Source organism: Grus americana, chromosome 4 (assembly GCF_028858705.1).
Source record: "Grus americana isolate bGruAme1 chromosome 4, bGruAme1.mat, whole genome shotgun sequence".
NCBI lineage: Eukaryota > Metazoa > Chordata > Aves > Gruiformes > Gruidae > Grus > Grus americana.
In genome coordinates this window covers 10,876,052-10,948,140 of record NC_072855.1, presented here as the reverse complement: position 1 = coordinate 10,948,140, position 72,089 = coordinate 10,876,052, and the positions used below count along the sequence as shown (strand labels likewise).

The 72,089-nt window shown below is 41.4% G+C and overlaps 2 protein-coding genes and 1 pseudogene across 2 annotated transcripts; all 3 read left to right on the top strand.

Annotated features, from left to right (window-relative positions):
* Positions 1–49,871: 49,871 nt before the first annotated feature.
* On the top strand, positions 49,872–50,857 carry LOC129206021 (C-C motif chemokine 3-like). The gene is made up of 3 exons (XM_054824598.1): positions 49,872–50,063; positions 50,301–50,409; positions 50,594–50,857. The coding sequence occupies exons 1-3, from the start codon at positions 49,955–49,957 to the stop codon at positions 50,685–50,687; spliced, it is 312 nt and encodes a 103-aa protein (XP_054680573.1). The 5' UTR covers positions 49,872–49,954; the 3' UTR covers positions 50,688–50,857.
* Positions 50,858–51,491: 634 nt separating this feature from the next.
* Positions 51,492–52,719, top strand: LOC129205738 (PHD finger protein 7-like; annotated as a pseudogene).
* Positions 52,720–54,368: 1,649 nt separating this feature from the next.
* LRPAP1 (LDL receptor related protein associated protein 1) lies at positions 54,369–66,346 on the top strand. Its single transcript, XM_054824909.1, has 8 exons — positions 54,369–54,578; positions 58,925–59,069; positions 59,466–59,590; positions 60,990–61,110; positions 62,040–62,198; positions 62,717–62,799; positions 65,098–65,274; positions 65,582–66,346. Exons 1-8 carry the CDS (start codon positions 54,399–54,401, stop codon positions 65,645–65,647), a joined length of 1,056 nt encoding a protein of 351 aa, XP_054680884.1. The 5' UTR covers positions 54,369–54,398; the 3' UTR covers positions 65,648–66,346.
* Positions 66,347–72,089: the final 5,743 nt, after the last annotated feature.

Here is a 72,089-nt window from a genome sequence, read left to right as displayed (position 1 = left end):
CAAGAAAGGCAGCTTACCCAAACTGGGGGCAGGAAGGCGGCATCTGATTCTGACTCTGCATGAACAGGAGTGAAGGTACTACGAGGTTACAGGGGGGGTGTGCATGAAGGAGAAGCAGCTGGGCTAAGGATTCTGGGCTCTGTAATGATATTAATTGAATATAAGAGTTGAAAATAAGTAGATATCAAGTTTTATTCCTTTGTAAAAGCTTCTGTCTCTAGTTAGTTTTGGATGAACTGTCAGACTCTTCACTGGCATAAAAAACTTCAGTGGGCTGATAATGAGCTTTTATTAAAGATATTCATTTTGGTTAAGAAAATAACTTCTGCAGTCTAGTGTCAGCCAGAGAGCTTCTTTCAATGGTTTCCCCATTTCACTGGAAGTTTGGGATTGCATTTCTTCCCAATACCATGAACTGTGAGAAACATGAACACGTAAGCCACACTAGCATATGAAAAATACGACAGCGTTTTCTTAACATTACCTATATAGATTTCTTCTGCTGAACCTAAGCAGGATGAAGTCCAAATCCTCTGGAAAAGCTGTGAAATGAAAATCAGTGGAATGAATACTGATTCATGCTTGTTATTCCTTTTGTCCTTCCTTTTGTATTCTCCTTCGTCTTTCTTGGCTTTTTCTCAGCTTCTTTAAGTCCAGCGTACAGGTTAACTGCTTTGTGTGTCTTGTCTCTACTACTCGTTATGCTGAGCACTGGGAAGCCATATACCAAAAGATTGGTTTTGCCCCAATGGCTACCCAGATGCAAACCAGAACACAAGAGACTGGGAAAAAAAAACCCCTTTATCAGGAGTGCTGGGTAATTCAGAGAGGAACAATCTGCACACTGGACAACTACATGGTTCTCCAGCCTACGCAGGCAGGAAATATAAATAATCAGGGTGCTTATTGAGTTAATAAATACATCTTATTTTGTGAGTGGCAGCCCTTATAAAAAGGTCATTGTTAGGCTTTAATAGTTCATACAGGCTGAAGTGCTCAAACTTAATGAGGCATTTGTTCTTAGGGAACTTTTTTTTAAAAAACAACAAATCATGTGGATTAATTAATAGCAAATTACCTCATTTTTGCAAGGATGTTCTGTGCTTTCACTCTGAATCCTGCCCCTGTAGTCTACACATAGGTGATGGAACGACTTAATAACTATGGCACGTCAAACAACAGATCTGCTGTAACAGCAACAGAGACCCATGTACCTCTGTGGGAGCTGTATGGTTTGTAGCTATGGTGCAAGAACTTTCAAGTACTAAAGTTTAAAGCCAATTCTCTGACATGGAAAGTACAGGACAGACAAAGAGCTTAATAAAATGTTTACACTGGATGCAGGACTTGGCTTCACCTTGACAAATAAGTTGTCTGAATTGCTATATTCTGTGGAGAGATAGGAGCCAGGAGCATCCAGACAGAATGAGATGTTTGCTGTTAGCAGCTCACCTTTGCAAGGGGGGCACTCAGCACCAGAGGCATAGCCAGCTGGTCAGAGGAAATGCTCCTGAAATAGAGTGGAGGGAGAGAGAGGAACAGCCACGGAGAGAAGGATTAATAGAATAGAATAGAATAGAATAGAATAGAATATTTCAGATGGAAGGGACAAACAATGATCATGTAGTCCAAAGAAGGTACCCTGTAAAAGAAAATCTGCAGATACCCCTTCATAATTTGATATCCACTCCACGTGCTGCTCTAGAAGCCAGTAAATGAAGATATAAACACCATACAGCTACCAGATGGGTAATTTACTTGCTGCACTAAAATATGTTATTAGCTCCATAGGACTGAGGTTCAATTCCTAGAAGAAAACAGCAAAATGTTTACTGATTCATTGTTCAACCTAATGGGATTGAAAGGTACCTAATAGCTGATATTGAGAAAGTCCCCTATGAAAACTTAAAAAGAAGGCCTATAAGGAAGCTCTTTCCCAGAACAGGATGGTGAAGTCTGTTATCCACTTTCCATCTTACAAAATGAAGCTAAAAATATATACTCAGAGCTGGACTATAACAGTCTGTAGCCCTGACTCCATCAAAATAAATAGGATTATCTCACATTCCTTGCTTCAAAGCTATTCCTAGAATTGTTTCTATAAAATAGTTATTTTTTGCTCTTTCAGAGTGATCCCTCCAAGTCTCTGGTGGGTGCACACCCCAGCTCTCTTATTCCCTGTAATAATCATAAGACTTTGCAAGATGAGAAATTCCTGAGCAATTATCTGAGTGGACATTTGCTGTGTCTCCTCCCGTGTTTTACAGCCAGGGAAGGTAACATGTCATTGTTTACCTCCCCAGGGCAGGTAACATGTCGTTGCCTGTTCCTCAGTGATGGCAAATTAAGGGGTTTGACTTCCATCTCAATGTTAACCCAGCCCTGGCTCTCCAGCTCCAGACAGATGTCCAGAACAGGAATGGAGAAGTTCTGCGGTTGCTCTTGTTGCTGCCCACCCATAGCAGCAGCAGGAGGATAACCCATTCTTGCTACCAGGGGATGGTGTCCATACCTCAAATTTGCAGTCAGTCTCAAGAGGTTACCTATTAAAGCATATGCCAAATTACGTTTAACAATATCTGAGTTAGAAAGTTGTTCAACACTAATTCCAATCACATTTTCTGCCAAGGTGAAAACACACCTGAGAGATCTGTCGAGGCTTGGTTCCCCATGCACATCCCAATCCCTCAGTCCCTCACTGTCATTCACATCTTAGTTCATTTGCATCTTAAACATAATTCTATTCAGAGCAAGATCACAGTGCATGAATTCATTCCATATTTACCTTCCAGTCTCAAAGAGATCATCAGTTCACATACTGGGAGTAGCTTTAAAAGTGCTGGTGCTTCAGCACCTCCGTGTCAGGTTTCTTTTGACCTCGCAGTAACTCTGCAGGGTCTTGGGGTTTTGTCAGCATGAGATTCTCTGTCAAACATCTCAGCATAGCTGTAATTATGAAGCCATTTACTTAGTACAGTTTTTGACGTGCATTTTCTAATTTATAGACGCCTTGAAGATAATTGCTTAATTTCCTTAAAAGTAAATCTGAAATGGGAATACACTGGACTGCTACAGTGATCATATCTCACTGTAATGAAAAGAGATATGGACATGTTTTAGAAGTAAACAAACTATGGAGATTTAATGAGTATGGCCACTTAAGCTGATTGAAAAATGAATATTGGTCACATTAGTGTGGGCAAAAGTGGCTTCCCTCTTGAAAAATAATTATGTTTTTCTGTCCAGCGACAGCAAAGTAGGTGGGGAGCTTAGATTGTTCTGTTTGGTCAAAAGATGACGAGAATATGGAGGTAGATCTGTACTTTTAAATTAGGTTCATTTTTAGACAGAAAAATGCCATTTTGAAACAAAGCCAAAGTTAACTTCAAATCACTGAGATGCAATACTTGGATACCTGAATATTTTCTTCCTCTTTTTGTGGCCTAAACTATTTACCAAAGTTGTATTTGAACTGGAAAAAAACAGCTGATTTCTCCCCCTGCAGCTTAATTGAATATATTTCACCCACAAAATAATATCATTCTGCCTCTATTGGGAGTATAAGTAAATAATTTAAAATTTGCTGTGTTTACAACCAATCATTTTCATCAGTTACACAACCACACTGCATTTTGCTTTGAAAGATGCCAGCTATTACTCTCCAAGGATATGGCACCAAATGACCAGGCTGTCTTGAGAAATGAAAAAGCAATAATAGCCCATCCTCCTCAAGTGGTCAGGAGTAAAGTTATTATCTGCGTTTGCCCTTCTGTTGCCATCATTTTTCCATGATACTAGTTTCCATTCCAAGCAGCTTAGAAAGGGAATATTTTATCTTGGGGTTTCTCTTTTTCCACACCCTGAGCAAATGCTAAACAAGATTATGTCCTGCTTCAAGAGCTTACAAAACAGATGAGACACGGTGGAAGGAGAAATTGCACTACCAGACTAAGAGCCATGGCAGGTCAGTGGCTGAAAATGAGTCCTTGTGTCTCCTGACTTGTGAGCCTGGTACCCCATTCTACAGGGTCTTGCTGCAGGCTACCTTCTTTCCTATTTCCCAGCACTGGGACTAGAGGGTTTCAGGTTGAAATCCACGTAGCTTGGCTCTGTAATAGCTATGACGAAAGAGATATTAACCAGGAAACTACACCAGTAAAACCACTGAAACGGGCAATGGACACGTTGCTACTCTGCTGTCCCAGCGCTATATTAATGACCATTTGATGCAGCATCTCACAGCTGCATCCGAAGTTCCTGATTTTGAATGGGGTTAAAGCTGAATTAATTAGTTTAAATATAGAAGAATCAGAAATGAGTTCAAAAGATCATCTAAGGCCAACATACCTGAAAACACCGGGAAAGATTTTAAATTGCTCGAAGCAGAATGTGAACTTTGTGGGATTGTTTGTATAATGATCATGATAGTTATCTTACATTTACAGTCTGACTTCCCAAACCAAGACCCATTTAAAATGCCACGGAGGATCTGAAATGTCTTGGTTTAATATCAAGAGAAAATGAGCACTGAGAAGTCGCTGGAGGTATACAGCTGTGGCAGTGTGCTGTCCTCCAGAATATGTTACTTGAAATTATCAGACAAGCCTTTGTCACTTCAGAACTGAGGGCCCACTTAGCAGGGATGTAAACAAAGGAATCACGCTAAAAAACACGGTATTGAACAGCAGCTGAGCATCACTGAGGCAAGCTGCCATTCTGCCCTCCCCACCAGGAGGTATTAATGCCATCTAACTACTCATCCTTCTGGCTCCATACGGTAGTGGAGGCAATGCCACACCTTCAAGCAGCACCCCAGAGGTTCCTGATTTTAGACAGTAGAGCTTTGATCTTGCACTACAGGATCCAATGCAGCATAAGGTCTCGTCCAGGTGGCACAAGTGAAAGGAAAGCTGAAAAAAAAACCCTCAAAAAAACCCCCAAAACCAAACACCAGAAACCTTTCCAGAATAGGATATCCCAGTCCAACCAGAGCCCCCGTAAAGGGAGAGACATCTCTCACGGGAGTCAGAGATCTGGCCTCAGCCCAGAGCAGAGGGTTGAAAGATGCAGATAAGTGCATAAGCGGGATTTGTATGTAGCATCCCTATTTATGTATATAACAGTTTTATTCTGAGTCTTCCAACCCACTGGCCACAACCACCTGAAAAGCCAACAACAAATCTCTTGACCAACACGTCCCCTAAGCACGGAAGCTGGAATCTTCTCAAAATAAGATGAAGATGATAGAACTTGCCAAATAGCTGTTGAAACTGGCAGATGTCTTGAAGGGGGAAAAAAAAAAAGTATGATTACAATAATTAAAACAGTATCACAATAATAAATATGCTCACATTAGCCAAATTAAACTTTCATCAGTGGTTTTAATTCTGGAATGTCCTGTTTCTTTGCCATCTTGAATTTTTTTTAATATCTTTCTTTAAAGCAAAACAATACTTTCCTTTAGAGATACCTATCAGACAATTAAGGCTATTTTCTGATTGACCTTCATATATACAAAAGTCCTCCATATTTCAGTATCACTGACTGAAGAAAAAAATAAATCAATTACAAATATCTTCAAAAACTGCAAGTGAAGGCACTGAAGTCCTAATTTGTAGAGTTTTGCAATATCTGTGACCTTTCTGAATTGAATGGGGCAACACTAATGGAGCAAGACTGGGGAACACTGCATGTCTTGTGGGGTTAGAATTTTTTTTTTTTTAATTGTAGATTTTTTTCAATCAAGAATTAGCATTGAAAATAAAACCTTTTTTTTTTTTTAATTAGTCATGGTAGAAGAAACTGAAACCATTGGCTGTAAAAACACAGGTAGACTGCAAGTCCCTGCTGAGTGGACGTTGCCTGTGAAAGGTGCATAGCTTCCAAGATTTACAGCAACACAGGGGAAAGGACATCTTGAAACAAAATAGCTTCCACTTCCATCTTCACACAGGTTCGTGAAGCTTGCCAGGATGCTCGTATCTTAGAGAGTAACAAAATTCTTTCTGTAGGAAGAAATGCAGCTGTTCTCAGAATATGTTTGACCTAAAGGTCCAGAAAAAAAATTAATTAAAATATTACGTCTCCATGGACATAAGAACGGGAGGAGATCACATAATTAAATTGTCCTTAGTTTTTAAGTTGTTTGTCAAGTATGAAATCGGTAACATCCATTTTCAATGAAAAATTGAACTGTGTGCCATTAGACAAGCGTGTCTGAGTCTCCTAGAACCAAAGGTACAGGACAAGATATGAATGACTTGTAGATGGCAACTTTGCCTTATGGTACATCAGATAATTAGCAGCACCACTGCTGCCTACCATAATCTTCTTCTGCATATAAGTCACACTTGACATCAGGAATGATCCTTCAGGGAAGGACTGCTATTGACGAATTCTGTGAAAACTATAGCTTAATATTTCTGAACAGTAACTCCAAAAAACCAAGATACAAGCACACTTGCTGAATTAATGTATCACGGCTATACATGGTGGGTTATATAATACTTGCACGTCAGAGTTACTAAAGGGTGTTATTCCTGAAGGTCAATGCCAAACAGCTGATTTTCTCACTTATTCATGGTTCAGTATCTACAACGAACATAAGGTGAACACCAATGTTATGGAAATAATATTCTGTTCCTCAACAGGGGGAAGACCTTGCCTTAGAAGAAACTGGAATTGTAAAATCTTTTGCAATCCTCATTTGAAAATAATTTCATTTGCAGTCCTTTCTGACTACTAATCAATGTTAGCATATTAATCACTGATTTCTTCATATGAAGAAATAGTTGTACCTCAACATACCAATTGTTCTGGCAATTCTATCATAAAAAATTGTACATTCAAATAGGCAAACTAACAGATACAAAAAGTAAGATAACGTTTTGAAACTCACCTCTACACTACAAGGGCCACCAAATCCTGGTTTTAGGTGATGCTCAGATCCCATATTACCCCCTCAGTGCTCCTGCTGCTGTGGGTACCCAGACAGTTTGGAAATGCAGCCCCCACATATTGACCTCAAATAAGCAGCCAAACCGCGTGGATTCAGTAGCAACAGTTTAGTGTCCAGTGGTTTCCAGACATGAGATCAGACCTCAGGAACGGGTAACTCTCCAGGCTCAGTCCATACACTTCTAGCACTTCCCCAGCTGATGGTTACACACCAGGAGACATTTATTTGGCTGAAAGACTGTGCCGGAGCTGCACTTGCTCACTTCTCCAGCACAGTATCCCAACAGGGATTACAACTGTGGATGGTACAAATCTACAATAACTGTATTTGAAAAAAATAAATATGATCTTTATCCACTAATCCGTCTTTTGAAAACTCCAGTGTAAAACTAGTCTCATCTGGACTCTCTTACATCTTATAGCATTGTCTGTGAATGGACACATCAAAGTAATGACACAAAGCAGGTAATCACGAATGTCATTGCCTTGTCAGAACGCGGTGCACCTGCAAAGCTGCACTGCACTCAGTCTTAACCTCTTGAGAGAAAAAGGTTTGTGCCTTGCGAGAGTCAGACAGATATTCTTACATATACAACCCTATCAACTGGTTTACTTAAATGCACGTTACCGATCTACAGTCTGACAGCTGTAATACAGCAATATTTACTGAATGCTACCTGGAAGAGGGAAAGTGTTCACACGTGCTTGTTTTGCTCAAAAGCCCACGGGTTTAGAGGATGATCCTAACTGCTTTGTAAATTAAACAGCAGCTGTGATTTGATTGAAATGGCCCGAGTAATTTAACCAATCACTAAAGCTGTTTATTAGAATTACAAAGCAACAAAGATAATCTTTGGTTGGCGACACGCCATCGTATTTTAAAAGATTCAGCACGGCCAAGAGGCCAGGACCCTGTGTATATTGTCCCTCTCCTGAGCTGTCAGGCGTATGCAGTATTCTTGCTGTAGAACACCTATTCAGAAAACATCTGATCTGTGTGCATCAGCCCTGATGATCTCCTCTTGTTCCGCAAATGAGTTTTCCAGTTCAGTCAAATAAAGAACATTTGTGAAATGTTAATTTCTAAGAGCAGTTTCCTACCCAGCGCGGTGACAACTAGAGAAATTAGAAACAAGCAATAGATTACCCTGGTAGCCCTCCCCACCTTGTGAAGCCCCTCAAAAATCTTTCAAATATGGCTTAACCCTTGCTTATAATATGTGCTCATTTTGATTAACACCCTTCATTTTGCAGTATAATTAATTATTCTGTTCACATTTGAATTAACACATGCAATATTTTACAGTCTTTTATTCTTCCTAAAAGGTACAAGGTACGAGGACTGCTTTTTCTATCACTTACTCCACTGGTAGCTAAGGAGACACTCCTGATTTTTGTCCACCAATATAAGAAAAAGTTAGAATCAGACTCATAAATTCCTCAGTATTATTAGATTTATGATCTCCTTGGTTTTATGAATATTTCTACTTGGCTTGTATCCATTATTGCCTTACATCTATTATTGCTACAATATCATCTTTGCAGGAAGACAAATAGAAAGGAAGTCAGCAATGCCCTGTTTGGCTGTTCACATGAAGCTTTAATAACTTTTTCTAGTTGTTGCTCAATATTTCCATTTAGAGTATAGTTTCATGGATACAGGTTGCTTCTAGAAAACAAAGTTAAAGTTTATTACAACATGAAATAATGATTTATTTTCTGCTGTAAGTCAGGGCACATAAAATATTGAAAAAGTTTTTCCACTCTAAGTGCTAAAGTATTTTGTTAATCTGCTGCAGTTTTGTAGTAATTTAAAAAGGTCACAGGCTTCTTTATAAACTTAATAATACAGTGCACTGGCATCCTTCCACCAACCAGTACAATGCAGCCCTCTCTGAAGTCAAGTGGAGCAACGCCTATTTCTACAAAACATTTGGGGCTCTCCATTATAAGCACCACTGTTCTTTATCACTTTCATTTTCTCATTTCCTGCTCCATTTTAATGGCACAGTCAGGGAGATACCATCAATGCAGAATATCTCTCTAATACTGAAGAGAAAGAATTTGTCATTTCAGTTATCTATCACGCTTTGTTATTTCTGTGCTGGGGGAGTAACAACAATTTCTCCATCTGGCCAAAGTAGCTCTTTAATAGAGATTTCCTAAGAGACCTTTGTCTTTCTTAGTGGGATTATATTGCCTACGAGTTTTGTTTTGTCTTTTGGTTTCATGCCAAGAACTTTAAAATCAGAGTGAAATACCACAGAGGGAAAAAAAATTAAGTGTTTCTAAAATATGCTCCACTCTAATATAGAGGTATTTACAACAAAAATCAATGCAATCAAGTAAAATGAAACTGTGTATGATGAGAGTATGTGATAAAATATACCACAAAGTTAGGCCTAACAGGTGAATTAGGTTACTTTTACAATGTAGTGTCAGCCAGAACACTGGCGTCCTTGTACTATGTGCTGCACATGTACAGGGTTGCTCTGAAACCCTGACTGCAAACGTTACTTGAGCTGGTACCCGGCCACACGCCAGCCAGAGCTTTGCAGCTTGCTAGCCGACACTTATTTTGGCAGGCCAGAAGGAAGGCTTGCTAGAAACTAGGATTGTCTCCTTGCAAACCTGACACCTCTCTGATCTGCCAGGAATCCCCTTGCAGCTCACACAGCTACAGGATGGGGTGTTAGATGGGGCAATCAATTCCCAGTCTCGGCACTACCAGGATGATGTACAGCTCCTCAGTTGATGCAAGGATGGGTTTCTCCAGGTCCTCTGAAACAGAGGAAAGAGGTAGGGCAGAAACTGGAAGCTCCCTTAAAAAAAAAAAAAAAAAAAAAAGGGCACTGAGAAGGATTATGGGCCTGGCAAGTGAAAACTTCTCAGCACTTTCTGGACCAAGCCCTGCTCCTGCTGAGAACAAGAATGCCAGCAAGAACAGCCCCGGGATCCCACTGATCCTGCTTTGCTGACACACGACACTTTAACTTTCCAGCCCTGCTTCTGTCAATAACACTGTCTGACCAAGATAGATGTTAATTGAAACAATTCTGTTTCATTATGGATCTTTCTCTGTCTCTTACTTACTTTATTCCATTCAGATTTTTTTCTGTTATTTAAAGTGCATCTGTCTACTGTTTAAGAGTGAATAACCCAATGATACAACTATAGAGCAATCCAAATTGATTGGAAAATGGATGAAAGCTGTTATATTTAACACAAATTATTTTGTTCCTGAACTGGCATACATATATCACTACCTTTTGTCTGCTTTTTATATAGCACTTAATGGATTAATATTTGCATTAAGTCATCTTGCACCCTGTAGCCTTGCTGATGTGTTAGGACTCCTCTTTTCTAGGTCTTCAGTGAAAAAAGGAAAGATGGTCACTGCTCCAGTAATTTAGAGCCACGGTATTAGATAAGGAAAGAGAGACACCACCACCCCTGGTACAGATGGATGGAAACAATGGAGTGAGCAGGAGAGGGCAGCCTCTGTCTGCCAGTGGTCCAAACATCAACGGGTTTCAGGAACAAAGAGATGAGATGTGGTCATGAAAAGTCCCTGCAAATCACTTAATTAGGGGCAGTTTAAATTACTTAACTCATCAGCAACTCAGTGCAAGTGATAAATTCTCAACATCATGTTAGAAACACAGCTAAGGAAACTACTGGGCTGGCAAATACATGACAATCATTTGCAAAAATCATGGCTGGGTAAGAAAAGCCTCCGTGAAAAGAGTCAAGGTTTCTGGAAGTACAGCTGTGAGTAGCTGAATATCAGAACCTGCATAGGGGGATGGACAGATCAAATCAAACTGTTGCCACAGACCTGCTCACCACAGGCACTTTTCCAAGCTCCAGGAAGGATCGTAGGGTTTGGTTTGTTAGTGAGAAATGAGTTTGTAGGCTATGCTAATGTAAATCAATATAAAACGTAAATGAATTTGGGGGATCCTTCTCTGAAATGGCAGAACGAAATGCAGTGGCTGCATTTCCTCATCAAAAACCTTGCTTAACCTTATTAATTAGCAGATAAGAGAGGCAATGAGCCACATGAAAAAAAATTAAATTTGGGGATTATACACTCTCATAGTTAACCATCTTGCTAATTGAAAGAAAAACTAGTTGACACAAAAAGAGTGAACTCGCCTACATCAGGGGCATGAAAGCAAGAATGTAAGGGAATTCTCATACCTACTCACTGACATTTTGCTTCCTGCAAAATTCTTAGTGCCACAGGAGGTAATGACATTTTAAAAGACTTCAAATTTAACAGCGAAGCTGAAAGCGAAGGCTCTGCAGCAACTTCTAGAAACAGCTGAATGAGATGTTTTGTGGGTGATGTGTGAATTCTGTCCCTCTGGATCTGTTTATTAATCTGAAATAGAAATTACAGAACTGAATGAATCCTACAGAAATAAGTTCCTGAAGGGCCTAATCAAAGCCCATCAAGGTGGATGTGAAAGACTGCCATTCCCTTTTATAGCCTTGCCATGAGGCACTAAATGAATTTGCTCTGGGTGCCTGTTTCTGTGTTTATCTACTACAAATATTCTAGCTATTCTAGGACTGAAAAATGGACTAAATTAATATTCAAAGAAAGTGAAACATGAGTCTATGATAATATAGGCTGCAGAGGTACTAAATTTTTATACTAAAAATTGTTTTTGTTTTAATTAGGGACTGGGGAGAAAAAGTTTGGGATATTGCTGATAATCTCAAACATGCACTAAGAAAATCAGAAACCAGTTATTAGCTGCCTCTGGGTAGAGCCCAGTATTCAACAAATCATTTTGTATTGAAATCGAGACCAATTATATGTTCATATACAATTCATAAACAGAAAATGAGTTCCTGCTTACTCTGACCTATTCTCCTTCTTCACATAATGATTTGACCTGGCCAGTTTAGAGACTTACGTCTCTAGATTTTAGTTTGTCCGGTATGACTCACATTACATTTCCATGGTCAGAGCAATTTTATACGTTGACGTTGACACTTCTGGCCCACCAGATCACACATATCCATATGAAGTCCGTCTTGCTGAAGGTATTATTGAATATAGGACATCACATTATTATGAACCTGAAGAAAAACACATGTCATGATATCCCCTTGTGAAAAGGGGAGATTTAAGAGAATATAGATTGTATAAGAAAAATTAAGAGGTTCTGGAATCTGATATTTAATTGCTTTTCTCCAACCAATACACATGGTGGTGGAAGGTCATGTTGAGTGTCACATGTGCTTCCACTGGCTGCAGGGCTTCACAAGCTCCCGTGTTAACTAACGTACAGTCAGTAGATGCGTCTCTGCCTTCCAGGATAGTGATAGCGTTTGTCCTGCGGGAAATATGTTCCCAAATGCAAACAGCAGTTTTCTCAGCTGATAGGAAAAAGCAGGCTAACATTTCCACTCTAGTTTTACTGCCCGGTTGAGGGATTGAGGTTGGATCCGTATTTGAGTCTGCAGCCTAGCTAATTTTTCTGGCAAAAGGCATATATGCATCATTACATAAGTCTAATAGCCCATAGATTGCAGAACAGTTGTACGTATACAAATAACATATCTTAAATACCCAGCAAATGCTTCAGCACCACTCTTTAGCCACTAAATTATTTTAGTGTGTCTTAATACCTTACTTACAACATCATAACTTACTTACTTGGAGATTATTTTTGATATTATGGAAATGATACATCGTCCTCTACTGTCCTGGAAATAATTTTGCCGTGACTACATTGGGAAGAACACAAGACTCATGAAGAAGATGAGGGTCCATGTCAGGTGAGCATACAGAGAATTTCCAAACAACTTTGGAAAAAAGAAAGACAGACAAGATGATGAGGTTTAATTTAAAGAATTGTTCTAAGAGGTTCTATGCCAACTCTTGTCCTTGTTTATATCAACATAAATCAGAGCAAAGTACACTGGCTGTAAATAATATTACACTGAATTTGGTGTAAATAATATCATAATCTAGACTAATGATCTCACCTAACAAGTTTTTTACTATAGATACGAAATATCCTATATTATCTGTAATAGAATCTCCCAACCCTCCTCTCCCCCGATAGCCTTGATGCTCTCCGTGGTACATTTGCCAGTTCTCTTGCTGGGAATATATTTGCCTTCTAAGTTTACAACTTTCTATACTTAATACCATTTTTTACATACGTTTATTAATTGTTTCAGAACTGACTTGCGAAAAACAAATGCTATTTTGTTTCAGCAGTGGTCAGTTCCAACAATCAGGTGACAGTAGACTCATCCCTAGTGTTTCAAGTAGCTGACTTCTGGTTTTCAAGGTTGCTTTAATTGGCTTGGCTGCTGCTTATGATCAGAAAGACAGCCGGTCCCCATCAAGCACTCAGAGTGGTGGTTTTTTTCAAAAAACTGTTGCTTCCAGTAGTATTTGAAGTCATTCACTATAGATTTAGATCACAATGTACAATATGCCCCCTGCAAATGACAGACCATGAACTTGTTGGACATAATAACCCTACTCTTGAAACACATCATTTGAAGTGGTTTTCTAGCTGGACTTACTTAGGAAAGGTTGTTATTGCTAATAAAATGCAAGCTTCACATTCAAGGTGTCCTGAACCACTGAGAACCTGTTTTTGAATGGTATAAACTACTAATGCTTCAAGAGGCGTTTGTTTTTTTATCTCGTGGAGCTGTACCTATTTACAGTTGTGGAGAATCAGGACTACAGTACTTCTGATATTGTCATCAGGAAAGATTTCTGCCCTCTTGTTTGCTGAACCTACCCCGTCTCCCAGGAAATTATGCCTGATACAGATATGCACCTTGCTGTTCTTCAGTTTTGCAGCTTTCTTCCTCTCTGCAGATCTTTTTCCCTGAACTGTGATCCTACGTTAGATGTGTTACCTCAATCACCACATCCAAGCCCTCCAGCCATCATTTTAATCCTGGATGCAATCATTAAAAATAAAAATAATCAATCATGCTCAGTAGCAAGTTTATAAACAAAACAGTGCATAATTTTACGAGCCAGCAAGGTTTGCTGAGCACCTTCCAAAACCTCTGCTGTGCAAAAGCCTCCTTATCTGACTGCGATTGAGACTCTCTGTCCTCTTAGTAACAGCACAATAACATGCAGTAGCGAAACAGACTGTGGTGCTCCAAGGGAACGTAACCACTAAAGGAAGAGGTCATTGAGGGATGGGGCTTTTCTCCCATGTTTCAAATCCCCGGAGAACTGAAACAGGCCCAGATTAACCTGCACACCTATAATAACACCACAGCTAATGATCCGAGCCCAGAGAGATAGCAAATTCAATGCTTCATTAACTTAAGCACTCACAGCAGCAGTTTCCTATTCTGCAGAAGAGGAATAAAGTCTTAGAAAGTCCGTTCCCCTCCCTTTGCTCCTTCTGATCCTGTTTCATAAAATAAACTGCTGCTTTGTGGAAACCTTCATGCAACAGTCAAGGCACCTGAATAAAAACTTGACATGGGGGCCTGTGGAGACCAGAGTCTCTCTGATAGTCCCCACAGTGCAACATGTATTGGAAGAGGGTTTTCCACACCACAGGGAAGGATGCTAAGCATTATGCACGTGCCCTTCCTCCCGCAACCTACTGTACAGACGCTGCTGACTGCATCCCGTTGCACACCAGGGTGAAAGGGAAGATTACTCTTCTTCACATCCACCTTGAAGTAAGAAGAGGAAAACATGAAACAGGAGGGAAATTAAACATTTGGAAGCAAAAACTCTTGAGAAAATAAAATCACCGCATTTAATGAAATTTTGTCATCACTGGAAGTCTCAGAAAAGACTTGAAGAGTCAGTGACTGTGCACTACCTCTGAGACTGCTGGAAGCAACGAATGACAGTGCAAAACATGCAAGAAGAAATCATATGTCAACTCAAACAGGAATAAAGATATCACAGAGGATGTATGCAAATATATTTTAATCTTGCCATTTTTTATCTAGGAGAAAAGCAGGGGAGAATTTTATCTACAAAATAAGACCAGAAAAAATGTTTATAATAAAAAAGCCAACCAGAAAAAAGTTTAACTCCTGAAATGTTTTCTCTTTCACTTTGGTATGTAAGCTTTCTCCTGGTGAAAAGATTCCACAGCATGGAGTGTTCCTTCTTTAAGAGCCTGCAGTGTTAGGACTTGAAACTTGTGACATTTGGAGGGGGGGGGGGAAGGAGGAAAAACTTCACTGGTTTGGAAATGCATATTACATTTACCTATGCATTATTTATTAGCAATTGCTTGCCTGTCTTTGGGCTGCAATGGTCTCAAGTGGGATGCTAATCCCATGCCTGCAATTATTTGTCAGGACAATCAAAGGTCACCAGACCAAAATAACAAATTAGATGTCCTGACTTGGCCAGGCAGAAGTAGAGGCTTTGGTAAAGCTGGTACGTCCTCTTCTCAGGAGGGTCCAGTAAATTAGGTCCCACCTCCACTGCAACCATATCTGAATTTCCCAAGTAACCAGGCATCCGATAACTACACAAAGCCAATATCTACTGTGCTCTGGGAAAAGCACCTTCTTCTGAAATACCCCAATCATGCATCCACTTTCCACAGTGGAATAACACCTTTCCCATCACCTCCATAATTTCACCATGGTATCTACGTATGGTACTTGGTCAAACCATCATATAAGTGGTACTACTTAGCCAGGCTGCCCTAAAAAAATCTACGTGAACCAGTTATGATTGACTACTTCAGTTCTCCCATCTTTCATGTCTTACTCTTTTCTCCCACCTAGAGTTTTCTTCTACATGAAATGCAGCAAGTCCCTTACAGAGAGTGACCTCAAAGGACAGGATTAGCTCATGGTGCAGAACTGCACTGTTAGTAGTCCCCTGGGTGGACAAGTCACTGAGGCGAAGAGTGGCTGCAGTTTCTGTTATAGCTTTTCTAACCACCTTTGTAAAGTGCTTTGCACTCAAAAAGCACTGGATAAAATATAAGTGTCATTGCTATTATTTTCTGTTAGCTGCCTCAGGTTGAGTACAAATGTGGCCCTAAATTCAGCAGCCACCACTTTATACCCTCAGTTTGTCTTCAATTGCTTGTCCCTACCTTAATACACATTAGAGATCCCACCTGGAGGTTTCTATTCCCACATAAGACAGCTTATATGAACATAGGAATGGAAGTAGGAAGGAACAGTGGCACATGAGATAGACAGTACATCACTGGCACAGATAACCTCATGCATAACCTTAAGCCTCTTATAAAAAGTGAATTATATGAAGCTCATAAAATTTTAACCCTGCCAGCTATAACATTTCTTTTAAAGCCTAGAAGTCAGTTTGGATAAATGACTTCAGAGAAGCAGGAATCTTGTGAGTCTCATCACTTATTTCTGGGGGTGGCAGGCTGTAAGACACTGCTATGCTACAATAAAGAATGTGCACGTTTTCACAGCTATGAATCAGAAAATATATTGCATTCAAATACGATTTTCCTCAAAGATTAGCAAAGTTGTTAGATAACGGGACACTTGAATGTGCATTTTAATAGGATAAAAAAAAAACCATTGTGAATGTCTGGTTGAAAACATTTATTGCAAAAGAATCTTAAAAGGGAGAATTTAGGAACTGCCAGACCATTAATCAATCTTTTCCAGCATCACTGCTCTGAAAGGAGTTCATTTCAGAGTCTTCAGATTAAAGACTAAAATATATCTACAGCTTGATATACCTAGATGTTATACCATGATGATATATCTAGTTGACATACATGAATAATATACTTATACCATGATATACTTAGATATCTAGATATAACATGATATACTGAAGTATGGCCAGCAGGTAGATAACTATGTACAGCAAGCAGACAATCAGCCCCATGGACTTATCTCCTCCCAAACACCTCCACTGTATAACCTCCTACTGTGGGATGTTCCATTACAGACTCCAACAGGAGTTAAATTCTGCATAAGGAAAACAAGAAAGAAGAAAGGAAGAGGCATCATTCTAATTAGCAGCCAGCCAGCACAGTGCCAAGGCTCAAGATTCCTATCAGTGTAGCGTACATGAGCAAGAAGCTATCCATGGCATGCAGAAAGCACAATAGTCCTATGGCTGCTGGAGGGGCAGCGATGTGCTCTGGAAAAAGTGAATGGAAGCACTACCAGAACTATTTGAGCCACTTGCATTGCTTTGGTAGCCATGGCTGTAGGGCAAGCCTCTGTTCTAGCTCCTCCCCACTACACTTCTCCACATTAACTACATGATCTCAAGCCACCAAAGCCTTGTGGCATTACCCCTCATTGCCTCTTTGTCTTTACCTATGTAATGCCATGTCTCTTCCAGTGTCCCCTGATCACAGTTTTCTAATTAAAGCCACTTCACACTCTGAAGCATGTATTTACTCAAAGAACTGTGTTCCATTGCCTCTATCTTATTTATCCATACCCAGAGCATGCTTACCAGTACTTCTGCTTGGCAGCTGTGTGTACATTTTTAAAGTTAATATCAAAAAACAAATAGCTGAGGTAGGCAAATGTGCTGGCAAGATTAAGTATGAAGAATTTAGAACTGGTAGGACATTGTGACAGACTTTAAAGACTTTAAATTTTGTTATAATATATTTTAAATATGGTACAAAAAACAATCTACAATTAAATCCAGGGAGAAGACAAGAGTGACTTATTCCATGTAACTACCTGACTTAAGCATCAAAGCTAACAATTTTAAGGCTAAATGAAATACTTTTACTTACATAAATTGTTCTGGGAGCTACTTTGTTCACTAGTTAAAATAAATGAATAAACAAATAAAACCCTTACTTTATTTCTTGTCTGAAATCATCTAGTTTCAGCCTGCAAATCTTGGATCTTGTAATACCTTTCCCTGCTAGACTGAAGAGCTACCTACAATCAGTCTGCTTCTCGCACACTAAGTAAGGTTTTAGCCTTCTCCTAGATAAACTGAATAGACTGAACTTCTGGATCCCTTCGCAGTCAGCTGTTGTGAACCGATATATTGTGAAGGGATAAGGTGAAGTTGTAAAAGAAGATGAACAAAAGGCGATTTCTGAAGATCGTTAACAAGAGGTTCACTAAGGAAACAAGGGCTGCGCCTTTCGTCGTTATCCCTGTAGTGGTGTAACATGCACAGCCCCAGTTCACTGACGTGGCCACGGCTGCACAGCTCTTTTCTGCCCCATTCCCACTGTAGCGGGCTCTAACCTATTTCCCAACAGGGGCTGATGGGCCCTTGGTCTCCCCATAAACTGCTGACACACCACTACAGCAAAGTCCTTGCTTGACAAATGTGTGATAAAATCCTACCAGACATGTCAAGCACATTAATCCAATGTACAGAAGGATCTGCAATATTGGAAAAAACCCCTAAGAAATGGCAGTCTGTGTCACCCCTGTATATAAAATGCAACACAGGAAAGGAGCATCATCTTGGTTTGAAATGCAAAGAGTAAATTTATTTTCGTTGCCTCGCCAGCTGGGGGATCCCCAAAGCAGCACCCAGGCAGAAGCACACAGGCGGGGATGCAGGCACCGCAGAGCTGGGACCATGCTACAGGATCACCAAACCTGCTGTTTTCGCCTATATTTCAGGGATTCGCACAGGTGTAATTTACCACTGTGCTTCGCTCTTTCCCACAGCAGGGCAAGCATGTTAAATAGGGTGCCTCTAAGTCTATCACAAGCCTATGTTATCTAAACACAGATGTTCTACTTATCCAACACGCAAAGCCAAACAACAATTAGTACAATATATGTGTTTTTCAACACCTCAGCTGCAAGTCACTTGAGCATGTTTACAATCATCCTCTCCAATCTCCTGTTATTTTCCCACAATCTCATACTGCAGTCAACAGAAAGAGTGTTTTAGGTTTAACAGAAGTCATAAAAGTATTCAGGTTTGTGCACTTTGACCTGGAGTCACATTCATTTGAATGCATATTCACACAAGCCGACATCACGCTTCGTCACTTCGTCAAAAACTAAAATCTGGAATCGGAATCTCTGTGAGGAACGAAAGCCATACCAAATGTAAAGGAAAACAGATGGCTGTCTATACTGGGAAGTAGAATTCTGAAGCCGCATAACAAGAATATTGCTAAGCCATTGGAAGATGGCTTTTCTTTTAAGCAGTATTTCCATTTCCTTCAAAACTGTTCAGCTAGAAATAAACTTTTTTTCTTAACTGATGCTGCCATCTTATTTTAAAAGGACAATTAAATTTCCAGACACAAATAGAGAGTAATTTATTCTGAAATATTTATTGGAATATACTCACTGTTTTCCATATAGTCAAGTTTCCTTATAGTTGTGTATACACACTGCTTTTTATACACGAGGCTCTGCCCCTTGACTGAATTACTAAGCACTGTTAGAGAACAAGCAATAAATAACAGCAGCAGCTTACTTTACATATCTCTGTACATGTTTTCACTTTACATACCTAACTATATAAATCATGGCTTTACATGGCTGTGTAGAGGATTAACTGGAAAATTAAAGTCCTACTCTGAGCACTCAAATATTCATGGGGTTCTTTTTGGTGTCCAAGCCCTGTCTGGGAACTGATGCAATTTCATTGCAGTTCCATAAAGCTTTAGATTCTTACAAAGCATATAAATTGCCATTAAGTGAGCCAGCACTTTCCTGTATTTAGCACCATTTGTGACACTTCATACAGTATTTGGTCCCCTGTAGTATACCCACAGGATGGGAAAGGCAACGTTTGTGCCATACGGTTATACACAAATTTTGTTCCTTCCTTAGAGGGAAACTTGGTTACAGCTCTGCAGGGGATTGTAGCTGAAACTGCAGTCATCAGTATCAGAATCAGAACAAACATATGAGGCTGTCACACCTCAGGAACAGAGAAAGGGCTTTTAGAGCAAAATAAAGTTAAACTTCTAATTAAGTTTCTCCATATGTAACATCATATCTATATCTCCTACAATAAAACCATTAACAGGGCAGCAGTGTTAACTCTCTCAAAAACGTTTCCAGAATCAACCACCATTCTCTGCCCTAAAGCTTTCACTTTTAACTACAGTCTCGTGAGTCTCTTTCAATTGCTCTAATTCCAAACAGGAAAGAGAGACAATATTACCATGGTATGGTCACAGCAATTTTATTTTCAGAAAACTGTTATTTCTAGAATAATGTTTCTGGGCTCTTGGGAGAAAGCGTAAAACCTCAAAGTTCAAATGTGATAAATCACAACATTATTCTAGTTCAGTCCTTCTCTGTGACGGTTGTCATTCTGTACATTTGTTCTGGGATAATCTGATTAACTTTGTGCTGTACCTTGAAGTTTTCATTATCTTCTCAGAAATTTCAACATCCTGGCAGGCTTCTCTGTTCCAGTGTTTGCTTCCAGGACAATTTATTGTGTCTGAAGCTCCTGGAATGAAATGCCCATCTATTGACGTCAATGAGAAAGTTGCCATTGTCTTCAACAAGCCCAGAATTTCATACTCATCTCCTCTGAAGAAGAAATATTGGTTGCATCTGGCAAAAATGCAGTGCACTGGTCTGGCTTTAAAGAAGGGTAATATCCTGGACAAGGGCGTTCACAAGTCTACAACCAACCATGCGATGAACTGCTTCCTCCAGTCTGATTAGAACATGGTTCCCATTATTTTCATTCAATACTCCTAATTCTTTTACATAAAGACACAAAGAAAATTCCCCATCTCTTTCTCCAAGCTTGCTGTGATTTTGTGGCTCACACCCCAACTGTGAACATCAAAAGGCAACTAGCAAGATTTCTCCTAGTAATTCCATGCACTTGACTTTGTTTGTGTGCTGCCACCATATCAGCAAACGTGCCATTATGAAAATGTCATATTGTATAAAGAGAAGTGGTGTATATAAGGTATGAAAACCTGAAAGGACTGGGCTGGTTGTGCACAGAGAAGACAAGGGTGAGAAAACTTAATGGTCTTCTAGCTTGTTAAAGATTGCAACAAAAATGAAGACAGCAAACCATTATTCATGTCCACTGAGGAGAGGACAGGGAGTAATGAATTTCAATTGCTGCAAAGGAGAAAATGCTTTATCATTCAGGATAATTAAAAACTGGAAAAGGCTGCCTGGAAAACTGGCCTTGACATCACCAGAGCTTCTTTAAAAAAGCTTAGACAAGAATCTGCTAGGAAACAGTGTAGCTGTATTTTCCACCTCAACTTGGGGCGGTGGATGGAATGCGGTTAAACAAGCAGGATTGTCTGAACTCATCATCTTCCCATTGAGGAAATATGGCAGACGTGTTCAAATTTCCTTAGTTAACAGAAGGATTTAGGCCGTCTGCAAACACGCTCTGGTTTTCAGAGGGCTGAACTCCTTCAGTTTTCACTAGCTTGTAAACAACATGTAGGTATTCACAGTCTTTGACACCCCGGACTTGTTCTCCTGCTTTGAGGGCTACCTAGACCTGATTCTACCTTCAGCTACACAGGAGTTAAGTATTTCTTCTCTAATAATGTTCAAATAGGCAATTTATTTTACCTGTGAGATAAGGATGCAGGAATATTTCAGCCTTAAGCTAATGTGGTGTTTGGGGTTAGGGAAGAAAGAGTGTTTTCCACAGTTTTGCTCCTGAGACAGAAGGCAGTTGTGGACAGTCTTGTTTCTCTCTGTTTTGTAGAGGTGTTTTTGTTACTTTTTTCATCCTGTTTGAAATCTAGAGCATAAAGGCCCTTAAGAAAGAAGGTAGCCTTCTTTTTTATTAATCAGTAGCTTTTGTGGTGTGAGGAAGCAGGCAGCAAGGATACATTTGCCTTTCTGGGTGTATTACATAAATAATGCTAAATGGAAAACATGTAGGTTGTGCTGAATGCTAACTAAACAAAGAATGAAAATTTCTGCACCTCCCAAGCACTTGTCAGTACAAAGGCAGGAGAATACAATTACTTCTGTTCTGAATATCCCAGACAAATGCAGACTCTCAACCTGGATATCTGTATGTTTATGTGATAACAATGACCAAAAACAATACCTGTAAACTTGAGACATTGCCATAAACAAAATGCAGCAGAGTATCTCTGCGCTACACATTGAATACCACAAGATGCAGTGAGTTCCTCTCAGAGATTAGGATTCAGTGCAAGGAAGCAAATAGTTGAATGTTTGTAATACCTGCATTTGAACACCTGCAGTTTCAGAGGTGCAGAGAAATCTTTTAGATAAAGGGTTTAGATGGGGGGGGTGGGGGGAAGAAAGAAAGAAAAAAAAGTGCAATCAGAAGCAGAGCCAAATATCCAGACAGTGCAAACTGGAACAATGCCGCTGAAGTCAATCAAGCTCTGACAACTTGCAAAAGCCAAACTGCTGCTCTAGAATATTATCTGAACACAAATCTTTTGTATTGTGCTGTCTCCCTTTATCAAAGCAGAAATTGCTCACAGAGTCAGAAAATTGATTAGCTCTGAAACAGACACATCAGCTTGGGGAGGATTTTGGACAAGTGTATGCTCTACAACTCTGAGAATCCAGCAGGCTGTTTCTGAATCAGGAATTTTTTTGGTAAATTAAAACTTCTGACAGGTATTAATGAGAGTCTGCAACATTCATCTGCCTCAGCTAGCAAGCTGGATAGTCCTAGAGCTGTGATACAATTAAAGTATGTGAAATCAAACCTAACTTCCAGTTCATCTGTCAGTTACTGAAGCAGCATTAAAAAAAGGTCTAAGCTCCTTAAAATGAACATCCCATGGATATAGATATGCAAATGAATGCCTACCTTTTGGAGGACAGGTTAATCCTTCAGTTGACTTCAAGCATTTCACTGAAACACTGTCTTGAATTTTTTTTCTCTTCACTAAAGCTGGAAGCTGTGAATCTGATAGAAGACAGGGTCCCTGTCAAGACTTCAATCTCTCTGATAAATGTAATTGTGTTGACATAATATGTTCAGATCCCTGCAAAGCATTTCACTTAATGCCATATAACAGTCTGATTTTAAAAATTTGGCACTACCTAAAAATTAATATTGTCTTTATCAAACTGATTGAAAACATTCAAATTATGTTTAATGGAGTCACCAGCACATAAGGATGTTTGCAGGAGAGCGCCAAAAATAAAAGAATCCTGGATGATGTTACTACTCATTGTTACAAATTGTTACAAATGGAAAATCAGTTGTAAGTTTAAAAGTGGCAGAGTTTATTAGACACTAAGCCAAAGCAATTAACATTATAAGCAATCACTTCATTACTGATGCAGAAATCGTTCTGCTTTTAATGATAACAAAAAGGTGCTCCTACTCTGAAAGACCAGAAAGGACCTTTGTGAAATCAACTCCTAACTTTCTGCAGAAGGCAGACTAACAAACTTCCCGGATTTTAATCATGACCAAAGTAGAGCACACCCTTTAGAAAATCAGCTTCCTTGACTTACAGTTGCCAGTGATGGAGATTCCATAAAGACTTCATAACTTGCTCTGCTGACTAGTTGTCCTCATTTGTTTTAGTAAAAAACAAACACGTACTCACTCAAAATACAGCATAAAAAAATAGAGCATATCTAGCCTAAATGGAATTACGTTCAAACCTGCAGGCTTCTGGTCTGGCAGCGTTATTTGCCTGCTTGACAGAAGAGTCAATGGTGGTTGAGCAGAAGTCATAGAGTAAGTATGAGGTAGTGCATAGCAGCCTCTGTGACTTTCAGGAGTCTCCTGCACTCTTGCTGCCTTCTGCAAGACACAATAAAATGGGAATGGATGAATCCTTGCTGTGGGGCTATAGCACATCATTGCTTTTTGAGAGGCCAGAGTCACATCACAGGAAAAAATCCTTCCCTTTGCCTTCCCCCAGTGCCAGAACCCAGCACACATTGCCAGGGAGAGCAGAGGTCTCATGTGGTAAGAACTGGTTTTGGCACCCACATAGACTTGCTCTTTTCTTTGCTTGCTATATAGGCAGAAGAACTAAAGGACTGAGTAGATGACAGCCAAAATATATGCCTGCTCTTAATAGAGGAACATGTGCCAAAACAGTGTAAACTTTTTAGCTGCTCTAAATGATATGAATATTTCCTATAAAAGTATTGTGTAATCCACTAAAATCCAAAATCTATACACTCATCTCAGAGGAGAAATGTACTGTTGTAAGCCATCCTTTTTAGAGAAGGAAATAACAAATATCTGATAATTAAATACATTAACAGGGTAGCAATTCTCACTGGGAACTTATTGACTGAATTGCAAGATGGCAAAAACAGCATACCAAAGTGAGAGGCTCAAAAGCCTAGGAGAAAGAGTAAACAGAATTACAGTAATTTCTATTGACAGGGGTGAAGAATTTTATATTGCACAGAGATTTTCTAATTTGTTAACTTGGCCTGGTAGAATTGACAAAAATTACATTACTAGACAGCATTATCTCATGAAATGTCTGTCTGTGTTGCTTTGAACCTTAGACATTTGACTTTTCCATTCTACTTAACAACAAAAAGGATATTTATTTAAAACTCCAAATACAATTTTGATCTTTGTGATATCAGGTTAGAAGAAATAAATTACATTTTTATAAGCTATCATATTTGCATAGTTATTGACAGACATACATAAGCACTCTGCATTTAATTGCTTAAAAGCAACCGTAAAACAATGTACGTATTTTAAGTATTAAAGCATATTCCTGCAAATTACATTTAACACTTCAACCACAAAAAGACCTTTCACTCAATGCAGAACAGCTACTGTGATCTAACGTGCTATCATTGTGACTTTTCTCTTTCAAAATCTCTAAACATTCCCAGAAGTCAAATTCTTTGGTGTAAATCATGAGTACATTTGTTTTTACATGGATCTTCAGTAAAGCCTGTTATCTACAAGAGTGTACAGTCTAAAGCCTTATGAAGAGTTCAGACATATCATAGACCTCATTTATTGGCTGGTTAAATAGTAATAAAATAAATTGTAACAATTGCTGCCTTTCTGAAATTGTAATGCACTTAAACTTGTATAGGTTGGCTTCCAAAGCTCTTGTGAATTTAATAGGCCCCGTTTCTGTGAGTTGGTAACTTTGGCCTGAGCTGATTTTTGGCATGTTGTTCTGAAATGGCAATAATTTGGCTGGAATGGAATACAATAAATGGTAAGATGGATGACTTACCAGGAGGGCAATTGCTCATATCAGATTAAAATGGACATGCTTAATATTTCTGTAAAGTTAATATCTCTTAATGCATACGAAGTGTCAGTAACCTATTGTTGTCACACATTTTTGCTCCAAAACCCGCTACGGAAGTGGGTTCAGCCTTGCTGCTGAAAATTTCTCTTGTAAGAGCAGGTGATAGCAACACATACACCAAAATCTTTCCTCGGGGGTCTAGTTTTAGTCACAGAAAGGCAGAGGTGATACAACAGAAGATAGCACAATGTGCTGCAAAACGTTTGCAATTGCCCATTTGATCAGTAGCTTACATAGCTATACAACACTATCCCGAAACCTTGAAGATTTTTTATACATGTTGTTTCAACCACCTGCCAAATAGCCTTTTTCAAGAACATCTGACAGAAACCTAGACCTGATAAGAAGCAAAATGATTGCAGGTTTGTTCCAGTCAAGGGGTTGAAAATTGTATTTTTGAACCATCAGAGGAACAGCAATACATTCACATATCTTATTTTCAACACAGTTGAATCCTCTTTAAAAAGTCAATACAGTGTTCTAAAAACTGTCTTTACGGCATTTCTTGAAGGAAGCCTCCCTATACAGTTTCATGATATGTCTTCTGGTCCTTCCCTCCAAATTCAAGCAAGTCACTTGCCTAAACAGAAGGGAGCTTTTGGTTGGATTTGCTGTGTTTGCTTAAGGAACCTCTCTCAAAACTGCTGCTGCCATCCTTCAGATCTTCAAAAGGTATTCTCAAAATTCGGTGGCACACAGAGAACAATCACTATTGTGTGCTGACCACTCTGATGTAATGCCACTTACTAATAAATAGCCTGCTCTGATGTAAATTGATGCAAACACATAGTCTGCAAGGAAATAAAAAAAAAATTCTCAAAAATCAGAATTGTTTGATAGGTTTAAGTCAAACTCCTTATTCCAGCATTTCCTATAACAATCTAAGTATTCATCCTGGTGTGTTTTCTCTGGCAGCATTCACTTTGAAGTAAGGGCATTGAAATGTGTTGCTTTTGTATAAAAGATAATTGCTGTAAAGAAGCATTCACATCAACAGGTGGGAGAAGAAATAGGACAGCGCTTAGATTTGTTGTGTACTGGTATACAAGTAGTTGTGAAAGGATGTGATCAGCTCAAAGCTATTAAAGCAATCTCCAAATCATACTATGTTTGTGTGTGGAGTCATTTAGCATGATCTCGGCAATACTAATCCTTTTGGAGATGTTTATTGAAAGAAGAGACCAAGCAAACATATTCATTTTGACTTTAAAACTGATCAGGTGGACCACTAAGCACACCTGCTATGAAGGTGTGTGAAGCAAGCAGTATGTGATGGGCAGCACAGAGTTAGGACTTGGGGTATCTCAATACCTTCCCAGCTTGGAGAGAATAAGACAAGATGCTGGGCAAATGAGCTCTCCCTTGGAATAGTCTTCAGACAAACAAGCTATAATCCCTCGTGTTCTGAGCATTCAACTGCTAATATTTATAAAAAGCTTTGAGACTGTTAAACAACAGAGGAAATTTAAATGCAACTCAGAGGCTAACCTTTTATGCTTTCTTTGTGAGGATCCAGAAGTGTTGCATAAGTACCCATGAGTTATTACTCATCAACCCTTATGAAAAGAATTAAGTATTGGGCCAGTTTTGAAGATGAGGAAAAGACAAAGGTTAGGCTTGGTTTATATTTCACTATAGGAATGCAATGCCTTTCATATAACCAGGATAGCTCTCTATCAATGTTGTTATGCGAGTACACATTCAGATTAAATCAAGAGCACAGTGGAAACAATGAAACATTTAGGCCTGGATTTCTCTCCCCTAATTTCAGAAAGAAGGATCCTCAAATCAGCTGGGTGAAATTAGTTATAATTCATTTTGCAATACATTCAAGCAAAAATTTGCTTTTCTTTTGTATCTGAGGCTGAAAAATCTGGATTCATCTATATTTTAATTGCTACATGAAACCAGCCTGCTATAGTCGCTATTCTTGCTTTTGATTTTTAATTCTACCTGAGCTTGCTTATGCTTTCTCTCCTGTTCTCTAGCCTTCTCTGGTTTAGATTCTTTTCTTTATGATACAGAAAGGTGTTTGGCTTTTAGAAAAGAGGAGACATTTCCAGCTGTACATAAGTTGGGTTAAGACCCCAAATCCAGAGCTGAAACAGTTCCAGCTGGCCAAGTAGTTAAAACTCAATAATGTTTCCTAGCTCCCTCATCACAAAAAAACTAAAACTAGAAGATATTGTTGTAGGGCAAGACTGATATCAGTGTAATACAATTATTGATATACCCCACTAGCATTTTTCCAAAGAAGAATCATGCAGATTTCTTACGGATAGAGTGTGCGTATTTTGTGATCTGCTTGTCTAGATAAACTGCACCATTTGCTATGACAATTCATTAAAGCTACAGTTTCAGATTTTTCCAACTGGGCTTGATGAAGAAAAGTAGAAAGAAGACTTTTGCTATCAGGCTTGCACAGCTGTGGGAAAATATCATATCTGAAAACTGGAGGAGAAACGAATTCAAACTAGTGAAGCCCTGGGGATCTCAAAAACATTGCCCGTCATCTCAGCTGGAGACCTTTCTTAAAGAAGTATTATTACCAAACTGAGGATAAACTGATGCGAATCATTCTTTGAAACCACTTGCCAGACATGAACCATCAGATGTGGCTGCAAAATCTGCAATTGCAATTTAGGTTGAAGAGTTCTTTGATTGTAATTAAAATTTAATTCCAAGACAGGAAAGATTAATTGTCATGTTCTCCACATGGTATTTAATTTTCAGATGCTGTTCCTTCACCTTTTTCCTCTGGAGGCAAGACTCTGGAGTACAAATTATCAAGAGAGAGCTATAATTTTGGGTCTGACATAAAAAAATATGAGTGACTCATAGACACTATGCATCTGTTATCATAACCCTAAACACATGATTATCTGGTAGATTGAACTTACAGTTTCTAGAAGAGAAAGCTGCAGTTTGTCCTTCGAATAACATTTTAGCTTTGGTAAATAATCACAGGCACACGTTTTCAGCTTGTGACTACAATCAAGGAAAAGCATAAAGCACTTGGTAAGTGTCAGGTGTCTATAAAAGAGAAAAGATGATCTGGTGTTGAAAGCTAAGACCCAAGAATTTCACAATAAGATATAAAATAGATGTAATATTTCAGTAAAGCACAGAAAATGGTGCAAAGCCCATTTGAGACTTAGAAAATGAGGCAAAAATTCTAAGTAAGGAATTGGAGAAAGCCTAAGTGTTGACAGGGATGGTAGGATTCTACTTTTTGGAGTTTTTAAAGAATCAGTCTTGGAACTGATGTTAGCCAATGTTTTCACAAATTACATCAACCAAAAGAAAAGTATGCCAATGAAGTTTCCTGGTAACACAAAATTTAGACAGAATACATGACTACATCATATGCAAAGAACAGCATGAGCTTGACTAGTTGAATGGCTGGGCCCAAAGAGTTGTGGTGAATGGAGTTACATCCAGTTGGCAGCTCATCACAAGCGGTGTTACCCAGGGCTCAGTACTGGGGCCAGTTCTCTTTAATATCTTTATCAATGATCTGGACGAGGAGATCAAGGGCACCCTCAGTCAGTTTGCAGACAACACCAAGTTGGGCGGGAGTGTTGATCTGCTGGAGGGCAGGAAGGCTCTACAGAGGGATCTGGACAGGCCGGATTGATGGGCTGAGGCCAATTGTGTGAGGTTCAACAAGGCTCAGTGCCGGGTCCTGCACTTGGGTCACAACAACCCCATGCAACACTACAGGCTTGGGGAAGAGGGGCTGGAAAGCTGCTCGGCGACAAACGGACCTGGGGATGTTGGCCGATAGCTGGCTTAACATGAGCCAGCAGTGTGCCCAGGTGGCCAAGAAGGCCAACAGCATCCTGGCTTGGATCAGAAATAGTGTGGCCAGCAGGACTAGGGCAGTGATTGTCCCGCTGTACTCAGCACTGGTGAGGCCGCACCTGGAGTACTGTATTCAGTTTTGCGCCCCTCACTACAAGAAGGACACTGAGGTGCTGGAGTGTGTCCAAAGAAGGGCAACGAAGCTGGTGAAGGGTCTGGAGCACAAGTCTTATGAGGAGCAGCTGAGGGAACTGGGGTTAAACAACTGGAGAAAAGGAGGCTGAGGGGAGACCTTATTGTTCTCTACAACTACCTGAAAGGAGGTTGTAGCCAGGTGGGTGTTGGTCTCTTATTCCAAGTAACAAGCAATAGGACAAGAGGAAATGGCATCAAGTTGTGCCAGGGGAGGTTTAGATTGGATATTAGGGAAAAATTTCTTCACTGAAAGGATTGCCAAGCACTGGCACAGGCTGCCCAGGGAAGTGGTTGAGTCACCATCCCTGGAGGTATTTAGGTGCTTAGGGACATGGTTTAGTGGTGGACTTGGCAGTGCCAGGTTAATAGTTGGACCTGATGGTCTTAAAGGTCTTTTCCAACCAAAATGATTCTATGATTCTATAAATAAGCAAAATACAAATTTCACACAAAATACAAATTCCACAGAGTAAGATTTTATCAACAATGACAAAAATATCCACAATTTTCTGAGCTGCAGACAATATAAAAGGAAATTGACAGTTTGAAACTAGTTAGGATATGTACTTGAAATGTACCTGTGGAAATAAAAGCAGTTTGTAATGCTCTAGTAATTATTATTGATATAATTTAACAATTTTATGCTGTGAGTGAGTAACAGAGCTTCATACACTTGCATTGCTTAATTTTTTTATCTAGTTTTGTAACAGGAAATTGGAACTTCAACATTCTTAATCACACTTCATGTTTATTTTTTGACTGATTTCTTTTGGAAATAAGACCTACGTGATAGTATCATCTGAACGTCTTCCCTAATAAATGGTGACACTATTGGTCATTTTTCTGTTCAAGATGAACGAAGAGTTGAGATTTCAAAAATTATTATAGAATCATAGAATGGTTTGGATTGGAAGGGACCTTAAAGATCATCTAGTTCCAACCCCCCTGTTGCGGGCAGGGACACCCTCCACTAGACCATGTTGCCCAAAACCTCATTATGGTCTTACTGTTGTCACAAAAAAATCAGTGGCTAGGAGAACAGTTTCTTGAAGTATGAACCATGATCTCACGCAGAAAATCTGCAAGGCAGAAAGACCTCATAAATTCTCCAGCTGTAGGAAAAGCTTCATGTAGCACTTGCTACCAAAGAATCTAAGACTCCAGTCCTGGAGAAACATCATTCATGTTGCAAAAGGTATGGTAGGTATGTTAAAACACAAGAAGATCTTTGACAGATTCAGTGTATCAGTCATGCGAATTTGCCACCAACAGGTGAGTGCTGGGGCTCATTCCTGGTTAAATGGATAGCTTGTGAAGCTCTTGGCTGTGAGATACATTTAGGAAATTGTGATTTGATCCTCACTTGGAAGAAGACATTTCAATGTTTTAGTGCCTTCCAGGGAAACAGTAACAGCAGATTGAACAATACGTATGATATATCAACGTGTTCACCGCTGTGTCTATTTGGATTTTGCGTGTTTACCTGCTTTGCATGCTTCTTTCTTCTAACCATTGAAAGTTAGAGACATGACTGGGGCTGCTCTTTTCTTCCCCCAGTCTTTCCATGGCACTGGAAACAAAATATGGGAGGCTGCATAAATTTCCTGTTATCTAATCTAATCCGATATCTACATTGTTGACTTACAGTGTTTGTATAAGAACCTCACAGCTACTGTAAATTATATGATGCAATGGAATTGATTTTTAATTATGTTTAATGTGTTAATTACAAAGCTAAGAAAGAGGTTTTTGTAAATATGTTCTAATATCTGAATAGGGAGAAAGTAGTTAAAGACACAGTTTTATGTACATCGTCATTTGGAAGTGAAAAGGGTGGACAGGAAGGGTCAGTAACAGCTTCTACAGCCCAGAAAATACCAAAAATAACCACGCAAATTAAGACTTGAATACTTCCTAAGCATCCAAACAGCCTTCAAAGTTACAGTACAAGTGACTACCCAAATCAGAGACTGGGATTACCAGGCAGCATTTTAGCAAAGAGAATCTTCCTAACTCATTCTCAAATGCCACAGTTGCATTTATAGAGAACAGGAAAACCTCATATTTTGTGAGGTGCTTAGCCAAAGATGGGATACAACTGGCAAATTACACAGTGAAGAGTTCTTGTAGCTTACCAGCTAAGACATATTTTTACAAGTATTTAGAATTCTGTGTAGAAGATACAGGAAGAGCTCATGATAAATTCTGTTGTTAAATATATTCTGAAACTGTGTTTATAACCTGTAATTTAACATTTTGCTTTTGTGGAACAAGCATCATCTTTTCTTCCTTACACCTGCCAGGTCTTGAGAGAATAACCACGTAAAGCTAATAAAGTTACACCACCTCCCTCTTTGGGCAAGAAAACTATGTAATGTCTTGGTGATGGTGGAGGTCTGGAAAAGCATATTTAGTCACTTAAGGATCAGTGAATGTTTCTTGCCCTGCTGCCAAGACTAGGGTAGAGATCGGTGCTTCCAGGGGTCTGAGGAAGAATCTGTTTGAAAGGTTGATTCAGAGCGTATAAATCGGAATAACACAGGGACTTGATCTAAGAGAAAATGCAGGCTCATAAAAGTGAAACATTCAAAAATAAGATTAACACACTGTGGAACACTTAAAAAGCGTGGTGAAGGTCCCATCATTAGCACTACTACACCTAGGTGAGACAAAACACTGTGGTTTGCATTTCAATGCTATGAAAGGAGGGTGGTGCAATGGTTATGGTACAAGGCTGAAGTTAGGAACCTGTGGAGCAATTCATAAATTTGTGACAGATTCCCTACGCTTGCTTTGGGAACGCATCTATAAAAAGGCTGAGATGACTTCTTCCAAAATCCAGCCCCTCAAAACTCCTGCTCAGCTTCCATCTAATCCCGAGTGCTTGAAACGGCCAGGACTGCCCATCTCTTGATGGATACATGAAGGTAAGTACCTATCCCAGCTCTTAGCCCCATTCAACTCACAACGTAGCGCAGCCCCCTGCCTGTCTCACTTGCAGTATGGCTGATGTGCTCAAATAAAACCAGTCAAATAACAAAACTGAGCCAGAGAAGGATGCAATGCCTGTTAACTCACTGGTCTGACTGTCAGAGTATTCACGTAAGCTATACGTAATTTGTCTTCCTTTCCCACTCCTGTATGAAGATACTTTTAACACACCAATCACAATTTCTTTAGGAAACAAGGACTTCTTGAGATCCTCTGACTTAATTGATGCTTTTCAAGGAATAATTTAGAATTTTGTTGAAAAAAGGAGACCCTTACCCAGCACACATTCCCAGTATTTTCATGTATTCAGCTATTGGAGTCTAGCACTGACCTCTCTCAGGGAAACACCATAGCTACCAGGCTATAAAACCGTTCTCACACTTATTCACCACAGCCTAGTAAGCGTTTCTTTATTTTAAATACAGTGGAAGTATGACAGGAGGCATTGAGAGCTATGAGGACAGCTCTTGCACAGCGAGGGCTGCTGCTCTCCTCACGGACTGCCTTTCCTCATATACTACAGCTTAAACCGCCCACCACAGAGCAGCGACCTGCAGTGAAGCTACACAGCCCTCTGCCCAGATGGCCAAGGACTCCACCTGACTTTGCTGGGACAGGACTGGGACACAGGTAAACATTCCTATACTTGCTGCCCCTGCTAGCAATATAAATACCGGTAGGTATTGTCAGGCTCCACTGTGCAGCTGCATTCATGATGAGAATCACACTTTCCACCAGAAATTTTTGGCTGGTGAAGGAGGTAAATTCTGACTTGATACATTCCCTGAAGGATTCATGGTCATTATTTTTTTCTTCCAGTTGCTTTCTTGTTCAGCACAAACGCAATGAATAGGTGCCAGGCTGCCAAAAAACCTTCATCACCTTCAGTAATTGAGTAGTATCTCTTAGGCACCTCAGTACCAGATACCGTGGGATTAACATTTAGCCCACAACAAAGTAGCTGAACTTTAATTCCCTTGCTCATGTGCATAAAGCCTCTGAGTCCACGATTAAATCAACCTGTTTTTCAAAAACTCAGGAGCTGTGAAGCACGTGTTTTGTAACACCAGCTAAGAAAACTACAGGAAGTTTTAATTTTCAGTTAAAGCCTCTGCAATGTGGTGGGTTTTTTTCATGGGGAGACTGAATTGCTGGATATCACATCTTTATTTGCCAGTGACAAACTATTTCCTTTGGTTTAGAAATAACTGCAGCTTTGACAAATTTGGCAAATCTGATGAACATTCTGCGTGTGTCTCCTAGACTAGAGCTAATTATATACATTTCCTTTTTCTCTAATAAAATACATCTATTAAAAAAGATAATTCTGATGTTTCAAACCTACTGAGAGATTTTTCTGTACTTTCAGTAGATTCATGATCAGGCATATTCTTGCAAAATAATACTACTTCACTAGATATGTCTTTGTACTTCATAATGGTCTGTACAAGCTGTAATTTCTGATAAACCAGAAAGACAAAACTGGAACTTGAAATATATGGAAAGTTATTTGTCTGTGATAATAACCATCTTCCACAGTGAATGCTTCCTGCTTAAGATGATCCAAAAGTCCATTTATCATGGAAGCCACATCTGTACTTCTTTAAACAAGTAATTCTTTTAACTAGAGAATTAGGCAATGACACCTGCTCTGAAATGGATTTGTAAAATAAGGTGTTCAGAAATAGCTACATTTGCAATTAGAGGATTTTTCCAGATGTTAAACTATACTCTTGGTTTCTGGTCTTTGCAATAATATCTCAAAGCAATCTCAGGTGTCAATAAAGCCAAACATGATTACTGGAGATGATGCAGGCTCATTCATAAATTGTTGGTGCTGGGAGTCTGTGTTTTCCCCACGTACACAACCCTCACACTTCTAAACCTTCTGCTTGTCTCCAGAGAGTAAAGCCTTAATGTTCTCAGAGATCCTGCAGCATGTTTAACTGGTGAAATATATATTTATATTATGTTCTGCTGAAGACCTAACTTTGTCCCTTTTTCCTTATTTTCAGTAAGCTAAAATGAGTAACTTCTATGTCTGCAGATGCACAATATGCAGCACAGCCAGAAACCAAACAACAGGGATCAAGAATAGGAATTTCTTGTCTGTATCATAGCACAGCTATAAGTAAGTGAATTTTACTGATAATCTCGTACAAGGAACTTCACCAATGTGTTTGGGTCTTCATTTTTAGTGCATGTTCTGAAACTGTTCTTTGCAAAATCCTAATGTGTAAAACAGCTGAACGGTTATTCCCTTAATGGAAAAAATAGTCCATGTTTCCCTACTGTTATATTTACATACACTGTGAATTTTTACTACAGTCAAATCTTTCTAGGGGACAAATAAAGTGCAACAAGAGAGTTTAGCCAATTAATTGGCTTTATGAGACTGGACATCATTCGGCACCTTGTAGTTTCTTTTTTTTTGTTGTTAATGGGGAATACACAAAGTATCTTTCTGTGTACCTGTTTCACCATGGTCCCAAACTAATTGGGCCAATGTCTCACAAATTGCTTAATTGGCTGAACATTCCTAGCCTTCTGATTTTAATCAGGAACACATGGTGCATATCAATAGTCTGCTTCATTACGCCTGAAGAAGATCCAGGCTACTGTCCATTTTCAATTAAATTGTATTTAAAAAGAACAGCAACTTGACCTTTTGGAATACTGCATAATAGGTTTAAAAACTTAAGCTGCTTTTTTTTTTTTTTTCCTTCCTGGAATAACTAACTAACAAATAAAAATAAGCACCCCTTATTGCAGTATATAACCAAGGAGCAGCATTTCACATAGTGCTGGATCCGTGAGCTACATCTCGTGATGATAATAACACCTTAAAAAAAATCATTTGCAAAAGAGTACAGAGTTGTGTGTGTCTACAGCTTTGGAGCTTCCCGTTAACATTTATTTTATAGAAGCACCTAGAAGCCCCACAAAAAGAGTGAGTCTGACCAAATCACTTAACATGAGGGGGCTCTAATCCCAAAAGGCTCACCCTTTAAATCAACAAATGTAGAAAAGAGAAAAATTATGAAAGGTCTTGCTAAAGGTAAAGAGCAAGACCTGTCAGTGACAGAGCTGGCAACAGAAAGCGCATCTTTTAATTTCTATGATGCCAATTCAAGTGGTCATTTCTATTTATTTTTCCTTAATTTCAACTCCGAAAGACCAATACATTAGATAGCCAAAGACATCACTGCTCAGGAACCTTTAGCTACTACATGAGATTTAAAAAGCATCCTGTTAAAGACTGAATAGAAGACATGAGAAGATTTTACTGTAAAATATCAGTAGTTCTGCGAAGGCTGAAAGCAAAAGAAAACTCATGCCCCTTCAGCACGTGCTGGCCATGTTGTTGAAAACCTCTCTCGTCTCTGAAGTTGATGTGTTGTGTTGAACAGCTGACTGACTAAAGTACACTCTTCTTTGCAACAATAAAAATCTGTAATTCATGTGCCCCAATGTTTAGGAATATTATTTTCCTCCAGTTTGAATGTCACTGTGGCTTGTTTAAGTGAAAAGTGACAAAGTGCTATCGTGTTTCTAGAGCTCAGGAACAGTCCCACACACAGTGTACTTTTTCATCACCAAATGAGATAAAAGCATAAAACAAAAACAAACATGACAACAAAACTCTGAAAAAAAGATACAATTACTCACTAAGAACAATAGCCTTAACAAAGGATACACAGCATCTCTCCAGACTGTCAGAGGTGATTTTAGTTTATGTAACTGATTATTAGAGGCTTCAAATGTCCTTGACCTGCATCAATACAACTATTCTCTCACCTACATCGCCCATCTCACAGATGAGCTTCCTGTTCTTTTCTCCTAGTTTGGGGAGTTCAGCTGTCTCCAAACTCAGGAGATACCCAGACTCTACAAATTACTTTCATATTAATGTTTAAGTACTTGAAGTATGTTAAGTAATGTATTAAGTACTCAAATGTACTCGCATTTCTAGCTGTGCCAAACACCGTTCTCACACTAAACTCTCAATCTGAATAAACCAAGTATTCCCCTCTCTTTGAAAGTTCAATCCACTAGTCTCAAAGCACTCCTAGCAGATTAATCTTCATAGAGAACACAGTGAAGTTTCCATTTTCTTTTGTAAGACCCAACAGTGGTACCTCCTATTCATCTAAGAGCCAGAGAAGGTACACTCAACTCTCTCATCTGCTTTGGGGATTTAAAACCCACAGCGCTTGCTTCTCTGGAGAACATTCTAACTAATAAGCCTAGAGGGCTTTACAGGAAAGATTTATCTGACCAGCTAAGAGCAAGGGCATGAATCAATAACCTAATAAGTTAAGAGTCCTGCTCCTATGCCTGGGTCCTAGTAAAGAAGAACATGCCCTCGGCCGCTGGGGGAAACACAGAAACTTTCCTAAGGAAGAAAAGAAAACTAAGATCCACCCTCCCCAGCTAAATAGTCCTACCAGTATTAGTGAGAGTCATACACTCTCAGACTCTCACTATTTTCAGTTAAAACTCCCCTTACTTCAGCCTGAAACAGTGCAGGACAAGGGACAAAGAACCCATGAGGGACTGCCATACTCACTATTGTATTGCTCGGGCCACCTCTTGGTTCTGGCCTCCAATTCAGAGTGTGGAGGGAAGGAGGGCATAAACCAGTAGCAATCTAAACCAAGGATGGAGAAGCAGCAGTTCCTTAAATCTCATCGCAGCTCTCAGTTTCTGTGCTGCAACTTGCTCTTCTGATAAGGAGGATGATATTCACAGCAGTCTTGGGAGGACTAGCTGGTCAACACCTGCAAACACAGCTAAAGGCGTAAATCCACTTTCTGATCAATATGATTTTGAGGACTGTTAAGCATGAGCAATCCCATTCCCCCCTCAGGTACCTGTTTGCAAACCAGATTTTCAGTGATGTCAAATTTATTATGGAACAGTAGTGCCCTCCTGTGGCCAACGACTATTCTGAAGAAACGAATCTTATGAGGGTTCCCCTTTGTTTGTTTGTTTGTTTGTTTGTTTGTTTCTTGTGCACAACCTCAGATACACTGGGCAATCTTTCTGAAAGGAACTCATCTCCATATCCTTCCAAAACCTAGATCCAAAGCTGGGTTTGGCATGTTATGGCATAGTAGCTGAACAGAAAGAGTAAGCAGTAGACATGATACCAGTCCCTCTAGCTCCTTACATTTCTCCTGATGATGTTATTCCCACCAGAAATTATGACCATCTGTGTTCATCTTCAGTGGTCATGTTTAATAGTGACAGCATTTCTTTCTGTGCACCATTAATTAATCAGTCCTCTTCTACCTTAGATTTACCGCTTTTTTTTATTATTATTCCAAAAGTAGGACCATATCCTGCCCACTTTCAGAGTAAGACACAATCTTCTACCCCTTCACTGGGAGCAGGCATGAGTCTTCCAGACCTTATCCAAAACCCATGTAAATAAACAGATTCTCTCTGACTTAAATGTCTTTTGGATCAGGTCCTTAGTGACATAGGCATAATGCAAGGGTTTGCAGACACACAGAGCAGTAACAGAGACTGCAGTGCAGGTCAGGGACTGACATGAAGCTCCCCATGGCAAAACCACGGTCCCCCAGGCTACAGAACTGATGTGCAAAGCAGAAGAGATCATCCCACCCTTGAATACATAAAGTACTCTCTGAAATCCCCATAACTTAGCCAAATAGTATAGCTTAATCAACATAATTACAACCTTTTCATGGGTAAAATCTTGGAGATAATAAAAACTTCTTAAATATCAGATCAGCCACACACCTGAGAGAAAACAGTTACAATAAAGGATTTATATATATAAATGACAGGATGAATGTAGCTTAAAGCAGTCTAAATTCTTCATCATTATGTCAAAGTGCTGTTGAAATCAAGTTACAGTTTCTGTGAAGATTAATTGCACTTGACATATTCCATGGAATGTGCTTGACCTGATCTATTTTACCTGCCAATAGTCAGTTAATGTGACTCGGCTTTTCTGTCCAGCTGTCGAGGCTGGAGAAATAAGGATAAGCATCTCTCTCTTTCTTTTATGATTGCCAGCTATGCAGTGCAAGAATGAGTTACCTTTTCCTTCTCACAGATGGTCTTTTTCTGACAGTCTTGTCACTGACACTGCCAGTGCTGCAACAAATTTAAACAGAGTATTAAAAGTAATTATGGTGATGAAATTTTACACTTTTCACCATGACTATGCATATCTGACCCTCGTGGCTCTTCTGAGGCATGGAACAGAAATAATGCCATGTGATTAATATCCCTGATACAGCAAAAGAAGAAGAGTCAACTCTTATCACTAACTCTAAAAAAAAAAGTGTCAAAGAACCATTTTCTACAACTGATTTATGACATCTTTAGAGTGTGATGGTATAGAGGAAGTCCCCTATGAACTTTAATAGGTCAGGATCAACTCCAAGACAATATGTGTGGCTTTAATCAAATCTGACTTCAATTTATACATATGTTTCAGTATTTCCTACACTGGGATTTTTGTGTTCTCCATTCAAGCTGGAGAACCCACTTGTAAATAATCCTTACAGCCAGGGAAAGTTAAGGAATACATCTGTGCTCAAAATATGCAAAAGTATTTTAAGTTGTTTCTGGAAAAGATACAGCCCAAAACAGAGGATGAAAAGGAACCCTGAGCCACAACTAACTTACTCGGCAATAGCCGTAGTTTTTCAATGCACTGGAATGCACCTAAAAATGCACATTGCATGACATAATTTTGTTCTGATTAAAATAAAATCAACTTTTCTTTCAGATAGGTATTGACAGCAAATTTTCCTTGCTGCTCAATATTTATTTCTGATCAGTGAATTTTAATGATCATCTCAAGAGAAACACTATCTGCTTAGCACTAGGTTCCAGAAGGGTCTATAGAATGTGGTGGAAAATGAGGACTGCATACCCAGCTGGGTACACATACAGGCAGGGCAGAATAAGGAATAACTAACATTCTCTTGGAAAGGATTTTTACCTATTCTTCCCTTTCAAGAACATTTTGTGCAGACCTAGCATGCAGAGCTGCAGCCTGGAAGGAGAATGTTTGAAAAGGTTTCAACAAGGTCACAGTGAACACTGCTTACTTGTTCATTAACTCTGTGTAATAAATGTTTATATATAAGTGCCACTTAAGATGACACTAGAGAAATTAGGCTTGCTAGCATTTGGTTTAACTGGGCAGATCACCAATATCTTTTGAATGGAGTTATAAAAACAACAGCATTTTTCCCGCTCAGGCTCCATTGCTGTGTTACAGCAAGGATGTTCACTGGCCACATCTTTCTGCAACATCTCCTTTAGCACAGGTGAAGACAGACAGACATTCAGATTTCTTCTGGGAACCCCAAAAACATCCTCCATTTCCTTTTGTGTACCTTCTTCCTAGCCCTGTGGCAGCAAACAGCCACGTTTAGATCTTGGTACTCGCTCCCAAGTACAGCAGATTTTGGATTGTTCACTTCATTTTTCCATCTTTGCTGAACAGTTTTTATTTTGGATGCTATCTAGGAAAAACAAATAGAAATGATTAAGTGGCTAGCATTTAGGTTTCCGTTTATTTATATTTTTGGCTGGTAGATTTGTCATCTGTAGTGCTTGATATTAGTTATGCTACATTTACCACTATCCAGAACTATTCTTTTCATTTCATTATTTTCCCCAGAAAATAATTTTCTTTACAATTACACTGCTTTCTTCTTTGTTGGCAGTCCATCTTGCAGAAGCAACAGACTCCAACTGAAACCACTGGGTACAACCGAAGGATGCCACCAGCTAGTGCAGTTTTGTCTGCCTCTCCTCTTGCTTTTTGACCCAGACTATAGCAGACACTCACTTCATCAACCCTCCCATAGCCCACACTCACCATTTATCTTATATTTATAAGCTCAGTACTTCTTGCTCTGTTGTATAACCCTACCTGCGCTCCTTTTTCACAGCATGTCTCTACTTAGTAGGTATTTCAGGCAAGGAGCAAGTCTTTTCTTCTCGCTAGTAAGTTATTTTTCAGGCTGTCATAACACTGCAAGCTAACAAAATGATGAGAATTGCACTCATTCTTGAGATTGGTGTGACCTCATCTCCCTCTACAATTATTGTCCCGTTGGTTTCATTCCTCCTGAGAAGATGTCCAGCCACTGCTACTTGGACTTTTTACATTTGAATGCCTCATAGCCAATAATGACAACAAAATACCCTGAAATCAGTGTTTGCCTGGTGAAGTCCTTCCAACTCAAGGAATTCTTCCTTGAGGAATTTCTCTGTGACACCCACTGGGAAGCACTAAGATCTCAGACATAGTAGGTGATGTAGATCTTTTCTAGCTCTGAAATCCTCTCTTTGAACCTTCCACAGGAGGAGTTCTTTCAGCTAGACTAGAAGATTCCATCTATTTATTTGGTTCAGTTTTCTACAGCTCCCATGACCCTTCTTCTGCTAAAACAGCTGAAACTCCAGGACCAGTAATGAGAATGAAAACTACTCCTTTTATGCTCTCAAGTTTTCATGCCAGAGCTTGTAACATTCTAAAACACCAAGCCACCTTTGAAGGCTGCTCACCAAAAATTCAATCCCCCATATAACAGTAATTTGAAAAATATTGCTGCTTCTCTTCAAGAGTTCTGATAACAAATACACCAGAAAATAAAATGTTTTCTGTATGTCTCAACAGATATAAAAAAGACACTGAGCCACACCTGAATAACGCAGAACTGTGACATACAAGTCTTCCTTGTGCATCTAGGAAAAGAGTGCCAGAAGTTCAAATAGGTTTTGAAAGGAATAGGTACAGCTTGGTAAAGTTAGAAAGTGATATATGGAATGAAGGACAAATGGGAGGAAAATAAAGGGATGAAAGCATGTATTATGCAGGAATACTTAGAAAATTGTGATGTGAACACTAAAGGAGAACATGAAGGACACTCACAAAGGTATCTAAACAAGGAATGACATAGCCAAAGTTATATGCGAAGAGGAAGAAGAAGCAAGAGAGGCAGAGAAGCAAGAGGCAGAAATGATTCAAGGTGGCAGCATAGCCAAACATGAACACATTTGCTGAATTCTGAAGACCTCCTATTGTCACATCTCATAGTGACAATCAACAGTCTAGAAGCCATCAGGACTGCTGTACTACATTTTTGTGGGAGAAACAGGGATCAACTTAAACTGCAATAATACTTTTAAGGAGTCCTTAACTAAATTCCTGACAAAAAAGGATACAGTTACTCTGACAGAAAACTGATGTAAAGGAGCACATCTGTCAGGTTTGTTTCTACACTGCACTGCTGAATTCCACAAAGGATCATTCAGGAGGAACAGAGTTACAATCAATTATTTGTAAGAGTTTTATGAAAGAAAAATACAGCACTTAAATATATGGTATGCAAGGACATGGTACTTGGCATTTTTCAAAATTCTTTTCCGTTATTTCATGTTCTGTTTCATTAAACTGCTCTTGCATTTTTTATTGGACTAGGCCCAACCACAAGTTGCACTGATGGGCTTCATCTCAGAGAGGAGGTGCAATTCACTGGCAGTTGAGATACCTATTAGCAATTGGTTTGTTTATTTTACATTCATCGTGTATTTTATACTAATAATTTACAGCATAAATTCTATTAAAAAATACCTATATACTGAATATTAAAAATGCAAGTAGTCTCACAACAGTAAAGTCCTTGCTGGTACAAGGATTACAAAACAACGATGTTTTCTGGGATTCTGAGTGCTTGACAAACCACCTCTCATTTCAACTCTTGAGCTTACTCAGTACTTAAACTCTGTCTCATTGAAACAAGTCAAGATTCCACCTACAAAATCCTTATTATGCCCTCCATTCTTATGAAGAAAGAAAGAACCTATAAAAACCTGTCTTGAGAATTGGATAACACTGGATTCACCACAGCAGCCAGAAGTCATACAGAGCTGTAGTCAGGAGCACTGAAACAAACAACCAAGAATGCCAATGAGTACTTTGTTTCTTCCCAAAACAAGTCTAGATTCACTTGAACCAGCTGCAAAGATCATTTCTAGGAGGGCAGAATTCGTAAGCTGGTTTTCATACACTTATCTTTAGCACCAGCCCTAAACAGTTTAGCTAAGGAAGTAATTTGAGGAAGATAATGGCAATAGAAAGCTGTTACCAGTTATGAGAATTAACTACTCCAAAGAGATGTTTTGCAATAATATTATACCAACACTTGCTTTTTTCTTTCACTAAAATTAAGTGCATAGAAGAAAGGATCCACTTTATGAGAATACATATTTAAAAATAAATTCCAAGCTGGTTAGTTCTCTCTGACATTCCAGTAATTCATGTTAAAGACATAGGTAAGAAGTTAATGCAATAATGAAAATTTCCCCAGTTCATCTTTTCTGCATGTTATGCAATTAATTTTCTTCAGTTTGACATTGTTTAACTTTCTGCTTGAATGCACAGAATTAAATCCAAGGAAAATAAAGAAGCTATTTCAGGAAAAGAGAACAGTTACATAGCTTACCTTAATTTAAATGGACAAAATTATTTAAAAAAAAAAAAAAAAACACAAAAAACCCCACCCAAACAGTTTCATCCACACTACAACAGAGTAGTTTTCCTATGATTCAGACTTGGAACAAAGCAGGCCTAAAACTTCCAATGCTGGAAAAGGGCACATGATCTGGGTTTGCTTGGACGGGGAGCTGAGAGTCACCCATGCAGAGAATCATGGAGACAGATGCTGTGATGAGGACTGCTTCTTTAAGCTGAAAACGACGTTTGCACAGAGAAGGAAGGTTTACAGTGATGTCTCCAGTACAGCTGTAAGCCTCTGGGCTGTCCGAGGAATAAGCACATGAAGTGCTTTTAAGACAACTGTGACTTTCCATCACAGTGAGCTATCACAGACTCCTTAAGGGAATATCAGAGGAATCTAGCTCCTGTTAGCCCTGCTGAAGTAGTCAAAATTGATGTCTAAAAGCTGACTCTGACCTTGGTCTGAGAGTAACAGAACAGCACACAGTGAAGGAACAGGCTTAATCCCTTGACAAACAGGATTGTGCCTTTGATGAGAGAATTCAGCTCAGTTAGTCCAGATAGATATCTCTGTTTTGTCCCGGAAAACCTAAAGCACACCTGAGTAAATGCACTTTAATTTAAAGCAAATTCGAGTATACGGAACTATATATCTCTGTGAAAATGGATGTCTAAGATCCAGAATGATGCTTCCTCTTCTGTTATTAAAAGAAAGTAAAAGAAGAAATAGGATCCCTCCATGTTTACAAAACCATACTGAGAGGCAGACACCAGACACAGAGAATGTTTTGTGTCACTGACCGAGCACAGACAATCAGGCAACTCCAAAGCCATCTTGAGTTGGAAGGTTCTTGTGCTATTAATTCCTGACATTAACTCGAGTGTTTTACCAGCATGAACCTGGATCTTTATAGGGCCAAAAAGGTTTCAAACTATTAAGACCTAATCCAAAACAGAAATAAAATCCTGCAAACTCAAGTAGAGCCAGTAGGATTATACATACTGTCAAGGTATATTTGTGGCTCTCTTCACAAGATCAGGCTGTAGCTAACTGCTGTGATGTGTACCACAAGAAGCTTTGGTTTGCTGCCACCATTAAAATGGGATAGACAGAGGCTTTCAAGTTAGTTTTGCCTTCCCATCACATTTCTTACACTTCTTTGGGACTGAATCTTGTCATTTAGGGAGTTTGTATACCTAGGATTCATAATTGCTTGTCATTCTCAAAACTTTCATTGAGTTTGTAGTGCATCTTTCTGAATGGGACTATAACTATACATATATATTACAGCCAAGAGCCAATTATTATTGCTTACATCGTTTGGACACACTTGTCCAATTTAGATAAGCACAAAGGATCTATTTATTATCTCAATGAAGATAAAAGGTCAGTCAAAAGGCAGCTTCTATCTTTATTTGCCTCCCCTACATAACAATGTCCTAAATTTATTTAAATTAGAACCAAAAGACAACTTTATAAGCACTTTTTACCAGGACAGACAAGAAAGGGAGTGTTTAAGGACATGGTTAGTGCTGGTTTACAATTAGTGTTAGCTTAAAGAGGAGTAGTAGGACATAATTTGTTGCCCAGATGCTATTGGATGTTCTCAGCAAAGAAAAGGGTATATTATATTAAAGTAATTAAATCAATTTTGGAACTGTTACGGGTCACCTAGCTCAGGCTTCGGCTTGTGCTGTTGTTTAGTTAAACATTTAGGAAAATACTAGTTTATGATTTGGATATAATGTTGGGATACTGCAGACTTACAAAACTAAGGACAAAATCAGGGTCTGTAGACACTAATAGATATTTTCATTTCTTGCTCTTTATAGTGGTCCTGAGATTATGTTTAAGATTCTGTTACACATGTGTGAGAACTTTCTGTGTTTTTAAATATAGAGAAGTAGGCAGAAAGTTAGCAGAATTCAAGTTACTCAGACCACAACAGCATGGAGTGGAGCGTTGACAGTAAAATATACTAACAGAGTATCTTTTCAAATAGGAACAGGTTTGCCTTAATACACATTAGGACTTTTCTTATAGTATATATTATATTTTGGGAGATTAAACATCAGTAATTTCATTTCACTGGTGGATTATGCATATCTGCAAAACTAAAGATCAGTGAGGAGAGACAATGGATATGTTCAGTTTGTATTTAAGGCTGCAGCTGGAGTTAGGTTTAAGGACAGGAGTAGGAAGAAAAAGAACTGGGAAAGTAGAACTTGCATTATTCATGGATCTTCTAGCCCTCAGAAAAAAAGAGAGGAGGAGTGATGAAAAGAGTTGATAATTATATTAAAATCTGATTAAAGTATAAATCATGTAATTTGGTCTTGGGCTAGGAGCAAAGGGGGAAATTACAACTTTATAAATTAAATTGATGGATGCTGCACACTTAAAGAATGTAGAAGGGTGATGGAATTGTGCAGATACAATTGCTTTTCAGAGTTTTGAGTTACAAACTGAATTGCAACTGGTGTTGCAATCATATCCTGGGCTGCATCAAAAGAACTATGACCACCAGGTCGAGGGAGGTGATTCTGCCCCTCTACTCTGCTCTCGTGAGACCCCACCTGGAGTACTGCATCCAGATCTGGGGGCCCCAGTACAGGAGAGACATGGAGCTGTTGGAGTGAGTCCAGAAAAGGGCCACAAAGATGATGAGAGGGCTGGAGCACCTCTCCTGTGAAGACAGGCTGAGAGAGTTGGGGTTGTTCAGCCTGGACAAGAGAAGACTCTGGGGAGACCTTATAGCAGCCTTGCAGTGCCTGAAGGGATCTACAAGAAAGCTGGAGAGGGACAGAGTGATAGGACAAGGGGTAATGATTTTAAACTGAAAAAGGGTAGATTTAGTTTAGAAATACAGAAAAAATTCTTCCCTGTGAGTGTGGTGAGGCACTGGAACAGGTTGCCCAGAGAAGTTGTGGATGCCCCATCCCTGGAAGTGTTCAAGGCCAGGTTGGATGGGGCTTTGGGCAACCTGGTCTGGTGGAGGGTGTCCCTGCCCATGGCAGGGGATTTGGAACTACATGATCTTTGAGGTCCCTTCCAACCCAAACCATTCCGTGATTCTATGTTTCTATGGCTGGGCTCTGTTTCCCTGCTCCAGGGCTGGAGCAGTGGGCTCAGGCTGCAGCCTGGCCTGCCACCCTCCCGGTCCCCAGGATGAACAGAGGATTTACACCTCTCTGTGTAAGGATTTTAGTTTTGGCTTAGGTCTGCAACCTCTTGATAGTCAAATTGTTGCAACTACTGCCTGTCCACTTCTTTCCAAGCAGGATAACATCATCAAACTGAAGCTCTCTCTGCTGGCTTAGTCCAAAAAAAGCAAATACACCAGTGTCAGGGAGGAGACAGGGCATTAAGAGTAGGAGCTGGAGGGAGGAGAGGATTCTGCTGGCACCCACTGAGATCAGCTCATTGCAGCCTTGCAGATGAAACCTTGAGGAGATCGTAGCATGACTGAAAAGGGGCAGCATCTGCAATTGTAATTCCCAAACACCCCCACCAGTGCACACTCAGAAAAAGCTGCAAAAGTGGCTCCTCCCTCTTTTTTTTCCTTTTTCTGGCCTTGTCCTGATTTTCCTTGGCTTGTCCTGATTTTCCTCAGGGCTCTGCTTATGGAGCTTTGTGCCCCAGCCTGGTTCTTGGCCGGTGGGGTCAATGCAGCAGCAGCAGCATTGTTGTCACAGGGGTTTGGGCTCTGGCCAGTCCCTGCTGGGCACCCAAATGGAATCTGAAAGTCACGGCCCTGTGGCTGACACTTCCCCTTCTGTGGTTTCCTTGCCTTCTCCAGCTCAGCAAAACAGTGTGATCCTGACACAATTTCCCAAATATGATGTATTCATTTTATGTCTTTGAAACTTTGAGGGGGATAAAAGGAGGGCCGCAGCAGCAGGGACCAAGCATCATGCAGAGCAGAGCACTGCAGCCACCCAAGCTCCAGCCCTGCTCATGGTTCCCTTGGACCCTGCAGCACCATGAAAGTCAGAGGATAGACTCCTAGAATCATTTAGGTTGGAAAAGACCTTTAAGATCATCAAGTCCAACTGTTAACCTAGCAGTTCCAAGTCCACCACTAACCACAGAATCATAGAATGGTTTGAGTTGGAAGGGACCTCAAAGATCGTCTGGTCCCAAACCCCACACCCTCCACTAGACCAGGTTGCCCAAAGCCCCATCCAACCTGGCCTTGAACACTTCCAGGGATGGGGCATCCACAGCTTCTCTGGGCAACCTGTTCCAGTGCCTTACCACCCTCACAGCAAAGAATTTTTTCTGTATTTCTAACCAAATCTACCCTTTTTCAGTTTAAAATCATTACCCCTTGTCCTATCACCCCATGCCCCTGTAAGCAGTCCCTCTCCAGCTTTCTTGTAGATCCCTTCAGGCACTGCAAGGCTGCTATAAGGTCTCCCCAGAGTCTTCTCTTGTCCAGGCTGAACAACCCCAACTCTCTCAGCCTGTCTTCACAGGAGAGGTGCTCCAGCCCTCTCATCATCTTCATGGCCTCCTCTGGACCCACTACAACAGGTCCATGTCCTTCTTATGTTGGGGACTCCAGAGCTGGACCAGTACTCCAGGTGGGGTCTCACAAGAGCAGAGTAGAGGGGGAATCACCTCCTTCAATCTGCTGTCCATGCTTCTTTTGATGCAGCCCAGGACACAGTTGGCTTTCCAGGCTGCAAGTGCACATTGCCACGTCATGTTGAGCTTCTTGTCCACCAACACCACCAAGTCCTTCTCCTCAGGGCTGCTCTCAATCCATTCTCTGCCCAGCCTGTAGTGCTTGGGATTGCCCTGAGCCATGTGCCAGACCTTGCACTTGGCCTTGTTGAATTTCATGAGGTTTGCACCAGCCCACCTCTCAAGCCTGTCAAGGTCCCTCTGGATGGCATCCCTTCCCTCCAGTGTGCCGACCACACCACACAGCTTGGTGTCGTCGGCAAACTTGCTGAGGGTGTGCTCGATCCCACTGTCCATGTCGCCAACAAAGATGTTAAACAGTGCCGATCCCAGTACTGACCCCTAAGGAACACCACCCATCACTGGTCTCCACTTGGACATCGAGCCATTGACCACAACTCTTTGAGCGTGACCATCCAGCCAATTCCTTATCCACCAAGTGGTCCATCCATCGAATCCATGTGTCTCCAATTTAGAGAAAAGGATGTTGTGTGGGACAGTGTCAAATGCTTTGCACAAGTCCAGGTAGATGACGTCAGTTGCTCTTCCCTTATCCACCTACGCTGTAACCCTGATGTAGAAGGCCACCAAATTTTTTAGGCACAATTAGACCTTCATGAAACCATGTTTGCTGTCACTAATCACCTCCTTATTTTCCACACGCCTTAGCATAGTTTCCAGGAGGATCTGCTCCATGGTCTTGTTGGGCACAGAGGTGAGACTGACCAGCCTGTAGTTCCCCGGGTCTTCCTTTTTCACCTTTTTAAAAAAGAGGGTTATGCTTCCCCTTTTCCAGTCAGTGGGAACTTCGCTGGACTGCCACAACTTCTCAGATATGATGGACAGTGGCTTGGCCACTTCATCTGCCAGTTCCCTCGGTATCCGCGGATATATCTCATTAAGTTCCATGGACTTGTGCACCTTCAGGTTCCTTAGATATTCTCAAACTTGATCTTCTCCTACAGTGGGTGGTTCTTCATTCTCCCAGTCCCTGCCTTTGCCTTCTGCAGCTTGGGTGGTGTGGCTAGAGCAGTTGCTGATGAAGACTGAGGCAAAGTCATTGAATACCTCAGCCTTCTCCATATCCCAGGTAACCAGGTCTCCTGTTTCCTTCTGGAGAGGGCCCACATTTTCCCTAGTCTTCTTTTTATCACTGACATATCTATAGAAGCTTTTCTTGCTGTCCTTGATGTCCCTGGCCAGATTTAATTCTATCAGAGCTTTAGCTTTCCCTGGCTGCTCGGACAATTTCTCTGTATTCCTCCCAGGCTACCTGCTCTTGCTTCCACGCTCCATAGGCTTCCTTTTTGTGTTTGACTTTGCCCAGGAGCTCCTTGTTCATCCACACAGTCTTCCTGGAATTTTTACCTGACTTCTCTTTGTTGGGGTGCATCTCTCCTGAGCTTGGAGGAGGTGATCTTTGAACACTAACCAGCTTTCTTGGGCCCCTCTTCCCTCCAGGGCTTTGTCCGATGGTACTCTACCAGGCGGGTCCCTGAACAGGCCAACCTCTGCTCTCCCGAAGTCCAGGGTAGTGAGCTTGCTGTGTGCCCTTCTCACTGCCCTAAGGATTTGAACTCCACCATTTCATCATCACTGCAGCCAAGGCTGCCCTTGAGCTTCATATTCCCCACCAGCCCCTCCTTGTTGGTGAGAACAAGGTCCACCATGGCACCTCTCCTCATTGGCTTCTCTATCACTTGGAGAAGGAAGTTATCATCAATGCATTCCAGGAATCTCCTGAATTGCTTATGCCCTGCTGTGTTGTCCTTCAAACAGATATTAGTATGATTGAAATCCCCCATGAGGACCAGGGCTTCCTGGTCAGGTGCCCTGTAGCAGACCCCCACTATAATCTCCCCTGTCCCTGCCCTCCCTTTAATCCTGACCCATAAGCTCCCGGTCGGCTCCTCACACATCCCCAGGCAGAGCTCCATGCACTCTAGCTGGTCATAGAGGGCGACACCCCCTCCTCATCTGCCCTGCCTGTCCTTCCTAAAGAGCCTGTATTCTTCCATTCCAACACCATTCCATGTCCCAAAGCACCACATCTACACGTCTTTTAAATACCTCCAGGGATGGCGACTCCACTACTTCCCTGGGCAGCCTGTTCCAATGATTGACAACACTTTTGGTGAAGAATTTTTTCCTAATATCCAACCTAAACTTCCCCTGGTGCAACTTGAGGCCATTTCCTCTTGTCCTATCACTTGTTGCTTGGGAGAAGAAACCAACACCCACCTGACTACAACCTCCTTTCAGGTAGATGTAGAAAGCGAGAAGGTCTCCCCTCAGCCTCCTTTTCTCCAGGCTAAACAACCTCAGTTCCCCTAGCCACCCCTCATAACACATGCTCTCTCTCAAATCTGAAACTCACAGCCCCATGGCCAGCACTTCCTCTTCTGCAGTTTTCTTGTCTCCTCCAGCTCAGAAAAACTGGGCGATCCTGACATAATTTCCCCATTTTCTTTCCTTGAAACCCTGCACCCACCCAGCAGCCAGGAATAAAAGGAGGGCAGTGGCAGCAGTGGCTGAGCATCGTGCAGAGAAGAGCCCTGCAGCCACTCCAGCTCCAGCTCTGCTCGTGGTTCCCTTGGCCACTGCTACACCATGAAGGTCCCTGCAGCCACCCTGGCCACTCTGCTTCTCATGGCCATCTGCTCCCCAGCTGAGGCCAATCTCAGTGACTCCAGTGTTGCTGTGTCCTCCCAGACGCCAGGTTTGTTGTCCTTCCCCAGGAGAGAGCCCCATCCCCACTAATGGGACCTTCGTGTCCAGGGGGAGGGCTGGGAGCGAGTGGTCATCACCAGTGCTGGGACTCAGCCTCAGGGATGAAGGCTTCCAGGGGCTGTCCTGGGACGATACAGCACAGGTGATGGTGAATCCCCTAGGAACCTCAGGCAGAGCATCTGCCACAGCGTGGGATCTCACTGGGGCTGTCTCTCTGCCCCCACAGGCACTGTCTCCACCATCTGCTGCTTCAGCTACCTGAGCCGCCCCATGCCACGCAGACTCATCGCCTCCACCTACCGCACCAGCAGCAAGTGCTCCCTGCCGGCAGTGGTGTGAGTACCCACCACTGACAGGGGTCGGGGTGCAACAGCCAGGGCAGCACCTCAAGTGTGTCCGAGGGTGGTCAGGAAGGGGAACGGGGTACAACCAGGGATACCCAGGGTGCTGCCAGCGGGACCCAGCACAGGCACGCTGCTGCTCCAGCTGAGCACCCAAATGTTGTTTTTCTCCCGGCAGCCTGGTCACCAAGAAGGGGACAAAGCTGTGTGCGGACCCCCAGGAGCCCTGGGTGCAGAAGCATCTGAAGCACTTCCAGATGCTGAAGTACTGACTCTTCCCCACTGCTGCCCCAGTGCAGCGGGCTCAGCCTCCGGTATCAGACACACAACAGAGTGCTTGAGCTGCATCCTTCTTCAACAGAAAAATTTATGCTAATTGACATACATTTGTTAAACTAAATTTTGTTTGCTAAGTGAAAATAAAAAAATTATTTAAAAGATATCAACAGGCCTGTTAATGAGGAGTCAGGAGTTTTGATGCCTAAATAAAGTGTTTGGATTATCAAACTCTTCGGGTGCCTCTGAAGTCCCTGCTGGAGCCCCAAGAGGAGAGAAGGGACCCACGGGGACCCCCTTGCCCTCCCCATGTCCTGGTTTCACTGTTCCCCTTTGGGCAGGGCAGCCTCAGCCCCACGGCAGCTCCCACAGTGCTTCCCCCTCCCCAGCCTGGGCTCAGCTTCTGCCCCTTGGGGTGACACCAGCATCTCACCCGGGGGCTGCCCTTCAGTCAGGGCCTTCACCGCACAGCACATGTGGAGATGGGTCACAAACCCCTTGTGACAGGCAGTGCCCTCAGGCATCTGCTCCCCAAACACTGAAGCACCAGGATGGTCTTTGACCACAGCAACATCCCCACGCCCAGCCATCTCCTTCACTACAGCCCCTTGCAGTGATGGAGCTGAGCTCCCGGCACTGCAGGGTGCTGCAACCCCGTCCCACAGCACTGCCAGAGGAACAGGCAGGACCCTCCTGTGTGCCTCCTCCCCAACATGAAGCATCAGGTCCCCAAGGAGTAAGGTGAGCACAGAGCATCCCCACAGTCACCCGCCAGAGGGGATTTTGGCCAGTGCCCAATTATGCAAGCAGAGGCCCCTGAGCCATGGGAAGGTGCTCTGGCCTCCACCCCATCCCACTCCCAGCACTACACCCACTGGCACCCCAGCGCAGTGCTGGGGTGATGGCACTGCCATCCCCTGGCAGAGTGCAGGCTGTGCCAGTGGGCTGCCTGCAACCCAAAGTCATGTGGCAGTTGTGCCAGCAGGACAGACTCTGCATCCACAAGAACTGCTCAGTGAGTCCCTGGGGCTCGACACCTCCCAGTACCCAGCCCCACACTGCTGACAGCCCCCAACACACACCCTCTTTCCCCTCTTGCAGTACCACACCAGCGGGCTGAGCCAGAGAGGAGCCGATGAAGAGGGCTTCTACAGCTTCCTCTTCCTCAACATCTGGGAGGAGCTGAAGCAGGTGTCATGGAAGGTGAGGCTGTGCAAGCCAGCAACCCCCCAGGGATGGTCTGGCAGCCAGCTGCAAGTAACTCACCAGATCCTTATTTATCCAAAAAGGCCCATTTCTGCAGAAATTGGGAATTCTGAGAGGGTGCGTGGCTTTATCAGTGGTCCAGTGTCACTGGCCAGGCAGCTCACCAGCTGTGCTGGGCAAGGGTTAACCGGGCTCCCTGGGGGTCTGCGACACTGATGCCAGCTGCCTCTGTGCCATCGCCAGAGGTGCTGCATCTGCCGGCTGCAGGACGCCTTGGTTACCTGCCACGACTGGCAATGCACCCAAAAATTCCACTTCCCCTGCAGCAGCGAGCGATGCTGCATCTCCCAGTTTTTCAGGGAGTTCAAGTAAGTGCAGCCACCTCGCAGGGCCAGGCCAGAGGAGGGCTGGGGCTGAGCTGTCACCTCCATCCTGCAGGTCCTCCTGCTGGAAGCACTGCCCAGTGCAGCGGATGCAGCAGGACCATACCCCCAGCCTCATCTGCCAGGAGATGGCGGCGGGCGGCTCTGCTACAATGCCCTGGCCTGTGCCGTCTGTGCCAGCGCCTGGTTCCACTAACACTGCATCCAGGTAGGCGGCACCGCCCCCCGCCCCTGATATCACCCCTGTCGTCACCCCCTTGCCCAGCTCCAGGGGAGCGAGCGGGACCCCCCTGCCGCTTATGTCAGCTCTGCCTCAGGGCCAGGCACTGCACTCTGCCCTGCACCACTTCTGCTGCTGCTCTGCCAGGACATACAGACCTTCCAGACGGAGATGTTTCACCTCAGCCATTTATTTACAGAGAGCCTGAAAACTCAATGATTACTTCAAATGACAGACAAGAGGAAACCATCTGTTCTAAAATGACTCAACAATACATATATACACTGTAATAATTGATGTGAAGAGCTCTGCAAGACTTGGGTAAGGCTGATGGGCTTTTTTCCCCATCATCATCAGTCCTCTATACTTCAACGTATACTTCAATGCTCACTACAATTGCTTTTCAATGCAATGTATACTGCAATACTTTTGCCCACTTCTGCAATTTAGTCATATAGCTTCTAGGTTCATATGACTGAGAATCTCTGCACTGACTTAGGAAAATGCAGAAGAGAAATCACCAGATGTTTATATTGCTTACAAGGCAAAAATGAGAGTCCAGTAAAAATCCTCCCCAGGGCATTGTTTCCAGAAATCTCATTATAGTTTAGGCAATCTGTTTTCATAGGGCTGATTTATAATGCGTGAAGGCTTGGTGTTGACAGTACTACAGAGCTACGTTTTAATTTGCTCAAGGTCACACATGAGATCTGAGCTGAATTTATGATGTGACCTTTGCCTCCATCACCAGCTAGGCTCAGGAACGTAACCCCACCACTATCTTGCTAAACAAGCTCAACACAAATGGCCAACTATGCCGAAGACCTTGCACGACACAAGGTTTGCAGGATGCAGAAGAGGATTCATCAAGAAGACAACAGCTTTTTTCACTGCCTTCCTCTCAGAAACACCCACATGGAGCGTGCTCTGCATTGCCTGGACTTCCTTCATAGCAGCATTCAATTTTAGTGGATTTTTTTAAAACCAGGGAGGATATATACCAACCCTGGATTAAATATCAGTCATTTCTGCAGCATCATGGGTTTTTTTCTTAATACAGCTTGACTTAATATACTCCAAAGATTTCCCGTGGCCTACTGCAGTTCTTGGCTGCCTACATGAGGAGGAAGCACTGTGAAGGGAGGATGGCGCCATGCAGGACAGGGCACCCCTGCCCAAGAGCTGCACTCTCAACACACACCACCAACCTCAGGGCCATTCCCATAGTTCACCCCTCGATAACAACCCATCTACTCGTTAGTACATTTCTCACAGTCCTCCTTCTCCCCACGCCATCCAACTCTACATGCCGTCCTGGGTAGAAGTGTCCTCCACTACCACCTCCAAGGGAGGACAGAGTCCTTATTCCCGTCATAGGAAGTAAGGGGGAGCTTGTCCCCATTCTTGCTTTCCACCCTTCCTGACCTGCCTTTTCTTTTTCTTTATGGTCGAACAGTGTGCTAACATCTGAAAACTTTGTGCAATCAAAGGGGTGGTGTTCAGACTCATCGTGTCCTCTTTTCCTCACAGTTAATAGTAACACCTCACTGAGCAACATGCAAGGTGCACAAGGAGAGTGTTTGCTGTAGCTACTATAGGCTGCAGGGAAAAATACCCCAAAACACAAAAACTGCCACATTCAGCATATTTTGTGAAGCAAACACCCAGGAGAATGACACAAAGCCACTTGAAAAGAAACAGCCCAGACTTAATTCATCTCCCCAAACCTCAAAATAAACACTAGATTTTCAACCTATGACTAGATTTTCAAACTGTTTTCCTAACAAAAACACCCCTTCTCCTCGTCGAGGAGGGTGCGGAGCCCGCACCTCAGCGGCCGTCCGGGGGCGGGAAGCCGCACAGCATCCCGGGACTTGTAGTTCTCCGGCCAGCGCGACATGGCGGCGGCGCGGGCGCTGGCGGCTCTCGGTGCCGCGCTGCTCCTTGCTATTGGCGCCCAGGCCAGCAAATACTCCCGGGAGGCCAACGAAGGGTTGGCGGCCGCCGGTGCCAAGCGGCGGGAGGCCGGGGAGTTCCGGGTGGTGAGGCTGAACCAGGTCTGGGAGAAGGCGCAGCGGGTGAGTGAGGCGGTGCGGGAGAAGCGGGGGCGATGGCGGTGCTCTGAGGAGCGTGCTTCGGCAGAGCTCTGAGGGGACCCAGGGTCGGGCTTGGCCGCTTCGGACCCTCATTTCCTGTCGTCGCCTCAGGAGATGGGGTACGGCGGGAGATGTGCCGCCGGCGGCGATTGGAGTTGGGGACATGCGTGAGGAGAAACCGAGGCTGTCCAGGCCAGCTTTGCCTCGACAGGCCCCGGATTGGTGTTGGGCCTCTGGGCTGCGGTGGCTTTTGTTTGGTTTCCAGGACTGGCTGCCCTGCCCAGGGCAGGACCCACACAGCCCCGCTCCCTGGGAGCTGCTGCAGGTGGCTGGGAACAGCAGTGCTGTGTACTTTCAGGAGGTATCTCCTTCCCCTCTCCTGCCATATGTAACTAAGTCATGGGAAGTGTTGATCTTCCCATGTTTAAATCCAGTAGTTAAATCTCATGCTTAGGAAATGGAAGAGAGAGTGCAGTCCTTCTGGTACATTGGAGGATCTGAGACTGGCTGCTGCTGGTTGAATGCTTTAGCCCTTTTGTTAAGGGGTGTGATGCTCTCATCTGTCTGAAAGTGATGGCCTTAGTTCCTCTTTTGCACAGGACAGGAGCTCACCGCACAGGAGAGTAAGAGACCCTCCACCTTGGTGGTTATGTCACCTACAATATTTCATCTATACCAACTGATGTAGTCACATGTGAGAGGACCAGCAAACGGGTATCACCATTCCCAGATGAGTGGTGATACTTAAGCTTCTCTCACTCTGAGCTAAAAAAATATTTAACTAAAGTAAAAAAATAGTAAAAATACTTAATTACAGTGGAAATATTTAATTACAGTGAAGCAGAGCAGCTCCAACAGTAGGGGAGAAGCACACTTCACATTCATATTTATCCTCAGAATATTGTAGAGCATGGAAGTTAGGGTCAGGGCTGGTAAAGGTTCAGTTCTTTCAGGCAAAGGAATGCAGTTAATATTAATCCTGGATTTCCGATATGCTGGATAGACATTCCTCAGCCTGAACTATTGAATTAGAGGCAGGACATCCCTGGATTTAGTCAAAAAATAGAACCCCTGCCATAATCCTGCGTAGTTATATCCAGCTTCCAAACATGCCAAAATAAATATCAGAAATAGTCCTTCTCTTAATGGGAGAAGGATGGGATGGGGCATAGGGCAGTGTGTGATAATGAAACTCCAGCTGTGAACTGACAGCTGGAGAAGAAACAATGTGGAGGCTAGAAATAAACTAGAATGGTAGTATTGTCAGTCTTCTCTTATTTTTCCAATTATAGTCTTTTTTAATTTTCATACATCAGTCTTCTGGAATTCAAATTTGAGATGCTTTACATCGTCTATGTTAAGTCTTGGTGCTAAAGTAAAATGGATTTAACTCTGTCAGGGTAAAGAACCAAGCTTTAGTAACTTCTATATGTGTGAGACAGATTTTAGAGAGGCAACACCTACTTGAACTAAATTTGCCACCATATAAATTTCACTTCTGAGTACAATTGACACCCAGCCTGCGTTTTAGAACGTGACTTTTTGGCATGTCTGGGCAAGGTCTGAAATAAAAGGAAAACTAAGCCTGTGTGTTAGACCTGCTTTGAAATATTTGTGTGTGCCAATGCTGAATTCTCTTTCCGTCATTTTGGTCATGGTAGAGAAATTACTAAAAATAAAGAACTCCTTTGTTTTTTTACGTAAAAGATGGATATTGCAACACACAGCTGGATGAGCAGTCCTTCAGAAAGCCCCAAAACGTTACTTAGTGGGAACTAGGAGCCGGCAAGCCAGAGTTCCCTCCTTTTCCCTCAGGAAGGGAGGGAGGGTTTGATCTTTCTCCAGCATCTCTCTTCATAGGTGTATGTTTTATATAAAAACTTTAAAAAGTTATTTTAATACAAGAGTTCTAAGTCAAACCCTAATTCTGTAGTTATTTGAACCGATGACAAATATTATATAGGTTTCGCAAGGTATGTGCTTTGGCCTGCTAGTTGCTACCAATCCACTGTGCTGTGGTTGTTGCCATTGGTGTAGTTCTGGCATCGCTTGTTATAACAAGATGTCTCCAAACCTTCTGTTTAGAAGTTCTGATATAAAACTTTATGTGTTTATGAGATTGTGCTAACTGCAGAGGGGTGTCTAACATAAACTGCATTGTGCAATCTTTTATACATTAGTGTGTCTCTGATGATAGTCATACATTTAAAAGATTATATTGTTCTATATTTGCAGTACTTAGGAGTTGAATTAATTGTTATCTGAGTTATTTTGGTGATTTTTTTTCCTGGATTTCCTCAGCTTTACAAATTAACATATTAAGCCCACAGTACTTGAATGCTGACATTAGAGCATAGAACTACTGAGATGATGAGTGATTTCCTTCACAATTTATAGGAAACTTTTTACTCAGTCTTCCTCCTGAAGCATCAGGACACAATTTTTCTGAGCAGAGCAGTGTTACTTGGTGCCACTGCAGCACTGGCTCTCTGGCTGTCCAGGCTATCCTGCTCCAGAAAAGCAAATAAGGACACTTTTTTTTTTTTTTTTTACTTTACCACTTACTAAAACTTGTAACTAAAGTGGTTCCTGCTGTGTGCTTAGCTTTTATCAATTCCCCAAAAGTAGATGGTATAGAAGACAATAGAGAGGCTCCTTTGCTTTAGTATTAGAGTGATCAGAAGTTTTAATGTGGTCTATAAATTTTATATTTACTTGTGATTTTAACTACTCTAGATTTTAGTAAATTATTTCAGTAAGCTAAGTGCAAGATACAGAAAAAAACCTTAGTTTAAAAGTTAAAATAATTATATTCAGTAGCACAAGACTAATTAATAGGACAGCCTAAGCTGAACACAGAAACAACAATATGCATAGCTTCCTGAATTCCTGTCAATAAGAATTCAGTGCATTAGCTCAGAATAACAATGTTTTTCCTAGTTATGTTCAAATAATCTGCTGACACTCAAATGTATGGCTGAATCTTTTCAGTATCAATCTGATGTTTAAAAATAATGAGGTCTGAGATTGTTTTTATTAAACATGCTGCTTTCTCACTGAAAATGAGAAATTTTATAATCTGTAATCTGATTTTAATGACAAAAAAACCCCACACTAAATAAGTTTGTCCTAGGACAGATGAGCCCAGCTGGTTCAGAGCTGGATCTGAGCTCCCAGGAGCTTGCTGCTCAGTGGTCTCAGGTAGAAGGACTCTAACAGCTCAGGCAGGATTGTATTGGAAGTCATGCTGCTGACATGTTTTTTGATCGCCTCTCTTCTCTGGGCTTTTCCTTACCTCACCTGCTTGTTATTAGCATGCACATGCACACACACATAAAAGAAGTTCTGAAGCATTAATATGATTTGTTACAGGGTTTTTTTTCAAATGGAGTAACGAAAGTGTCCAAAATGTGGAAGTTCAAAAGATTAGGCTCATCTTCATCTTACCGCAGTGCTGCTTAGCCAACTACTTATTAGTCACTGTCTCTGTTCTTGTTTTCTCTATATTTCACAAAATTTCAAGCTGACCTATCATTCTTTTTTTTTTTCATTGCATCAGCCTCAATGTCTTCTCTTCTTGTTCTGTTATGTGGGACAGGAATACCTCTAGGTTTTGTATGCTTTTAATGCACATAAACCATGTTAAGAAGTGATCTTAGAAAATTTTGCACTTTGATCATAGTAGAAGTTGCTGATAAGTGGCTCTTTGACTTGCCAGGCCATCCTCAGTGTCCTGGTAGTCTGCAAAACCATACTGACAAATAAAATTTACCAACTCACTATAAATGTGAGGTTAGAAGCTGGTCCACAAGAAAGCACGTGTGGTGGCAATGGCATGTTGTTTGAGAAGTTTGGTTGTTACTGCCTTTTGTGAATTAGAGAAAATGAATTGATGTAATTAATATTTTTTTTAACATTCTTTGTTATTGGTACCGGACATTTTTAAGGTAGAATCATTTTAAGAAGGCGATCCTATTAAAAGTGGGAGGAAAATTCCATTTAAATATTACTTGAAAGATAGGAATTTTTAACTTTGCTGTAATTTCACTGTTGTCCAAGTAGCTGAAGAGCTGAGAGAGAAGGCTGTATGATCACTCTCTGTTAACGCTAGTATGCTGGGGGCATTGCCATTTTCATAGGCAAGAGATGTTTTGTATACAGTAGCTCATACCTTAAGGTCCTTGAATTCAGACGGTTACCTAGCATTAGAGTAAAAGAAAAAAATGCTGCGCTATATTGGCTACGCTTCTGTACTAGCTTATGAAGTTACATTGCAGCAAGAGGTGACTCCACATAACTGAATACAAACCTTTCTATGTTCTTGTTAGCTTCATCTCTCTGCTGTGAAACTGGCAGAGTTGCACAGTGATCTAAAAATACAAGAGAAGGATGAGCTAAGCTGGAAAAAACTGAAGGCTGAAGGGCTAGATGAAGATGGAGAGAAAGAAGCCAAACTTAGACGCAACTTAAATGGTAAGATATATCTGAAAGAAGCCAAACAGATGCAACTTAAATGGTATATCTTTGGTATATCTTTGCAGAAGGATGTTAAACTTTGCATCAGACACATGCATAGTTAGGCACCTGTGTTTGTGTTTGAACCATTGAATAGCTGGTTGTCTTCCCAGACACTGAGCACGCACGAGTTCTTTGGAGGTCAGTAGGGAGCTGCAGGAGGCTAACGGATTCCTTTGCTCCTCATGTTTTCAGAAGAGGTTATTAAACCTGGGACCTCTGTGTCTTAAACTGGTAGCTTTTCCACCGTGAGGTGCAAAATCCAGCTCTGCGAGTCAAGGATGTAACCAATCTCTCATCTTCCATACATCCATAGTTGGTTCTAATGTTTCTGTATCTTCTATTCCCCTGCAGTCATTATGACTAAATATGGAATGAATGGAAAGAAGGACTCTCAACTAGCTGATACCAACTACATTAAAGATGGTACAGAAAGTGATACACTAGATGATCCAAGACTGGAAAAATTATGGAGCAAGGTGAGTAAGGTTTCCAGGAACTGGAGTGTAGGAAATCAGTGTTTCTTTGTTGAACTATTGTCTGTGTCTTCTGAGAGCCACCAGACTTGGAATTGAATAGCTTTACTACTGTTTTTAAGTACTGGCCAAGCTGCTGTGCTCTGTAGCTCACATCTGTCTTTCTGCCCTGAGGGCATCCTGCCTGCATCCAGGTCACCAGGTGTGGCAGGTTCCCTTTGTCAAAGAAAACACCCGCATCAGTCTGCATGGAGGATAGGATCCTGGGTTCACTGAGGACAAACGCAGTTTTTCCTTAAATTTCACTGAACTCATGATTTTCCTTTGTGTGACTACTGGGCTGTTTGGTAGTATACCTTTGTTGTTTTTCCTGTTTTTCTTATTGTTATTTCTGGGCTTTTTAAAAAATGCATTTAAAATAGAACCATTTCATAGAATGTTTAAAAGTTAAATGTATAGTGGGGGGTGCTCAATAAGGACTTTCCCAACCTAGTACACAAGTGAAAATTTCCAGAATTTGCATTAATGCATAAAAAAAATAGAAAGTGTACTGTCAGTCTGGGCAGTTAAAACTGGTGAAATCATAATCTTCTAAAATAAATAATTCAGGTGTTAAGAAACAAGTACTCGGGTAAAGCAAATAATTCTTACAGCAGTCTAGTGCGGTGGTAGTAAAGCAGAGAAAAAGATGTGCTGGGTTTTAAAATGTTACTGTAACTAGATACAGCTCTGGCAAGGGACATGATGTCATGTGCTTTGGGGACCAATAAAGTGCATCAGATAGAAATATTCCCTAAACAAAAAAATTATTGGGGCTGAATGGGTATAAAAAACATTCACTTTTGATCATGCATTGCAGCAAGTAAGTCACTAGATTTGTGGGCAGTGCTCCAGGTGTCTGAACAGTACTTCCCTAATTGCTAAAAAGTAGTCCAGTGAGGAACAAATCACTGCAGAGCAAATGCACAGCAGTGATTAAATCTTCACTTGCCGGTAGAGTAAGATTTCTTGAGTAAAGACTGTGCTCAATATCAGGCTGTATCCCTCACGCAAACAGTCCTCTTGCAGTTGCACATGGAGCTCCATGGCCCTTATTTCGGTATCAAATTATTTCCCACACAATAGAAATGGCAGACACTTTTCACTGGGTAGTCCGTAGCAAGTCTAGCTTTATAAGTCTGAAGTGAACTGCCCTCTGACATGATTAAAGCCACCATATCTGTTGATGTCTAAACCCTGCCCTCATACTAATATAAAGGAATTTAAAACAGAAAAGATCTTAAGGAAAAGCTGGACTTAATAATCTTCTGAGTGTGGTGGGAAGTGGGGAAAAAGTTCTGGCAGTTCAGGGCACTTAAAAGCACTTTGCCTGGGAAGCATAATGAGCTCATGTTTCTCACAGGCCAAGACCTCTGGGAAGTTCTCTGATGAGGAGTTGGATAAGCTTTGGCGAGAATTTAAGCATCACAGAGAAAAGATTCATGAATACAATATTCTGCTGGAGACCGTGAGCAGAACAGAAGGTGCCTGAACATTTCTCTGATGTTTCGAGATCAGTACAACTCTTTTCTCTGCCCATTGCTTCCAAGTTTGAAACTCCTGAAGTCTGATGTTTCTGTCAGAACTGCTTGCAGATGCTGGCATTTCCAGATACTTGCAGGGTTTAGTTCTGCATAGGCTGCCAAAAATCTTGCCAGCTATTGAAAATGTTGCCATTTTGGTTTTCTGATTCTGCCTGCATTTCCAGCAGGGAAGATACCATCAGGTTAGCAATGATGGCCATAGTAATTTACTGGAAATTATGCAGCAAGCATCGATCCACTGCTGCAAAATGTGGTCCTAAAGTCTGCAGAACATGCATGTTTTATCTCACCAGCTGGGAGCCCAAGAGGATATACTTGAATATCTTAGGCACTGACCCTGAGGTGTATTAAAGCATTGAAGATCTGAATCCAGCTTGCTGTACTAATCCCAGCTAAAATTGTTAGAGCCAAAGTATTCTATAAGCTTCTAGGCAGTTTGATGTTTGCATTGTAGGGTCCAAGTTGGAAGCTGCTTGAAGTCATTTCAACATCAGATGTCCTGATTGGTTCATGAAATGCCCAGGGAAGAGGACACAGGACTCATCAGCCATCCCTGTCCCATTTCCTTGGGATATTGCTAACCTGGGAAAATAAGAACATTTCCTTACTAAAATCTTGGCTGGTGGCCGGTAGGAATTAAAAGACATTTCTGTACTATCACCCTCCAGAGCACTGAGGGGCATTGATCTTAATATTGACCTGCAAAAGGAATTACTGCTTCTTAGAGTGTGGTGTTGATGCTTTATTTACACTCTGCTCAAATGCTAAGAACTTATCATCTTTTATTCACCTCAGATTTTGAGGATTTCTGGAGCTTTTGACCTATCAGGATTTGTCCCATAATCAATAACACTTTTCTTCTTCAACAGATATCCACAAAAATGTTATCAACCCATCTGAAGAGAGCCTGGTAAAAGAGGAAATCTTGCACAACAAACACAGAGAACTCAAAGACAAGCTAAGAAGCATCAATCAGGGGTTTGAGCGTTTGCGTAAAGTCAGTCACCAGGGATATGACACAACCAGTGGTATGCTACAGTGTTTTTTATGCTTATTTGGGATTAATTTCATTTAAAAAAAATTAAAAATCAGTGGGCAAGTGATAACATGTAGTCACAGTACATGATGTGACCACAATAGGCTGAAGAGATATATCCAGCCTCTTCTATTTAGAAGCCAACACTAGAAGCCTGATGAAAGGATAGAGACAACCTGTAAAGAGGATAGTTCTGTCTTCCATGCCCACATATGAAGGGATATTACGCCTTCAGCTCCAGCTAAGTGAGACAATATGCAGGGCAAGCCACGCCATTATTCAGTTCCTTGAAGGTTTTTTGCTTTTTAAAAAATACATGCTACAGCAATACTATAGTTTTAAGTTAAGTACTTGGATTTTTTCTTCCTTTTCATCTATATAGACCTATTAGTAATGCAGTGCTTAATATATCTGTGTGTATGTATGTGTAAAAGCATGCTCATCTTGCATAGAAGCTGGGTGTAAAAGCATTGTGTCCAGATTTTCATTTAGTGGTATGTGTTTGTTTAGAATTTGAAGAACCAAGAGTGATTGATTTGTGGGACATGGCCAAATCAGCCAATTTCACTGAGAAAGAGCTTGAATCTTTTCGGGTAAGTAGAATTCCAGTTAGATCTCTTATGGAAAGATATTTTCCCACATAAAGAAACTCTTGGTGTTACTCTGAGTGCAGCCACTTCTGTATTGCTCTTCAGACACCGTAAGAGAGAGTTATGCTTCTTGCTTAATACTTCAAATATATAAACATATATGCAATTAATCATATGCATGGTTCTGTTATAATCAGCAAAATTAAAATTCTGAATCCTGTGAAAGAAAGCGTTGCATATTTTAAATCTTTGAAAGATGAGGCCCTGCTTGTTTGTTTCTGATGGACCAGATTTCCGTCTCTTACCCAATGTCTTAATGTAATTACTTCTTTGTGAAGCAGCATACCCTATATACCCAACAATTTCCCTCTCCTGCCCACCTCTTGCACTGCTAACTTCCCATGTTGGAGCTGTGTTGAACTGACCCAAAAGTACCATGATAAAGACTGCTTTTCAAGGAAATATTATAGAATATATAGAATATTATATAGTGGGGTTCATACTGGTTTTATTTAATTCAAAACCCATTGAGATTTTTTTTTCATCTGACTGCCTGTTTATCAGAAGAGATTTTGATTGATAGCCTGGAGAAGTAGCTCTTCAGGGCTTCTTCATGGAGTTACATGTACTTACACTGTTGTCTTACCATCCAAGAGATGGCTAGGTACACCTTGAGCTTCTTTTCCAGATAAGGTAATGAAAGACTTTTAACTGCCTGGGACAGGGATTGAAATCTGTCTCTGTTAGATGTCAAAGATCCATCTTACTGCTTTTAACTCCCATGCAGCCTGATTCTCTTAGGAAGCAAACGCTCTCATTACACTGATTTCAGTGGCCTGCTTTTAAGAGTGTCAGAGGAAAGCCTGCTGAAGTCTGCAACAAGACTTCTGCTGACCTCAGACAGCAGGACTGTACAATTGCATGTGAGTACAATTTGTACTATTTGGCCTTCATATCTGCCGCAGTGAAAAAGAAAAACCCAGTTCCATAAGCAAGAACACCTATCTGCTTATTAATTTTACTGATTTAGTAGAAATACTCATTCGTGCAAACCCTCTTCACCAGCCCAAACCTGTCTTGTTACTGTGAGTGTTGGGACATCCTAACAAAAGGAAATCACAGTGAAACATCTGCCTATTTAAAAAGTCTATGAAAGCAGAATTAAAGAAATCATGTGCTGATTCCATTCAGCCTCATTTGAACAGCTGAAGTTGTGTCTTCTCCTGACTGGCCACAGTACCAGCCTTTATACAGGTTTCATAATGAATGGCACAAATGCTGCTCAGCTGGTACATCATCCGAGAGGAGCAGCTAAAATGATTTATCAGAGCAGTAAAACCCCAAACTGAGGTCCCTAACTGGAGTATGTAAAACAGGCTGGAATGTTCTACAGCAAAAGGAAACTATTTTGTTGTCAGACATGCTGAAAACAAAACCCCTTTGCTTTAAAAACTGAAGAAGATCTTACTAGAATGGTGGCTCTTTTTTTAATTGTCTTGAAAAGAGAGGAATTTTGTCAGCCACCAGGACTGAAACACACCAGTGACCAAAATTAAGTGGGCTCTGTCAAACAGGGGGATTTGTCTGAGTTTTTCTGGACATAATGCATAGAACTGCTGCCATAAGTGGCGTAACAGTTTGAACTGTTCATATCCTCTTCATAGAGGGTGTGTCCTAAGACACAGAGAAACCGAATTTTCTGCCTTGAAGTAGTGAAACAAGAGCGAGCTTTGGTGGGTAGAGATGTTACTCATTCTTTGGTCACCTATGCAGTGTACCAGGTTATCTGAGGACCATCTCTGATACGTCCCTGAACACTACAGACAGTCTGGCCACTGTCTTTGAGGCAAACGAAGAAGGGGTTTTGTTTGTTACTTAATTTCAGATTCATCATAGCAGACTGCAAACCCAGAAAATGTTTAGGGCTGAGCAGAAAATAGCAAATCTTTGATTTTGAAAAGAGTCTTCTCTTAAAAATTGTCTGACTCCCTTCCCCCAGTCCACTATTCTTTGTATGAACTTTTATTTGCTATACGCTGCTATCATCTCCCAGCACCTCGCAGCCGTCAGCAGTCTCCTTTTGAGGACTCTGCAGTGGGACTTTTTCAGCACCTGCCTTCAAAATTGGGTGTCTGGGTGGTGATGATAACGTATTGTCCAGACATTCTGAAGAAGCAGGAAACTGAAAAAGCTTTGCTGTGCTCAACTTAGTGCAATAGCATTAGGGATGTCTTGGCAAGAAAAGAGAGAGGAAACCTTGGACGGAAAATCCTGTGAAGCTGTGTGTGTCTGTTGTCTTAGGAGGAGCTGAAACACTTTGAAGCAAAAATTGAAAAACACCATCACTATCAGAAACAATTAGAGATTTCACACCAGAAACTGAAGCATATAGAGGGAACTGGAGATAAGGATCATCTGAACAGAAACAAAGAGAAATATGCCATGCTGGAAGAAAAGACAAAAGAACTAGGATATAAGGTCTGTATAAATCCAGTGTATGTACATGTTGAAAGTTTAACTCTGTAGTAGAGGGTATATAGATTATCCAGTGCTGATTTTTCATGAAAGTTGAATGATTTTCAGAGGGGGAGTTTCAGGCACACCTGTGCTCATAGTCCAGGATATGCATAATTGGTTTTTATAGACCTAATTCTAAGATGCTTGAAATCTCCCTGGTCTCTGCTCTTCCTGTTGTCACATATACTGATAGCAAAATCTGAATATATAATATTGATAATTCACTGGCTCACTAAAATTTGTTTGATGTGTTATGTTTTCCTTCTAGGTAAAGAAGCACCTGCAAGACTTATCCAGCAGAATCTCTCAAGGTCTTCAACATAATGAATTATAAAAATTTGTACTCCTTCATGGGATCAATCTGTTAACACAAAACAGATAATGTGGGTTTTGAACAGGATTTACCAAGGATGCCTTCTGAAATAGTAAGGATTGAACGGAGTTGTCCTGTAAAAAAATTTTTTTTTGGTCCACTTAATTTGCCAGTTTTGTATTTGCACTATCAAATTAAATGATTAGATTATAAATTTAAGTTGCACGTCTTGGATCATATAAATCTTATATCTGAATCAAGTAACAGCCTTTGAAATAAGCAGTCATGTCAAAAGGAAAAATATGTGTACTCTTGGAGGATTCCTGCTTGTAAAAAAAAAAACAAAAACCCAAAACCCACAAAAAACAAACAACTAACCTGATAGTCAGGAAAGGTATTCTGATCAATGAAAGCAAACACTGAGGTACAGAAAATTAAAACAGAGACCAGAAAAGTCTTATTTCAATGCCTGGCCTGTTTCCTACTGAAGGTAATGAAAATATGTCTGCTGACTTTGAGCAGTGGCTCAGAGCTGCACTGTATTTGAATCTTTCATGTGAGAGGGGGAGGAAGAGTAAGGAGGGAACAAGTATTGAGGCCAGTTCACACAATTTAGTTATAGACTAACACATCTGAAGTTACTGAATGTATGTGTACAATTATCTTGTTCATGGTTGCTTGGCTTTGTTACACTTAGTCATTAAAAAAATGAAAACCAGATACCAACGAGGCTTTTTTTTTCTTCCCTCTCATTTAGTGAGAAGTAACCAGACCTGCTTTTTGAGCATGTTGCTTACTCCTTTAAACTGAAATTCACTCACAGATTAGTTTTTAAGACAGGAGGGGTAGTTTTGTACCACCAGAATGTGTTTCTGTGTTCTGAATAGGCAGAAGGCTCTCTAAAGCAGCTTCTCTCTGAATACATATTCCAGTTCAATCTCCAGTAAAGCCTATTATCACTTTCCCTTTCAAGACCAGATTTTTCTGTTGTGCGTCAGAACTTTGGCAAACATTAGCCATCTCGGTTGAAATTCTCTATAATAATGATGCTGACCCTTTATTTCTAAGGAGAGTTTCACATGAAACTGTTCCAGGAACAAGGTTAAGGCAAAGGTCCAGTGTAGGTAAATCATTACAGCTGCTGGGTTAAGAAGCTCTGTCACTCACAGATCGCAGCACATGAGGAAGCTGTCCTCGAGCCTCGCTTGCCATACCTACTCCATGAGGAATATTGAAGAGATCCATTCAGTCAGAATCAGCCACTCATATATTATTTATCCAGTTCTGGGTGCGTGATGGGTTAAACATAGTATGATATCTGTATGTAAAGACTATTTTGTAATGTGCAAGTGATCTGAAGCAAAACTGTGGTAGCAGTCTTTCTTTGAGATTCTGAATGTCTTTCTTTGAAGCAGTAAGCTTTTTTCCTTTTTTTTAACTTTTTTATTTTAATGTAAACTAAGAGTTATTTATATTCCAGAGAATCATTGTCCATCACGAGAAACACAGGCTACCATTAATATTAGCAGTCACCTTAGAGATGGTTCAGTCCATGTAGTTTATGGTGTATGTCCCCTTTGGTTGGTAAGCTAAAAAAAAGTAAACCCAAAACTAGCTAAAACCCATCTATGAGAAAACTGGTTTGTTTTTTTTCCCTTGGTGCTACATGCCATTTCTTCCCCAGATTATCACTTTAAGGGCTGTTCAGCCTTTAACAAAGCAGTACCTCCATTGTCTTACAGGTTTATCTTTTTTATTTTTTTCAATTTTTTGAGGTGAAGGCAGAATAGAAATGTTTTCTATACTGCGTGTGGAAGGTGCAGACTTCTCTATGTCCTTTGTTTTTCCTGTTGGTAGAGAAATAAATCCATGTGCCACAGGTCAGTTTAGTGTTCGGTGGCTGTAGCTTGGATGTGGAGAGGCCTTACACCATTGGCTCCTAGGTGAAGAATTTGAACACATGCACTAAATACATCAGCAGAGGAAGGAAACTAAGCAAAGTACTGAAATCTGAGCAGTGCCTGCTCAGCAGTCCCAGCTGGGTGATACAAGAATCGAAGAGCTTTTACTGAGCACATTCAGACACTGCTGCAGGGGGAAGTCTGTTGCACAAGGGAAAGCAAGGTATCAGCCTACAGTGAGGGTGGGCAGCGTAGCTGTGTGCTCCGTGTAAGAGGGCATAGCAGAAAGCTGGGTTTCAGGTATGTACCTGAAATAGGATATGCTGCTTGAAGAGTGTCTGAAGAATTTTGGAATAGCTTGCACAGGGTGCTGGGTTCACAGAACACACAACCAGGGTCAGATCAGCAGGAGTAGCAGTTGTCTCCATGTGTGGAGCTGCATCAGCACAGGCACCTCTCTGAACAGAGGTGATGGCAGTACTGTGCGGCGGTGGCTGTACCATGTCTTCTTCACCCAGCATGCTGTGGCAGCAGTCGGGCCCAAAGGCCAGGTAGGCTGCAGCAGAGAGAAAGCTTGGCAAGCGCTTCGAAATACAAAAGGCTGAGAAAATATTTACGTGTCACAGTAATTTCAAATTGGGAATGAGTCAGATCATCAGTGGCAAAGGTTCGAGACTGGGATCAGCACGGTCACTTTAGTTAGTTAACATTACTAACTAAAAGTTAACTAGCATTTAACATGTCCCAAAGTTCGTTCACACAAATCTAGAGGAGAAAAAAATATTAAACGGGAGTGGCTGCTGCCCCTGAATCCAGCTTCCCCCCCAAAATAATCTGTAGCTGGGTTGGAATCTACAATAGCACAGAGAAGACACACGGAATAGTCTCCATGCCCGTTAAGGCTCTTTGAGGCTTTCCCTGCTTTTTGAGATTTGGTGAGTCGTAAAGTCTGATTTCACTCTGGTTTCCACAGTCTGCACCTCACACACGTCAATATATGTACAAGTCAGTTAATTATTGCAGGTTTTAAGCCTCCAAAGATGATTCATATGGCCAAAATAAAAGTGGGTAGTCTTTGAGACATTACAGATTTAAAAAAAATAGCTTGAGTCACCACTCTTGTGTTTCTGTAAATAGCAACAAAAATTCAAAGCCAAGAAAAAAAGGTGTAAATGAAATACGTTTACAGTCCTGTACTACGTGAAGGGTGAATAATGGAGTTCAGAGGTGAGACTGCATGGCAGAGACATCTGAATAGGAAAGAACTAACAGCTTTTAAACAGTGGTTGAACCTTCTCTTCCTTAACTGATATTTTATCTGATCCTTTTGTAATTATTCAAATTACCAAGTTTTTCAAAGCACTCTGAGAAACAATTTGAAATACAAAAGTGGGAGCAGAAGAAGGAGGAAAGAATTGCATTTCTTAGGGGAAACAAAAGATCAGAACATTTTATGTTTTATACAGTCTGTCAAATTCTGCCCTGAAAAAGAACCTCAATTTAAATAAACGTGTCAGTGCTTTCACGTAGGACAGATTTTATTTATTAAATAGCTTGGGGGTGGAAATGTGAGGGAAAGAAATACACAAGGCATTAAAGACAACAAAAATAACCAAGTCTCTTAAAATAAACACTATGCCCTACATGCTGGTAGAGTATCTCAGATCGCATCATTCTACCGAGACAAATAAGGAACAGCCAGTACAGCAGATGTATTGCTGTAACGATTTCCCCTCCCCTCCCAAGGGATTCTGATGCCTAATAGATCAGGCAATGGCCAGAGTATTTAAATTCATCGAGTAGAGATCATTTACATTTTGTAAGCTGAGATGCCTCTGATTTCCCTGGAGGGCTCTCCTCCTGCTTGCCGTGTCTCCAGTTCTCTCTTGGGGCTCCCTCTGGTCGGGGAAGCGCAGCCTTTGCACAGAAGGTGACGGCACGACAGAGAGCAGCTTACCTTCCGGGACGTGCCTGCCTCCACAGCTCATCTTGGCTGAGTGTTTGAAGGTCTTCACGCCCTGACCGGGGAGCAGAAGGCAGCTCCAAGCGCCCAGCTCCAGAACACGACGCGCACCCGTGTGTGCGCTGCCTCCCTCCAGCACGGCGGGTCTACAGCTCTGCTTGACCAGGCATCTCGCCTGCTGGTCCTAAAGGCAGCTGGCGGGGCCCAAACGCATCATATCTGCAGTGCTGCCATGTACTCCATACGTGAGTTTAGGTGCGTTGGTGCAGTTATGCTACGTGAAAGAACATAGGTCCCCAGCCAGGATCCAGCGTGCTGCAGTGCCCAGAAACCGGAGTGTGGCCCCGGGATCCAGGCTGCTGGGAGCTCCTCTGCAGCCCCTCACCCAGGAGCATGTGTCAGGAGCCCAAGTACAGTGTTCAGCTCGGGACTAACCCAGGCAGAGGTGACGCACCGTTGACATGCTTGGTTCACAACTCATTCTTCATCCGCAGACCTTCCCTGTCATCATTTGGCACTGCTTCAGATGTATTTGGGATTTGTTTAAAACGTGCCATTTCACACACAAAAATCTACCAGTAAGTAATATGCAGGCAGTTCTAAAATAATTTTTAAATATGACTTTTCTTTCCATAGCATTTAATTAGAACAGATGAAATAAATTAAAAAGTCATGAAATGTAAGTCAATAAATAGAATAGCCCGTTACTTTCAGTGCAAACAGGCCTACCCTTGTAACAGGGAACAGGGAGCTATGAAAGACGACGACTGCATTTTCCTTACATGCTATGTTACCTAACAAACAGCTTCTGAATACCAGAATCAACATTCCCAAATACAACACACCGTTAACATGTATTTCAGGCCGTTCACATAGCACCTGTTGGGAAGCAGGTGGTTAATCTATAGGAAAAAAAAAGACTCTATGGATTTCTTTTACTAGTAGCCACAGTCATTAAATGGAAGCATTCATAAAATCTGTCCACTTGAGCCAAAATAAATTTACAAACTCTCATCCACAGTAAATATTTCAGCATTGCTGGTGCAGCAATGATTATAACGCAGTTGCAATTGGGCGATTTCTGTAGGGCAAGTGAGTGTTGAATCACTTTGAAATAAGCCTCTTACTAAAATAAAATGCTATTTAATGTTCTGCAGTTGCAACTTACTTTAAAGGGGGAAGGGAGCTACATTATTTTAAGAAACACACTGAGAACGTGAAACCTGCATGTGAAACACCATAGTTTGCATTGCTTGGCATCAGATCTGGGAGACCTACCTCAAAATTCAAATCTCAGTTTTGACCTCAGGAAGATGTCTGAACCAGAATCATTAACTGAACGGTCCTTCGATGGGGAAAGGGTCCCTTCTCCAACGTCAGCTCAGGTGCAAGTTCTGGGAGTCCCGTTTACAATTCCGAAGATGCCCGGTCAGTGTAAAGAGCCTTCTCCATACCAGATCCTGGGGCTGTTGACGATCTGGTGTTTGCTCCATTTTGAAGTTCAGGAGAACAAAAGGGGAGTGAGAAGAGCTATGTGCAAAAGGTGACATCTCCAAGAGAAGAGACTTCCATGGCAAGAGCTTAGGAACCTGGAGTCATTTTCTCCCAATTTTTGCAAGGAAGCTTTCAGGTTATACCTTGTTCCTAATCTGAACCAAACTGACAGATTCTTGCATGAAAAACACATTCCAGCAGTCTGAACACCTTCCACACAGGTAAATGTGGCCTGAAACACTTGAGTTACCCTTCTCCAAACAACCAATAACGATGATCTATACAGGATACCTATGTCTTACACCATGTTTGCATTAGCCTCACTCTGCTGGTGTCGCTAAACCGTTTCACGCATTCGCTGTAGAAAGCAGAGAGATGGCAAAAATCCATCTAAGACCAGTGCCTGGGCTTTCCATAGACCTGATCCATCTCTAGCAAATCTCCCAGCTGTTGTAAATAACACCAGCGTAGCCGAACACAGAATTAGATGCACCTTGGTGCTCTCTGTGTCAGAGCAGGGCCCAGCTCCCACCATCCCTCATCCAACGTATATACAATTAAGCTTTCATATACTTTCCACAGAGGAGAAAAACCAGACTCAGAGGTTAATTCCCTCCAAGGTCTAGACCGCGTATACAGTACAAACTTGAACCATTTGCATGACCATTTGCAAGGACAATGACAGTCTGGCTCTTTGGAGTGGACGTTGGCGTTAACCATCCCAGAGTTTCCACTCCACTCCTCGTAGACCCAGTGCCAGCACATCTTCTGTTTGAATGAGGACACAACAGCAACCTCAGCCTCTTCCAGGACACTCCACTTCCTTGTTGCAACCACACCTTGTACAAGCAGCAGCAATCCAGCCGGCAGTCTCCAGCACTGGCCCAAACTACAATTTAGACTCAAATGCTCTTCTGTCACCCCCTCGCTGCCCTTCTGTCGGGACAACAGCTGGCAAAGGACAACTGTTGCTTTCCAGCTCTCTGCGGACACCTACCTACTTCTCCATCAAACTCCCAGTATGAATTTTTCCCATGCTTCCAGTTTGCGTCCAGTTCTGCGGGCTGCTGGCAGTAAAAGGAGAAAGAGCGTTACCGCAGGCAAG

Bases quoted from the DNA above. Each gene is read 5' to 3' on its own strand.
- LOC129206021 (XM_054824598.1), top strand. From the start codon at position 49,955: ATGAAGGTCCCTGCAGCCACCCTGGCCACTCTGCTTCTCATGGCCATC. The intron at 50,064-50,300 runs GTTTGTTGTCCT...CTGCCCCCACAG, and splicing joins TGTGTCCTCCCAGACGCCAG to GCACTGTCTCCACCATCTGC. The intron at 50,410-50,593 runs GTGAGTACCCAC...TTCTCCCGGCAG, and splicing joins TGCTCCCTGCCGGCAGTGGT to CCTGGTCACCAAGAAGGGGA.
- LRPAP1 (XM_054824909.1), top strand. From the start codon at position 54,399: ATGGCGGCGGCGCGGGCGCTGGCGGCTCTCGGTGCCGCGCTGCTCCTT. The intron at 59,591-60,989 runs GTGAGTAAGGTT...TGTTTCTCACAG, and splicing joins TGGAAAAATTATGGAGCAAG to GCCAAGACCTCTGGGAAGTT. The intron at 61,111-62,039 runs GTGCCTGAACAT...CTTCTTCAACAG, and splicing joins GACCGTGAGCAGAACAGAAG to ATATCCACAAAAATGTTATC.